At 34.3% G+C, this 72,089-nt stretch overlaps 2 protein-coding genes across 2 annotated transcripts; both read left to right on the top strand.

The window, feature by feature from the left end:
* The first annotated feature begins 9,206 nt into the window (after positions 1-9,206).
* LOC120250672 (ubiquitin fusion degradation protein 1 homolog) lies at positions 9,207-14,471 on the top strand. Its single transcript, XM_039259502.1, has 10 exons — positions 9,207-9,362; positions 10,098-10,159; positions 11,033-11,110; positions 12,134-12,158; positions 12,265-12,297; positions 12,429-12,550; positions 12,637-12,767; positions 12,907-13,130; positions 13,849-14,096; positions 14,290-14,471. Exons 2-10 carry the CDS (start codon positions 10,157-10,159, stop codon positions 14,380-14,382), a joined length of 957 nt encoding a protein of 318 aa, XP_039115436.1. The 5' UTR covers positions 9,207-9,362; positions 10,098-10,156; the 3' UTR covers positions 14,383-14,471.
* Positions 14,472-21,492: 7,021 nt separating this feature from the next.
* On the top strand, positions 21,493-24,604 carry LOC120283790 (protein SULFUR DEFICIENCY-INDUCED 1-like). The gene is made up of 4 exons (XM_039290531.1): positions 21,493-21,817; positions 23,404-23,616; positions 23,719-23,874; positions 23,968-24,604. Exons 1-4 carry the CDS (start codon positions 21,668-21,670, stop codon positions 24,307-24,309), a joined length of 861 nt encoding a protein of 286 aa, XP_039146465.1. The 5' UTR covers positions 21,493-21,667; the 3' UTR covers positions 24,310-24,604.
* Positions 24,605-72,089: the final 47,485 nt, after the last annotated feature.

The following is a 72,089-nucleotide window of genomic DNA, read 5'->3' on the forward strand; positions in this document are numbered from 1 at the left end:
TGATTGTTCAGACCTTTTACAATGGTTCAAATCCGAGTACAAGGCAACTCTTGGATGCGGCAGCAGGAGGTACCTTAGGTAATAAGACCCCCGGTGAGGCCCATCAACTAATTGAAGAAATGGGATTAAACAGCTACCAATGGAATGCTAGGGAGAAGAAAAAGGTGGCCGGCCTCCATGAGATAGATGCAGTAACCTTATTATCGGCTCAAGTGCAATCATTGAGTAAGAAGTTAGATCTCCTAACTTCGAATAGAGTGGCAGCCGTGACTACTTGCACTGGGTGCTCCCTCTGATTGCCCGATCTCTATTGGTGATGCATCTTCGGTTGAGATTGTCGATTTTGTAGGTAATGCTATGAGGAATCAAGGAAACCCATACAGCAACACCTACAATTCGGGTTGGAAGAGTCATCCCAATTTCTTGTGGAGCAACCAAGGTCCACAAAAGACTATAGGGAAAACAGAGTTTCAAGTTTGGAGACTCAGATGAACGATTTGGAGAAGGCCTTAACTAGGTTTGTGCAATCATCTAATACAAGGTTCCAATCAGTTGAGGCTACACTTCGCAACCACACTGCCTCTTTGCATAATCTTGAAAATCAAGTAGGGCAGATTGCGAAGTCCTTATCAGAAAGGCCACAAGGAAGCTTGCCGAGTAACACCGAGACCAACCCTAAAGAGCATATGAAGGTGATCACTTTGAGATTTGGTCGTGAGGTTGAGGGTAAGCTTCCGAGTGAGAAGCCCAATGAACACGCACCCGAGGTTATAGAGGTTGAGAAGGGAGCAAGCAAAGTGAAGGAGGTGGCACCCCCACCTTTCAAGCCAAGAATCCCTTATCTCTCTAGATTGAAGAATGACCAAGGGGATAAATAGTACAAGAAGTTCCTGAGTTTGCTCAAACAACTCCATATCAATATTCCTCTTGTTGAGGCATTGGCTCAAATGCCTAAGTATGCAAAATTCTTGAAAGATTTGTTGACCAACAAGAGGAAGTTGGAGGGCAGTGCTTCAGTGATCTTAGATGCTTCTTGCTCGGCGGTGTTGGAAAAGAATATGCCGAACAAGAAAAAAGACCCAGGAAGTTTCATCAATCCATGTAACATTGGCAATTTGGGTGAAGAAATGGCATTGGCGGACTCAGGGGCTAGTATCAACGTCATGCCATATACCTTTTTTCAAAAGCTAGGCTTGGGAGAGCCTAGGAACACTCGGATGACTTTGTAATTGGCGGATCGAACAGTGAGATAGCCAAGGGGTATCATTGAAGACATGCTTATCAAGGTGGACAAGTACATATTTCCTATAGATTTTGTGGTGCTAGACGTCGATGAGGATGCGGATGTACCCTTGATACTTGGGAGGCCGTTCTTGCGGACTTCCAAAGCTTTGATTGACATGGACGACGGAGAATTAACATTGAGAGTTGGAGATGACAAGCTCACATACCGCCTTGCTGAAGCCATGCGGCATTCTCTTGATTTCGATGATACTTTATATTTTCTAGACACTACTGATGAGATTGTTGATGAATATGTGTAGGAAATGTTCAATCTGGACCCATACAAGGGTTTGTTTGACCAAGAGGTGGACAATGAAGGAATTATGATGCTTGATTCGACGGAAGAAATACCATCTACCCCGGTGATCATGAAGAAGGTACTCCGGAAGATGAAAAGGGTTAGGAGACGCCACCGGAAACGCTCCAAGGTTGTTGGAGACGTGCGCGAACCGAACAAATTGGATGAATCATTGCTAGGTGGTCCCAAGCCTGATAATTCCCCCTCTACTTTCAAGAAACTTTGCTCATCATGTTTCCAAGCCATGGGTAAGAAGGCAACCTTCATCTATGAGCCCCCATGAGGTAAGACAAGGTACGTCAAGTTAAGTGACGTTAAACAAGCTCTTCTTGGGAGGCAACCCAAGTGTTTATTGTTTTCTTAATTTGGTAGTTTAGTTTTTGCTTGAATAAATTGTTGAGTGTTGGTGTCTTGATTTGTAGATGCTTTTGCTGTGATTTTCTTGTGGATTTGTAATTTCACCGTGTGTTTTCATGTGAATTTGACGAAATTTTGGTCATTTGAGCTATCTATCATGTTTCTCACTGGTATAGTTTGCATATTAGGGCAGGCTCTGAGTGTGTAAACATGTTCAGAAATTTTCTACAGAGCCTGTAGAGTTTTCTGAGGCATCCAGAGAAAACACACGGGCGTGTAGAATTAACACACGCCCGTGGTTTTGTATTGCGAGCTCATCCAGAGAAGGCACAAGGGTGTGGACTCACCCCTATGAATGACCTTGTGATTCTCGCATGCCCGTGGGTAATTTCCGCATCGGCGTGTGATTTCCTGCAGAGACTTGGCAAACTATCCCAAGAGCACACAGGGGCGTGGACTCGCCCCTGTGGACGAACTTGTGAAATACGCATGGGCGTGGATAATTTCCACACGCCCGTGCGGATCTCTGCAGATGAGCTATCTCAATCCCGAGAAGACACAGGGGCGTGCGACTGCCCTTGTGAGTTGGGCTTGTGAATGCCCACACCTGTGCGGAATTTCCACACGGGCGTGTGAAACACTTAGCGATTCTTCTCGGGTGGACAGAGAAGCCACAGGGGCGTGCGGCAGCCCCTGTGGGTCAGGCGCACGGGCGTGGGTATTTCCCACATGCCCCTGCATTTGCGTTCAGAGGCAGTGAGTATTTTTCTGAGAGTGCACAGAGGCGTGCACCTGCCCCTGTGAAGCTTTCCCATGGAGGCGCACGGGCGTGGGTAATTTTCGGCCGATTTTAAGTTCTCTCATCTCAACTCGTCGGTAAGCCTTATCTTTGAGTTCCTTCGTAAATTCATGATTTACATCAGTGAAATCAGTTAATAATGCTTCATTTCTATGATTAGAATGATTGTATACGTTTAGCGCAAAGTTAGCAACGATGTAATGGTGCATTTGTGGGTTTTTGAGGCGCGGCCATGCGTTCTTCACGCCCTGCGAATCCACACAGGCGTGTGAAAATTCCGCATGACCGTGTGGATTTCTGCAGCATTCCTTAATTAACTTGTTTGATCAATTTTTTTTTTAATTTTGCAGATTATGGCACCCAAGTCAAAGAAGCTAGCTGATAAGCGACCGCGAGAGTCGTCTCTTGAGTCCGAGAGCATGAGATTCACCATCCCCGAGCACCAGGCTCGGTTTGAGCGTCTATCCAGACTTCGATTCTGACAGACTTGATTCTTGGACACGAGTATACTGAGAGACTTGCAGCAGGGAGATGAGTTGGCAGATGAGGTCGAGGATCTCGTTTCGGTGGGTGGTTGGAGGTAGTTATTATCGATTAGAGAGCCAGCCATCCGTGAGCTTACATTGGAGGTCTTGTCATCATTTGAGTTCAACAGATCCTATGTGAGATTTGACAACCTCGACGTCGTTCAGTTCAGAGCACTTGGACATCACTATAGTCTGAGTATCACTCAGTTCTCAGTTCGGCTCGGCTTGTTCGAGGAGGCATTTATAGACACTGAGGAGTATTCTCAGTTATTGACAGATTATCCTGGAGCCTTGACCCCGCAGAGAGCTTACAGAGCATTATGTGGTCAGGGCCAGTATGAGCCGGGGGTGTCCAAGGCCACATGTATTTCCTGACCTGTGTATCGATATCTACATGCCATCATGAGTAGGTCGGTGAATGGTCGTGGTGATAGCACTGGTGTTTTGAGCTGGCAGGAGCTTCTGTACTTATATTCGATGATGCAGCGCATACCGATCCATCTAGGGCACATCGTCGCTGAGTACATTCGACATCAGGGCCAGTATGCCAGATTATGAGATTGATGGGCATGGTTTGCAGGGTTCGGAAGATGAGTATACCTGTGCCCTAGATGCCTACTAAGTCTATAGCATGCTCGACAAATGACTTAGAGCCTCCTAGATGCCTACTAATTCCACCCCTTTTGTCTCCTGTCTCAGAACAACGATTAATGGAGGCTTGCTCGGACTTCTGCTTGAACTCTTCTTTTTTCCAATGCTCCAACCATTTGTTCCAAATTTCATCTTCAATCCAAGCAGGCTTCTTACCGGTCTTCTCATAAGACTTGTGCCACCTACATAAATTCCGACTATAATTGCCTCGACAGAGTTTCTCCCAAACTTCTTTGATAGCATCCTCTTCTTCTATGGACCAATAATAGTGTTTCTGCAAAAATCAAAACAAGAAAAATTAAAAATTAGTTCATTCATACAAAAACCAATAAGAACTATAAATAAATTAATGTAAGAAACATAATATTGTAATTACTAGAATTTTACTACATAAATTAAAACATAATTGTACCTTAAACTCTCTCCAATAAAAATCATGTGTGTGTTTATCAATTTTGGACCATGTGTATCCTTCTTTGTACTGCCTCTCTTTCATTTTCTCAGTAATAAATTTAGAAATGGCATGACCGTGTGGCACAAACCTAAAAAAATACAATGAATGTTAATGAAGATTTGTATAATTTTAAAATACAAAAATGAGCATGTAAATTTTTTATATTTATTATTTGCTTTCTAGACAAAGATTCTATTACTTGTCAGATAACACATAAATACGAACTCGGCGTGAAGAACCACCATCACCTATAGATGCACCCTTAATAGGAGCAAAAATAGTTGAAGGGGATGTTGTTGTAGTAGGTGCAACACTAACTGGAGGAGTACTTGTAGGAGGAGGCACAGAAGCTATAGTAAGAGCAATAGTAGATGGTATAAAGATAGGAGTAGGAGTAGTAGGGGGAGGCATATCGCTCTGTACAGCAGTAGCTGAAGATGATGTAGATGCCCCTGTGGACTCAGCCTGAGATGTAGGCATACTCTTTCCCCGATGAATGGACAAACGATTTCTCCCAGTTGTATCTATAAAAAAAATATAAACTCAACACCAACAATACAAATTCAAAATATGTAACTGTCAATCTTGGACAACAATGAAAAACTAAAAAAAAAAACTTAAACAAATACATCCTACTTGTAGTCCTTGCAATGTGAAATGAAAAGGCTAGTTTACACATCACATTATATTTTACTATTCATCTTCATCATGAAAAGCATCTACTTCGTCTTCCCCTTCTTCATCTTCATCATCTTCTTCGCTCACTTCTCCTTCTTGACTTACATCTTCTTCAATATCCATACCATCAATTTCAATGAATGCACTGTCAGAAGAATTTAGAGATACTTCATCCTCATGATTTTCAATTTCATGTACTTGTACTTCATCTTCTTGAAAAGCATTACAAATCGATGACGCATGTGATCCAGCTACCTCCACAATAGATCTAGCTTTAATTGCACAAAACACCAACCAATCATTACAAGTTCTTCTTAATGAAGGATATGGTGAGTAAAAAACTTGTGCAGCTTGAGTTGCAAGAATAAATGGTTCGTATTTGTTAAATGCTTTATTCTTATGAACATCAATGAGCTTATAATGTGGGTGAATCCTAGTACCAATTCGTAGTGTCGGATCAAACCAGGTGCATTTAAACAATACGACCTTTTTCATTGGCCATCCTTCATACTCCAATTTCACCACCTCAACCAACTTCCCAAAATATTCAAGCTCACTAGCACATAAATTGGATCCCTTGATTCACACTCCACTATTCATTGTGCTCATAGAAAATCCATGGTTTTCTGTATGAAATTTGTAGCCATTTACACAATAACCATTGTATGTTTTAACCTTATGCATTGGTTGGGCGGCAAGGCATTTTAACCATTCATTCATTATCCTTGAACTAGGGTGGCGGGCCTATGTATCATATAAAAACATTAAAACAGCAAGTTCTTAATAGACAATAAAAATTTGATATGCTTTTGATATGATTAGGTTGGGTCACTCACATAATTATCAAACCACAATGCAAATTTTGTTTCCAATAGATGTTCAATTTCATGATCTTGAATGTTAGCTTGATTTGCCCTTACCCATTTTTCATATAGTTTGAATCGATGAAAATAAATTAGATCATATACGTGAATTATTAGGATCAATTGAAAATGAAGTAGTGCAATATATTATTATCACTTACTTGATGTATGGTTGAACTTCATCACAGTTTAATAAAACATATGTACGAGCACCATGATATTTCTTTTCATCTAAACGCCGTATTTTTTCGGGACCCAAATGCCTACCAGATGGTTTAAAAATTGAAAGGATTCCAGGATATGCTTGCATATCAAAATTAATATTGTCATCGTTCCTTCCCACTTTTCGATGTCTTGTGTGAAAATGTGACTCGAAGTAATGTGCACAAAATGATGATATTTCTTCGACGAGATATGCATTACAAATTGATCCTTCAACATGAGCTTTATTTTTTAATATATAAATTAGAAAATAAAAAGTATAATATATTATTGTTATTATAAGAGAGGTGTGGAAAATTGCAACTATGCCATTTAAATAATATATATATATATATATATTATATATATAAATACTAAAATTTAAATTTGTCAAAATTAAAATTGCATATTTTTTAATTTCAAATAATTTTGTTAAATTTATATTTTTGGTTATACTCCCTCATAAATTACTTGTGTATGTTTATATAAGTTTGTGGTGAGAAATAAACTAAAAAAAAAAATCTAATTTCATTTTTTAAGAGTAAAATGAGATTTTATTTGGGTTTTTTAATAATTTTCAAAAATATAAAACATTTGCTGGTGTATATATAGTTAATAGTGAATTGTAGGGGAATACGACAAAATACAGTTTCTCTTTTTTAGTGATTCAAGAACATATCGGCATCGACACGCAAACAAAAAATCAAAGAAAAATCCCACTTGATAAGAAACGGAGGCCAATGAAAGTATGACTAATGCTAAATAAGGATAACTTCATTTTTAAATTTAAATGAAAATATTATGGTACTATGGAAATAGTTACGGGACTAACAACCAAATTTAATACTTAATTATGAAAATACTTATCTTATTACTATTTTAATATATATATATATATATATATGTGTGTGTGTGTATGTATCTTAAATTCATCAATTTTTTATTTAAAAAATTGAAATAACTTAGTATTCTATATGCTCATTAATAACACAGCTCTATTAACATATGACAACATATAAAAATATTTATATAAGTCCAAAGATAAAGAATTCTATATTATCATTAATTATATTTAGAATATCTTACTATATATATATCGAAATATATAGTATTGTATGGCATTATTATATACAAATTTTGACATAAAGTACATTTAATAACCGAAAAAATTACATAATATAAACCAAAAAAACTTTAAAAATATATAAATTTTAAAAATAAATAAATAAAATTAAAATACGTAGCAACTTTGTTACAATTATGTTGCAACCTTGTAATGTTATAATTCCATTGCAAGTATCCGTTGCAAATTTACAATAGAATCAATCCGTTGCAATTTTCTGTTGCAAAATTGTAATGTCTTTGTATATGTCTCCAGTTCGTTGCAAATCCGTTGCAAAATTTCTCTCGTGCACTTCCCTCCATATTTTTATAACGGACATTTATGCCATTGCTATTCCGTTGCAACCTTGTCACAAAATAGGTTGCAAATCCCTTTCAAAATCATTCCCGCTATTTTTGCAACAAGTTTTTTGTCTTGTTGCAAAATCTGTTGCAAAATTTCAATGCCGTTGCAAAGCTATTCCAATTCTGTTGCAAAAGTGCAATGGAATGCTTTCATTACAAATATCCGTTGCAAACCTGTAATTTTTTTTGTAATGAATTATTTTATTTTAAGATGCAAAAGCATATAAACTATTATTTAAATTAAAATATCTGAATTTTTATTAAAAGTAAATAAAATTAAAATATTTACAAGATAAAAAAACATATTAAAATTTAATAAATAATGTTTACATCAAAATATATCCACATGTATAATTATTTAAACTTGTGTGTTTAAAAAATAAAAATAAATATAAAACATTAAAATTTATTTAAAATTAAAAATATTTGATTTTGTAAAAATGTAGAGTTTTAATTTTTTTTAATTATAATTTAATTATAATATTTTTAGTTGTAAGCACTTCCTTTGTTTTCACCAAAAAAAAATATGTTGTGTAAGTTATTCCAGAAGTGTCACCATTTTCATTGAAGTGAACACCAAAAGTGAGAAACTAAACAATTCATGGAAGTGACACTTCCTGCATAATGAGCACATGAAGTGACATTTTCTCTCACTTCCCAAGTTCCCCCCACTTCCGCCCAAATGAACAAACCCTCACTTTAACGAAATATCACTTCCTCCCACTTCTAGTTGGGCAATCATTTCAGGGAAAGTGGGGGAAGTAATCTATCTTCCCCTATTTCTGATGTTCATTTGTGCTGAAGTGGATTTTGAACTAAGCTCACTTCAGTATTTTTTTTTTATTAAAGTAGAGGGAAGTGAGTCAATCTATAAAAATTAATTTTCTTTTCAATTCTAAAGGTTTTTTTAAGTAATAAAACTTCATCCAATACCTGAATTCTTATGTTTCATTCTCACTTTCTGACAAATGAACATCAGAAACCAACATTTAGGGGGCGTTCATTTCACTGTAAGTGAGGGGAAGTCAGGAAGTGAGGGAAGTGCCACTTCCCTGAAGTGGGGGGAAGTGATATCACTTCCAGAACTTCTGTGTTCATTTGTTAGAAAAGTTAGAATAGAACCGAAAGATTTAGGTGTTGAATGAAGTTCTATGAGTTCAAAAAAGACTTTAGAAGTGAAAATAAGTTAGTTTTTATAGATTGACTCACTTCCCCCACTTCAGTAAAAAAAATATTGAAGTGGGCTTAGCTCAAAATCCACTTCAGTCGGAAGTGGGGGAAGTGTCACTTCCCCCACTTCAGCACAAATGAACACCAAAAATGGGAGAAGTCAGACCACTTCAAGTGTGGGAAAACAATAAACAGCACAAATGAACACCAAAAATGGGGGAAGTCAGACCACTTCAAGTGTGGGAAAACAATAAATACTCTCAGTGATTTTAAAATTCAAAAATAAATTTAAACACAAACTCAAATAAATAAGTATCATATCCCAAAATTTCCAACATTTACTGTTTGCGATTCGAATCGGAAACAAAATAGAATTTTGAAACAAAACCGAACTTTGAGTCCATGTAAATTTAAAGTATTTATGGGACTTTATTATAAATACCGAGCTAGCATCAGGAACCCTATATCACCCGCGATCTCTTCTGTATTCCAGAAGGCCTCTTTCTCCTTTGCGAGCTCTGCTTTGCTTGGAGAAAAAGCAGACAAACCATTGAATTTAGTGATCAGTTGATGGTTTTGAAGCTTAAAATCGATAGCCGGGCGACTTTTCCTGGTTAGTTATATGATAGTTTTTTTTTCTTCCTCCGATTTAGGTTTTTTATCCGGAATTGGATGAAATTCATCATAGATTTTTTGTGTTTTTGTTCTATTTTGAAGAAGTTGGTTCCTTTAATCAGAAAGTTGATGATCCATTGTGTTGTTTGTTTGTTGGATCTTGAATCGATCTTCGTTGGTGATCATGTGTGCTTGTGTGACTGTTTTAAGATTAGAATTATTATTATTATTATTATTATTATTTCAGTTTTCTTGTTTGAACTACATTGTTATTGTCACTAGGGCGTATTTTGATCATAATTCTTTTTTTTCACCTTTGTTGTTTGAAGATGCTTCTAATTGAATAATGATCAGTTTTATGATAAATTTTTAGAAGTTTGTAGTGTGGATTGGATGAAGTAACTTTTCCTTTTGACTGACAATGAATTAGGTTTTAGTAAATTTTGGGGTTTGGCCTATTATCTGGTTTGGAAGGTTTATAGTTGAAACTGTGGCAAAATACATTGTATTGATCTAAGAGAAATTAATAAATTTTATGCATTATACTATTGATAAAGTGCATATTTTAGAGATACATTGCTTTATATGCAAGCACATTTCTAATCTGTACTTTGAAGCACAGAGATTTGTCATGGAAGAATTTCTTGCATTGGAGCTGATAAAGGCGACATTGAATATCTTCTATGTTTCTTAGTTTCATCTTACTATGTGTTTCTCTTTTTCTTTTTTGTAGAGTTTGAACTATTGAGTTGAATATTTTTGTCACATTTGGAGCCGCAGGATCTAGACAAAATGGTATGTTTTCATTCTTTATAATTTAATTAATCTGCATCCATTGTTGAACTACCTACAAAGTCATGTATGGCATCATGTTGTTCATATTTTTATGCGCTTTTAACTGATACCTAAATGAAGCACCTGCAGATGCCTTACCTTTTTATAGCAATGCTCTATTCCCTATATTATATTAATGGCTTCTTACTCTTTGTTAGTTTGTCGCTGGAATTTATAAATTGTCTACATTTGAAATTTCATGATTTCACTTGGCGAATTTGAGATTATGGTGTTTGTTTGTGAAACTGTGGTTGTGGTTTGGTCATGGAATAGTATTAACATCTAACTACTGTGTGTATTGGATGGTGCCTAGATGACTGATATCACCTTAGCTTAATTAGTATGAGCAACATATGCTTTTACCCTTTCTATGTTTTAGTGTTGCGATAGGTTTTTTCCATGGTAATATTTAGATGAATGTCAAGCTTTATAGCATTTTATTGCTCATGGTTATCTAGACCACCCTAGACAATTTTGAATTGAATTTACTAATTTGAGAGATATTGAGCAGTAGCTGACTAGTGTTACCAAATATTGCAAACCATATATGGCATATAAATAATCTGAAATCCTCTTGGCAACTCAAAGCTATTGGTTTAACTTATGTACTTTGTTGCATAATTTGCAAAGAAGCTTATTCTACTTTGCTAAATATGTTTATTTATGTTACTTCTGTAATTTAAGTTTTTTTCTGTGGCTTTGACTCCCGTGTGTACAGTTACTGGACAATATACTTTATTTGCTGTTTTCTTTCGTAAAAGCTGATTTGTCCTACACATGTATCTTGATTGTCTTGATCATTAATATCTAAATTGTTTTATATTGTTATAAAAGTTTTTCCCAGGGTATGGCTATCATGGAACCTCCTTTGAGCAAACTTACCGTTGTTATCCTGCATCTTTTATTGATAAGGTAACGAATTTTCATTACTATTGCATGTTTTTTTTTAACTCTAATTTTGTGGCAATCTGCTAGCATAATAAAATTAGAAGGTTATGGCATATATATATTTATGTTCTTGGAATACAAATTGATCTTTGTTAGTTTAACCTAAGTAATAATTACTTTAATCTGTTGAAGCATATTTCTTTTAACATATATGTGATCTGTAAACATTCTTCATGCAAATCAACCTGTAACCATAATGATCCGGTTAAGTGAACTCTCATAAATTATGGATATGAACATTTACAATCAACGCTTATTGAGGTTTTCCCCTTGAAACATCTTTCCCTGTAATCCTAAAGTTTCAAATTTGCTCATGCACTAGTAATCTCAATGGCATGAAATTGCACTCTTCGGAGAGCTCATAAGGTATCACTAAACCTTAGAATCAAGAAGATGAAATTTTGAGTCGAAATTTTTATTGTTTGAAACTAACCGCTCATTCCACAAATGATCAGGATATTTACAAATACATGTTGACTGTCTGTTGCAATGATGCAGTTTTCAATTATTTTTGGATGGTGAAATTAAAAGGGTTCACCTTCCATTCACTTATCATATTAGAAATGACTGTAAAACAAATTCCTTGAAAATATCAAAACATGGTTTAGTGCTGGAACTTTCTTTTCTTGTTTTCAACTTTTCACATGTTGAAAGTTATAGGCATGTTAAAAGTTATAGGAAACCATATACCATTATACTAAATTCAAAATAGTAACTCTGAAATATTCAGTTTGCTGATAGAATAGTCATTGTGTGTCTTTCATCAGCCATTTATTTTATATATTTAGTGTTTCTTTTTCTTTACAGGTTCTCTGTGATGCAGATGTTTTGCATCTTTACATAATTTCTGTTACTTTATCATGAAGTATAAGTTTTAACCAAATATGCTTCAACATGGCCATATTATAAGCACTTTAGATATCTATTTAGAACTTCTGTGCCTGATTTATCTAACTGAGATATTTTGAATTTCTTTTCACCCTGCAGCCGCAGCTGGAAATTGGTGATAAAAGTAAGCTATCTCTATATCCTACCTCAGTCTTTCTCCCTTTATGAAAATTTGATCTTTGTTCAATATAAACACCTGATAATTTTGTGTATGTTTTGCGCTATTTCAGTTATTATGCCTCCTTCTGCTCTTGATCGTCTTGGTAAGTCAGCCTTTCAGTCACCAATTTATGAATAAAATCTTCTCAGTCCTTTTTTATCATTATCTTATAGTGTGCAATTCATCATTCTACCACAATGTCATCTGATTTTATAGCCTTCTGTTAAATTGCAGCCTCACTGCACATTGATTATCCAATGTTGTTTGAACTCCACAATGCTGCTGCAGAGCGCATTTCACATTGTGGGGTGCTGGAATTCATTGCTGAGGAAGGCATGGTCTACATGCCATACTGGGTAGGAGTTATCATGTAAATCTAATTTTTTATTTGCTCGGCACTTAATTTTCTTCAAATTATAATTCTTTTATTATATATTTCTAGATGATGCAAAATATGCTTTTACAAGAGGGAGATACGGTCCGTGTTAAAAATGCTACCCTTCCCAAGGGTACATATGTGAAATTGCAGCCTCACACAAAGGACTTTTTGGACATCTCAAACCCGAAGGCCATGTTAGTTTTTGACTTGTTCTCTTTTGTTTGATTCATGATCATTAAGCTTTTGCATGCTTTGATTCCATATAGTACATCATCTATTTGTAACTATTCTTAGCTTGGAGGCTGCTGACCTTTCTGTTCTGAATCTCTGCAGCCTGGAGACAACTTTAAGGAACTTTTCCTGCTTAACCACTGGTGACAGTATCATGGTAGCTTATAACAATAAAAAGTATTATATAGATATTGTTGAAACCAAACCAGCTTCTGCGATTAGTATCATTGAGACAGACTGTGAGGTAGACTTTGCACCTCCACTTGATTACAAAGAACCTGAAAGACCACAACCTTCTGTCCCTTCAAGCAACACTCCAAGTCAAGGTATTTATTTGACTTCTTTAATAAATTAGCTTGAACTATTCATCAAATATTTGCAACTCTACTGATCGCTTTAAGATCTATATTTTCTGTATAATTATTTGTTTTAATATTTTTAATTAATTTTCCTGTAATGCACAATTGTTTCATCCTTTAAATCAGCCTTCAGTCTTGTTGTATGTCACGGTTGATGTTGTGCTAGTTGTTTCTTTCCAAACAATGTCATGAGTGAAACTTAGCTGTTGAAAAACATGAAGAAAAAACAGAACTCCAGTTGACAAATAGTAAGTAGCATCTCTTATCATCCATAGCAAGGCTTCTTTTGCTGCTGGTTCTGTGTTTTGGGATTTGTGACTACACTACAGTACAGCTACACCTATTTGAAAAATGTTGTTTTCATGGTTTTAGGCTAACATACTTGCCTAGTCTTGAGCTGCAATCTATGAAACATGAAACAAGTAATGATTTAATGGTGACTGACACCTCCGCAGAATGTGACTATTTAATCTTCTTCCTCAAGAATGTGATGCAGAAAGCTATTTTTTGGAATTTCTGTTAATTTATAATTTTTTCCAAAGGTTTGCTTGGAGATTCCTCCATTTTAATTTTTGTTTCAGTTTTGAATGCTTGCTAATTTGTATAATATCTACTATGACGGGATAATGTATTTATATGATTTTAACTAGCTTTGTAATTTATTCTATGTGAAATTCTGCTCAAGGTGCTGAAGTTGAACCGCCTGCTGAACCAAAGTTCAGCCCCTTCACTGGCATCGGGAGGCGGCTGGATGGAAAGCCTTCAAAGCAGCCAACTCCAGCCTCTCTCCCTACAAATGGTCCAACAGTGGCTACAAATGGTGCGAAGCCAGCAACAACAAACACTTCACAGGCCAGCTCATCAAAACAAATAGCAGGCAAACTTGTGTTTGGTTCAAGTAGGAGTACTGCTGCTGGCAAAGAAGCTCAGAAGGTTTGTGGTTTATTCACTTATACGAAAAATCCTGCCACAGTGGTGTTTGTGTTGCTTGTGTTTATTGTTTTGGTCGAAAGCAGTGTGAGGTCAGGGTTGCCTGAATTCTTTGTTTGACATTATGATGAATAATGTCAATGGCACTTTGTTTTGCTCAAAATGTCCATTTCACTGTGTATTCCTTTCTTTGCAGGGACCTGCAACAGAACCAAAAGAAAATCATCCAAAGGCAGAAGAGCTGAAGTTTCAAGCTTTCACAGGGAAGAAATACTCACTGAAAGGCTGAGCTAACTTATTCACCTTCTGTATATCTTCTCGAAGATCAATAATGCATGTAGACTAAACTTAAAAAAAGAAAATTACTTATTTGAAGAATTGTTTGCGTTCTTTTACACTAGTGCTTATTATCTATTCAAAGGGTTTATAGTGAAATGATCCTTTCATTCTTCACCCAAAAATGACTACCTTTTGGCTTCTTATCTGGAATGGTTGAGGATATGGTCATGAAGTTTGAGGTCGTAGAAACTAATGGCTTAGTATGTATAGGAAAAATTCATCACTTCTCGAAAGAACTTTTACTTATGTTTCATCTGATGAAGGTGTATAATTCTGCTATGAATACTACAGGCATCCTGAGAAAATTAAGTTTGAAAATGCAGTTTGAACAACGCATGCTTGCATTCATTCTTCTACTAACTACAGGGATAACAAGCAACATTGGCGCTTGTGACGACCAACTGAGCTGTGAGGGTTTCTTGGGTGCGGAGTTCCAAATTTAGGTTAATTAATATTATTTAAATTAAGCATTTTAAATTTTAAATTGATATTTTCTAAAGTAATAACATAATTTTATTTCTATTAATGTGTTTTGAAAAATCAATTATAAATATATTTCAAATTTTATTGTTTAATTTGCAAATGTTATTAATTGATAATGTTATAATTAATTTATAGTTGGTATACGTATTTTTTTTTTTTATTCGTGAATTTGCCAATTGACCACCTTTAACAATATATCTTTCCCAAATAGTCAGTTATTTTCTCAACTGTTCTTATTTAAGTTACTTTAAAGTTACGATTTGGTTCTCTACATTTTAGTTTTTGCTATAATAAGGTCACTGGGATTAAAATGTTAACTTAATCATATATGGTTTACAATAAAGTTATTATCCACAGGGACCTACGTTGCTTGCAACATGACAAGCGATCAAATAGTAACTTTTTAAAACTGTGTGACCTAAATAAAAACGTGTGAAAATATAGAGGACTATTTGGGGTATTTGTGGTTAAAAATCAAATTTTTATTTTTATTTTTGACCAAATGTGAATAAGCAACATTAGGGTGTGGAATTAATACCTCAATGCATGTGTGCTCTCACCTCTGCGTTAGTTGATGTTCGACATAGCTTTATTGGTAAAAATATATAAACACTATATATAGGGATCCTGTGTCAATAGACTACATGGCGTTTGGTTCCTAGATTGGGAATGGAGATGAGTTAAATAGGAATAGGAATGGGGAGCAAAGTAGGAATGAAAACGAAGAATATGTTTGGTTGAAAATGTATAAAATGGTAATTCATTGGGAATAAAAAAAAAAAAAAGAAAAAATGATAAAATAACTTTTATACCTTTGATTATGTAAATAATATTATATAAAAAAATAAAAAAATGTTAGATAAATGATAACTATTTTTTTAATTATAAAAGATTTTAATATTATTTTCATTATTATAATTAATTATTTAAATTAAAATTTTTATTTTAATAATAAATAAAATTATTTATTTAATTATTATTTGAATGAGATTATTGTTTTAATTATTATTTATTATCATTTCATTTTAATTGTTGTTATTATTATTATTATTATTATTATTATTATTATTATTATTATTATAATTATTATTTATTATATTCAACATTCAAACATTCACAAATCATTATTTATTAATATTGGGGGCAATTTTGTCATTTCAGTAACAAGGGTGAGTAAATTAGTAATCCTCTCATATTTAATTTAAAATAATTCATATTAATTATTATTTATTTTAATTATTATAAGTTTGAAACTAATTTTGGGGATGTTGAAAGGTAAGGATTTCTATGTTGTTTCTTGTGTTGAAGTTTGTTAAATGATTTGTGTTAAAAGCTTGAGTTTTGCTTGTGCTTTTATCATTTTTTTATGGAAATAGTTGAGATGTGGAAATGACTGAGATGCTGTTGATTGATTGTTATTTTTGGGTATTGTACTCCGTGTGGAGTTATGCTTATTGGTGAGATTTTTGGTGATATCCTATTACAATAGGTGGTCTCCATGATTAGCCTTTTGAGGTGGCGTGGTAGACCGACTGATTTCTATGAGGGTCAGTTCATGTGGGAGTGTAGAACTCTGGCTGGATATTCATTGAGTAGTCGGAGCCGCCATATGGTGAATTGATGGGTCAATGTCAAGGCCATAAGTACTTTGACGACTTTGGACCTAGCCGCGGCCGTGACGAAGGTTTCGAGAGGTTTCTAGACCATTTCATGCTGGGTGTGTGTTGTGGGTTGAGTATGGAGTTATTCTCTTACTTTTGAGTTTGAGATTTATGGTATTGAGTTTCTTTGTAGTATCATCTCGAATTGGTGTTGAGCGGGTGAAGACAACTGTCGCTCTTAGGAGGCCAATCTCCTATAAATTCGATTTGCCACTAGTATTATGATTACTTATTGTGAAACTCATGATATTTACTTTTTTATACATATAATTGGAACTACTTTGATTTATATGTTTTATGGTAGAAAATTTGCTTCATGTTTAACTTGTTTTCATAATTTGAAAAACCTAGTTGGGGGAAAAGACTTTCTTTACACTATCTTTTGTTATATTGTATTGATAATTTCTATTATATGTATTTTTATTTTAAATTGTTGGTACTATTGGTAAAACCTTATTTAGATGATTTATATCATGTATCTTGATATATTCTTGTCGAGTTGTGTTAACCCACTCATTGAGTAACTTTAGTTGCTCACTCCTCTTTCTCCCTCCCAGGCTGTTGTAGGCAGTAGGTGCAGCTATGAGACAGCGTGTTGAGCATTTGCTATTGTTCTATCTTCAATATATCTTTTTAGTTAATGTATGTTATTTTGGTTATGAACATGTTGTTTAGTCTTAGATCCACTAGTATATAGAGAACTCTGATGCATGGTTTTATATCTAAACAACTCTTAAACTCTTGGTGTATCAGCTGTGTTGCTGTTGTTAGTGTTGCTTCCCTATGCATTTGTGAACTTCTCTATTGTTGTTTATCGTTGTTGTTGTTGTTGTTGTTGTTGTTGTTGTTGTTGTTGTTGTTGTTGTTGCTTCTACTATGTATCATTGTATTTCTCTACCTTGTATATGTATACTGTGTTAGATATTGTTGATTTCAGGTTGTTGGTTAGCCTTGCGGAGTCCCAAGGGTTGAGTGGAGGGGTGTTCCTCCTTAGGATTGGTGCGACAGTTGTTGCGTCTCGTGGGCTCGTAGGTCAGGGCCTGACAGTCTCACAGTTACTTTTTCCTCTTCTACTTATTCTGTGCAGGACCATCTTACAAGCCAGAGGATTGGGATCGGGCGTAGAGTTGGCGGCCTCTATCATTTAGACTATCCTCATCTTCCCGCTCTTTCATCTTCTGACATTGTTGCTTATGTGTGTTCTCTTGATCGATGGTACAGTCGTCTCAGTCACTTATCTAGTTCTCACGTGAAACTTTTAACAAGTTCATATAGTCTTGGTTCTGTTTCCTCCTTTTCGTCAACTCCATGTATGGGTTGTATGCTTGCTAAACACACCGCTCTTCCTTTCTTTTCACGTGCATCTATTTCAGAATCCACTTTTGATCTTGCTCACTCTGATGTTTGGGGTCCTGCCCCCCTCTCATCTCTTGGTAGTTTTTTCTACTACATACCTTTTATTAATGATTTCTCGTACTATACTTGGCTTTATTTAATGCATTCTCGATCTGAAGTTGTTTCCATTTATATATTCTCAATTTGCACAAATGATATATATAGTCAATTTGGTAAAAACATTAAGATCTTTCGCTCTGATGGGGCACGAGAGTATCTCTTTACATCCTTTCACACATTGCTCTCCACTCACGACGCTATTCCTCAGCAATTTTATCCTTATGCACTTGCTCAGAACAGTGTCAATGAGCGCAAGCATCGTCACATCCTGGATACTGCACGAGCACTTCTTTTTGCCTCCTCTGTCCCTCAATCCTTCTAGGTTGAAATCATTCTTACTTCCGTTTATCTCATCAATCACACTCCTACCTTCACTCTCCCAAGCATCACACCTTATGAGCTTGTTCTCTCACTTTCTCCTTTCTATGGTCATCTTCTCACTTTCGGCAGCACTTGATTCGTTATTTTACCTACCGTTGAGCAAAATAAACGCTCTCCCCATTTTTCCATGTGCGCTTTTCTCGGCTATAGCTCTGAACACAAGGGCTATCGTTGCTATGATCCTCATTTTCACCTTCTTTGTATTTCCCGTCATGTCATTATTCTAAAAGATACCCCTTACTTTTCTTCATATTTCCTAAATCTTTCCTTTCTTCAGTCTTCCGCTAGTGCATCCTCTTCCCTTCCTTCAGTAGTTCTTCCAGGTTCCACTACCACTGCCAATACTATGCCTTTTCCCGACATCTCCAAAGACACTTCCTCTGTTCCTCATTCCCCTTTCTTTGGGTGCATTGACGGATTTGGTGATTCGCATCCTCTTTCTACCGACCCGCCCTCTCCTGAAGATGCTCCTGTTGTCTCTCGTCGTTACCCAGACCGTCTTCGTCGTCCTCCTGCTCGATACGCCCTTTCTCTCTCCTCTATCTATTCTCCAGATTCCCAGGCCTTTCTTGATACTATTTACTCTCATTCTAAGCCGCAGTCTTATTGTGAGGCTGTGAAACATCCCAAGTGGTGACATGCTATAACAAAAGAACTTGAAGCTCTTCAGTGCATGCATACATGGGATCTTGTTCCGCTTCTGTCTGGTGTTACGCCTATCAGCTCTCGGTGGATCTATCAAGTCAAGACCCAAGCCGATGATAGTATTGAGTGCCATAAAGTGTGCCTTGTTGCTCATGGTTTTACTTAGAATTATGGCATTGATTATGAGGAGACTTTTGCTCTTGTGGTAAGTTGATTACTGTTTGCCTTCTTTTTGCTATTGCAGTTGCTCGTCACTAGCCACTTCATCAGTTAGATGTGACTAATGCTTTCTTACATGATGATTTTTCTGAGGGAATTTATATGACTCCTCTTTCTGGTTTCCTTCATCATTCTCAGCATATCTGTCATCTTTGTCAAGCTATTTATGGACTCGAACAGGCTTTTATTGCCTGGTTGAGCATTTTCACAGTGTGGTTCTTACTTTTGGATCACTAAGAGCTCTCATGATTATGTCCTCTTCATTTGACAGACTTCTTGAGGCCATACTATTCTTCTATATGTTGATGATATGGTCATTACTGGTGATGATGCTTACATTGTTCTTTCTTTGAAACAACGATTACACACCGAGTTTCATATGAAAGATCTTGGACCTCTTGTTACTTTCTGGGTCTTGAGGTTGCTTATTCTCGTTGAGGTTACTTGGTGTCTCAACAGAAGTACATTTATGATATTTTTCGACGAGCTAATATCACTGACCTTTGCACAACCTCTACTCCTATTGTGCGCCTACTGTGACGCTGATTGAGCAGGTGATGCTTCAGATCGGCTATCTACTACTGGTTTCTACATTTTCTTTGGAGATTCCCTTATCTCTTTGAAAAGCAAGAAACAATCTACTGTTGCTCTTTCCATTGCTGAGGTTGAGTATGGTGTTATGTCCTCTACTGTTAAGAAGGTTCTTTAGTTGCGTCAGATTTTGATGGACTTTAGTGTCTCTATCTCTGCCTCACCTTTATTTACTGTGATAACCAGAGTGCCATTAAAATTGCTATCAATCTTGTATTCCATGAGCGTACGAAATATCTTGAGGTTGCTCTTCACTTTGTTCATCATCATTATCCTACTAGCAGTATTCTTCTTATTTGTGGCGCCTCTACACAGCAGCTTGCTGATTTCTTTAGTAAGGCCCATACTGTTTCTCTGTTTTAATTTCTAGTTGACAAACTCTCGGTATATAACCCACCGTGAGTTTGAGAGAGTGTGTTAGAGTACTAACAATACTTGTATATACATTTTATTTTTATATGAATATATACTCTTGAGTATATATACTCTTATATACCCTATTCTTGTATTTATATGGGCTAGTTTGTTCTAATGAGATCTTTAATTTGCATCCCGCCCGTTCCATTATCATCTTTCTCAATTTTGTACCATCTTCTAGAAACTCTTATGTTATAAACTTATAATTATATAATTCATGTGGGGGATAAAATAATAATAAAAAAATTTCCTAAAAAAAATACTGAATAAATTAATCTCCTTGATAGTTCCTGAATGATATATATATATATATATATATTATAGTTCTTGAGCTATACGAAACATATTCATTTTAATTTCATGCATATACAAATAAATTTCACTTGGGTCTTTTATAGTATCTCAACTAAATTAAATCCATTTTAGTCCATATCTCAATATTAGTTTTATCTCTCTACTTTTAAAATATTCAATATATTTATCATATGTGAAATAAACTAAAAATTTCCATTAATTTACTTAATTTTATCAATTAAGAAAGAAACGCATGATGAAATTGGATGATGACATATAACAAGCCATGTCACGTTATCATCTCATAAGTTACTTTAAAATTAAAAAAATTTAAATTAAAAATAGTTGAGATAATATGTCATGTAAGAACTACATTGAACAATTTAGAGGCAGGGTGATAAAAAAAATAATTAAAAAGATAAAAATAAAAAAACATGCACAATGTGATAAAAGAATATTTTAATTCCAAACTAAAATAATCTAATTTTACAAATACATTGTCACACTATCAAGAACACAAGACATTTTATGTATTTATGAGACCAAAGTGATATTTTTTAATTAAAAATAAATAATTTAGGTTTATTTTATTTTATACAAATAAGTGATAAACACCGTCGACTATTTTAAGAAAGTCAAAGATATGCACAGACGTGGAGTCCGACAAAAAGCTCAATAAGTATTTATGCATTTACCGTATGTGAACTTACTGTTTGATTTTGGGTTCTCCATCAAAACCAATACTTTACACAAAGGTTCCAGATACTAATAGGCCTCTAGGTTGGTATTTATGTTTGGTTTAGATATTAAACAGACTTTCACCTTAGTAAAAAAAAAAATCCTCTGAAGGTTGGCGGCAACCCCATGTTATCTTAGCCCTATAAAGTCCACCGTGAACCTAGACGCTTTCCAATCCACATACGTCAATATCTTTCCTTGTTCTTGCTAAACACACACACAAAAAAAAAGAGACAATAATCTCATCGTTTTCCAAACTGAAAGTCCCAAAGAAACACGCAGACCCAGCTTGCAAGAAACCCTATCCTGCAGAAAGAGAAAGAGAAAGTGAAGAAGTGAGAGAGAAACAAGATGGAAGGATTTGTTAGAGGAGAAGGGAAAGGGAAGGAAATAGAAGCAATAGAAGAAGATAATTGTACAAATAAAGGCACCACCATATTTCATGTTATTCACAAGATCCCAGCTGGTGATACTCCTTATGTTAGAGCCAAACATCTTCAGGTAACTACTAATTAATTATAACTTTAATATTTCTTTTTCTTCCATTTATTAATTTTCAAAGTGCAGATTTACCAAAATAAAATAATTCTTGGATCTTGAATTTTTTCTGCAAATTTATTTCCTTTTGACTACAGCTATAGATTCATTTAAAAATGAACTTGAGTAAGATCTGTGAATTTGTTTTGGCTTTGGTGCTATATTGAAATAAGCATTTCAATACATATGATCTACTCTCAGTGTAAACAAAAAAATGGAATAATATATATCAATATTATGCCAACTTTCTATCAACTTATTTGAAAGTGATCATCAGATCTAGACTTTTCACTTTTCAATTATTTTTAAACAGTAATTCGTTAATAATATCTACAATAAAAGTGAAACAAGTATAGTGTTTCTTTAGTAGAGTACGATAAGGTGAAAGAAGCACTTTAGTATCAGTGTGTATAATCTGTTCCCAGTTTAAAAAGAATACCAACTACAAATATTTTGCCCACTTTTTATTACTTATTTGAATTGTCAGACCTACATCAAATTTTCACTTAATAAAGTGAAAGAAATACAACATTTCTTCATTAGTGATGGATAAATTAATAGGCTAATTTGTAGTTTAATTTTTCAGGTTATTTTGGTGAAGTTGTTATTTACATTTGGTTTGTTTATTGATATGAATGATTTCAAGTCATTCAGATATATAACTGGTTCTTTAGTAGTATCTCGATTTTTCTCACTAATAAGAAATGATCATCTTCTTGAAAGGAGAACAAGAACAGTGCATGATCTAAAGTTAGATGGTTTCTCATATTTAGGGTTTCATCTCGGGAAGAAGAAGCAAACCATAAATAAGCCATCTTGGCCAACCTCAACTCATTTATACAACCACAATCAGCAAGAATTACTTAACCCTAAATCAATTAGGACCCACAACTAAAATAGAAATAAATAATTTATTTTTTAATTAAAAATTAATTTGATCAAATCTAACAAACTAATAATAATACTCTTTTCCGTGCTTTTTACTTGTCTATTTTAATTAATTCATATGGATTACGAAAGTTGGTTAAAGTTAGTTGATAATTTAAAATTTATAAAAAGTTATATTAGCTTTAAAAGATTACCTTTATTTAAAATATAATTTAATAAAATGTGTAATTGAATATGATTTATTGGAAGTTATAGAAATACATTAAATATAAAGATAAATTTGAAAAAATAATATTTAATGTTTCATAAATTTTCCAGATGGACAAGTAAAAAATAAAAAAAGCCTTTAAAATGAGACAAGTAAAAAAAGCTAGATAGAGTATATCCCTAACTAGTTTGATTACCCTATAACTAATTAAAAGAAGATTGTTTCACATCTTAGTTAGAGAAATAAATCATCCCAGTACTTTAATCTCAATGCCTCTTAAATTTTCTTCAAACTCTATGTATCTTGTTGGAAGGGAATGACCTATATGTTTTGCACTATCAAGAAGCCAACTGAAAGTATTAAACAATATGTGTGTGTGTATGTATCATCTTCCTTTTTTTCACAAATTAAGACTCATAAAAAATGTAACAAAGTTGAAAGGGAAATGGTGCAGATAGTGGAAAAGGACCCTGAGCGATCAATAGTGTGGTTTTGGAAGGCTATTAATGCTGGTGATAGAGTGGACAGTGCTCTAAAAGACATGGCCGTGGTAATGAAACAACAAGATAGGGCAGCTGAAGCAGTGGAGGCCATTAAGTCTTTCAGGCATCTTTGTTCTAACCAATCCCAAGAATCCATTGATAACATCCTGATAGACCTTTACAAGGTATTAACACATTAATACCAATTCATGAATAAAAAGTGTAGTGTTGTCTCTCGATATTTATATCTATGCTGAGTCTCACCATCTTTCGTTTTTTGTCTTTAGGCCTGCGGGAAGATGGAGGAGCACATTGAACTATTGAAACAAAAACTTGAAAAAGTTTACTTAGGTGAGGCTTTTAATGGAAAGACGACGAAAAAGGCGCGTTCGCACGGAAAGAAATTCCAAGTTACTGTCACGCAAGAGACATCTCGGCTTTTGGTAATAAGAATTGAACAATTTATTTATTTAGCTAACTGATGTGAGGCTATTATTGTAAACATGTGATGATAGATTGCATATATGTTCTGATAGGGAAATCTAGGTTGGGCTTACATGCAACAAAACAACTACACTGCAGCTGAGGCGGCGTACCTTAAAGCGCAAATGCTTGATCCGGATGCGAATAAGGCATGTAATCTGGGTATTTGTCTCATGAAACAAGGCAGATTGGATGAAGCACGTAAAGTGCTTCAAGATATATTAAACGAAAAATTACCTGGTTCAAATGATAGCAAGACAGTGAAAAGAACTGAAGAGCTGTTGGATGAGATTGAGTCACAAGCATTGTTTTCTCTTATTAGTAGGGTTCCATCCATGGAGGATGAGATCATTGAGAGATTAGAACATATGATGCAAGATTGGTCTCAATTCTAAGAAAATACAGGCAAGTACTTTGTATCTTGGTTAAGACTTACCGAATAAACCATCCAAATGATTGATAGCCATTTAATTTGTATTTTGAATGGCTAGAAATCTTTCGGATGGTCAATTTGATAAGTTTTTCCTTGTACAAATAACATAATAGGTTTTACTTAATTTGTTTGTATCAAATTTTATTATGTGTTTCAACTGTTCCATTAATATTTTCAATGGTATTGTTGGAAATGAGAACTAAATAAGAGGTCGTTGTCAGAGAGTTATGTACAGAATGTAATATAAAAAATTTCAGTATCTATGTATATATAATAAATTCAGTCTTCCGCATCTTTCATTGGTTGATCATAATTATTTTTGAATTGTTCTCAATGAACCTTTTGATTTGATCAAGTTGTTGCTATTGTTTGATTTTGTTTTTCGTCTATTTTAACGGTTTTTCTTAAACTAACAAGTTATATATCAATAACAGCAATTGTGCTAATGAATAAAATGTTTCTGAAAAGAAAAATTGGAGGCCGAGCCATAAAAGGACCTTTTGGATAAGTCTATCAAAATAAAGGGTCATTATTATTATTATTTTAAATTGTAAAAAAGTGCTTCTACTTGAAGTACTGATGGGGTAAATTATTTTATGTTTGGATGATGCCTTCTAAACACTTGAGACGTTTACATGTATATATATTTTGTGAGTGGTAATAATTGATTTTTTGACAAAGTGGATAAGTCCCTATTCACATTATTCACCATGTATGAATGAGGAGGAATTAGACCTCCTATCTTCCTAACGTCCCACATTGAACTTCTTCGCTTTACCATTGGGCTAAGCTAACATTGCCTGAATGGTAATATTTAAAAATAATTTTGAATAATTTTGATGGATGAAATTATAATAAAAGAGATATAAAACCATGTTTTTAACGACAATTTAAACATATAAAGAACTATCTATTTCTTTATATCTTTTTATTAGTGGTATAATTATCTATCTCATTCTTTGTTAAAACTAGTTTTGAATCTCCATGGTTGAAGATTATGTTCATCTTTGATATTGTAGTTTTTGTACATCATGTCATAATTTTAATTACACGAATTGATAGGGATTCAATGCACTGTAAAGTATGGTATCACTATGGTATCACTAATTCTTTCATGAAATTTAATTAAGATGGAACTTGATAGGAATAATCTCTGTAAAAAGCTGAATCTTCTTGTTGAAAATTGTTTAGGAATAAGAAAAATAGTTGAAGTGTATAAGCACTTGAATCCATTGATGCATGCTATCGGGCCTCATGGCACTTCTAATTGATCGAATGCATAAGGGAGATAGGAATTCTAATTAGAGAAAACCCTAATTCAGAATCTAAATTGTTGTTGTGCATCAATAGATGCCAATACCCTCTTTATAAATTTATGGGGCTAATAACAGGTTTGCTCATCATAGACTTGACGATTTTCCCTCTAGGAATTCTACACATAATTACTTGAATCCCACACATATAATTTAGATGATTAGGACCCAATCCTAAGGTCCTTCAAACAAAAATGGCAATACATGCACAATTATTAATATGATTCATGTATGTCTACCTTATGCATATATTTTATTAAATCCCCGCTTAGTATGATCCAGGAGCAAGGCATTCAATCACATATACTGGGTTTTTGGATGTAGAAAAGCAAGATTATGATAGGCTCTTAGCTATAGAGAAAAAAATACAATGAAAACCCTATACTGATTGGGTTGTCAAAAGAAGTTGTACCACATACAGTCGGAAAGATCTAAATGTCTAGTTTTCAATGCAGTAAACCTCATTTTAATAGGAGTTTTCCTATAGAAGATGTTAGTGTATGATGGGAGAGTAATCAAGCTGACATATTCGTTAAAAATTATTACAGTCACTTTACTCAGGTTTGGTGCTAAGTACTATTAAGTCTCTAATTAACTTATAATATGTATTAATTGATTGTGTTTACTATTTCTTTGGGGTTCCCAATGTTTTTTGTGTTTTAAATAGCTAGTTGTGTGGATGTACAGAGGACATTAACTTATCTTTTCTAAACAGAGTGTTTGCTCTCTCTCTCTCTCTCTCTCTACTCTCTCTCTCTCTCTTCTTACTTTGGTTTTGTATCTCATTAGGGGTGTCTTCCTACCATTGTGTTATGAACATCTTCACTCTTATTTTTTTTGAGGATTCTAAGGTCGAGGAGCTAGATCTTGCATCCATTTGAATGACGCCGAACAGTGGTGGGTGTTTGCCTTATTGCTGCTTTATCCCCAAATCAGGTTTGCCTTTCTTTGTTGCTCTTGTTTAAACTTTGCAACATAATATGTAGTCCACATCCCGGCAATCTACTACTTGGTATAAATTACCATGTACTTTCAAGAATTAAAAATTGTGTACTACTATCAATAACCAAAATGTGAGCATAACTGAAAATTATCTAAAGCAAGCTCTACATCAACCTCATCTATACCGTGAAGAAAAGGGTAGTCATCATAAGTACAATGCAACTAAACCCATAATGATCATATATACTGACTTAACTTATAACAACACAGATCAAGTGTGCATGTGTAGAATGAAAATTGCAAGCCAATGCGATCCAAGCTTGCCTATTTCCAACTAGCCCAACTTTAAAAACTTTATGAGATCATAGTTTAAAGTAAAATAATGAATAATCTATAAATTTCAAAAAAAGTTATTTGAAGATGTCATGATATCAATATGTATTAAGCTAAGTAAAAACCAAATATTAACTCGCACTAATCAAAAGGCATCATAGTTTGTTATTTGAGTGCAATACTTACAAAACTACTATGAGCTAGAAAGTTGATGTCTATATTCTTAGACTTGGAATATCTTTCTTTTACCTTCTATTCTTCTGAGAACCTGAAAAAGAAGATGCCAAATTAGCGCTCTTAATCTTACGGTCTTTCATCTGGTCTTCCTCTTGAATTAGTGTGAGATGAGCTCATTCAATATCTAATTTTCTTTCTAATAGTTATAGATCACTTCAAACTGACTAAATCGAGGAGGGAGGAAAATCAACACCAAGGGTTCATTTGACACGCAACTACATATAGCACAAAAAATACAATACAGTACAAGTTATTGTGGTACAACACAACTATTTGAGTTGTACCATGTTTGATATTTTATGGATAGTACAAAATTTTTTGTGCTAGTCCCCATTTGATTTCTATAAGTACTGGACAAAATATTGTAAAATTACTATGATACCTTTTGTACTATCCTATGTTTTACAACAAAGAGTTTCACAAGTAAATTTTGAAGTTCATCTCATTTTCAAAATTAATCTAATTCTAGAAAACAAGTTCCATATTAAAACATTTTCATACATGCATATATATATATATATATATACACTACAAAAACAACAATCTATAGCTGTGGATTTTTCAATCGCTATAGGTATTATTTTAGCTGCTATACATCTATTGATATGGATAAAAAATTGTCACTAAAACCTTAGTCGCAGTAGAGTTTGCAGCGGATTTGTACATCTATAACGACATATTTTAATACAAGTGTAATAGTTATAAAGGAGAATTTTTTTGCCCCTATAGCACCTATAGCGGCGGATTTTTCCACAACTATAGTATTCTACAACACCCAAAGATCCATAGTAGCAGTTTCTTCCATCTAGTCATGTTCAACTTGTCCTATCAAACATTATCTCAATCACAACACTATAATTGTGATGATATTAGACAAACAACTTCACCATTTATTCAGTCATATAATGTTTTTATCAAAAGTCAATTTCTAATTGTTGCCAAAAACAAAACAAAACAAAAAACAAAAATTTATAACAAAATGATAAGAAACTACCCCACATAAAAAGTTTATCATCTATATAATTGCTAGGAATTAGCCTCACGTTTTTCTATGAAGATGAATTGTTGAGGATTGCCAATTAATTTTTCGCCAATAGCATTTGAAGATATCCAAACCATATTGGTGATGTAAGACCATAGAGAGGTTGCTCCGGTCGGTAGTATCAAAGCTAGAAACTCACACCCATAGGAAGAAACACATATGCCAAGCTGAATTTGTGGTAAACATCATAATCTCCAAAAGGACTACATTTCTCTTTGCTAATTGTTGGGATGATGATAAGAAGCATGTTGCACAAATTCCTGTAGCATAAAATTTTTCTTTTAGTTAATAAATATGTGATCATAATATGTTTATCATCTTAAACATTCAAAATCATAAAATACAAGTATTTCTTTAGCATGTGAAATCATCATGAGTACAAATTAAGGGCACAAAATTTTACTAATATGAAGTATTCCATTACAGAGATATTGATTGTTTATTCCAAACAAATGCTCTCATTAACAAAAATGTAAGAAGCTTAAACAAATGATTACTTAAAATGGGCAAATGGATGTAAAACTAAGATCTTTTGAGAAAAAGAGGTGTTTCCTCCATGGTGGAGAGTTGTCATTATATAACCATAATACAAAAAGTTTGAATCTCGACCCTATAATACAGACTAAATTACAGGATCTTCAGCCCTATAATACAGCTAAAATAGCTAATATATCCTAAAAAAAGGAAAGTAAAAAGATTTACATATATTTTTGGTGGCTTGATATATTGCATAAAAATCTGCTAATCATTAGATGAGCAGCTAATTTCTTTGACATCCTCCCTCAAATTGATCTTTGGTAAATCTACAAGCATCAATTTGCTAACAAGGAAATTATGCTGTGACGTGTCATGGATTTGGTAAGATGTCTGTAATTTGTAAACTAGTAGATATATGTGGGAGAGTGATAACTTGGTGGTCGTAGGCCTCTCTAATAGAGTGGCGATCAACCTCGATATGTTTAGATGCGTTCAGTGATAGATAGGGTTGGCGACAATTTGAATGGCACTAGTGTTGTCGACATGCAATGGAGTTGGTTGATTTTGAGGAAAGCCAAGTTACGTGAGAAGGCCTCGCAACCAAATAATTTCATAACAAGCAGCAGACATGGCACGGTGCTCGGCCCGAGTTGATGACTTAGAGACATGGTTTTGCTTTTTGCATTTCCATGAGATAAGAGCATCACCAAGAAATATACATCAACCCGAGTGGTAGACTTTTACGGTGTGCGGACAGCCACCCTATCTAGCGTCACTATAGGCTTGTAGCTTCGAGTGAGGGAACCGAGTAGGGGAAAAAAATAGGCCCACGATTAGGAGTGCCAATGATGTATTGGATGATGCGTTTGACTGCAGATAGATGGAGATGCCGTGGCGATTGCATGAATTTGCTAACTGTATGGACAACATAAGAGATATCCGGTCGAGTGATGGTTAGATAGATTAGACTACCAACAAGCTTTCGATATAAGGTAGGATCTATAAGAAGCTCTCTTTCATCTCGTCGATATTTCACATTAACTTCCATTGGGGTTTCAATAGACTTATTACTTGTGAGTCCTGCTAATTTGGCCAAATCCGAATATATTTATGTTGATTTAAGAAAAATGCCTTGAGCCGATGATGTACTTCTAACCCCAAGAAGTAAGTGAGTTGACCAAGGTCTTTCATGTGAAAAGTCAAATTTAACAATTTCTGAATATGATTGATGGCTTGCATATCAGAACCAGTTATCACAATATCATCCACATAAACAAGGAGTACAACTATACCTTTAGATGTCTTTTGAAAAAACAAAGAGGAGTCATATTGGCTTTGTATATATGAAAAACCAAGAAGAGTAGATCGAAACTTTTCAAACCATACTCTTGGTGCTTGCTTCAAACCATATAAAGAACATTTAAGTTTGCAAACATCATTTTGTGAAGTAGACATACCAAAAGGAAGCTTTATATAAATATCTTCCTTGAGATCACCATGCAAGAATGCGTTTTTGACATCCATTTGAAGTAAAGGCCATGTTTGAGATGCAGCAAGCGCCAATATGGTTCGCACAGTGGTCATTTTAGCTACCGGTGCGAAAGTCTCATCATAATCTAGGCCATATTCTTGCTTGTTCCCAAGAACCACCAGTCGTGCCTTATAACGTTTGATAGATCCATCTGAATGAAGTTTGATAGAAAATACAAATTTGCTGCCCAAAGGTTTCCACGGATGGGGGCGCTACAACATCCCGAGTTTGGTTTTTCTTCAAGTGCAAGAAGTTCTGTTTCAATAGCTTTCCGCCAACACTCATGCTCCATTGCCTACTTATAAGATGAGGGAATAGAAAGCAGAGGACAAGGTTGCAGTTAAGGATGTAGGATTAGGAAAAACCATACCTATCCGAGGGTCGACTAACTTTCGAGTACTATGTCTGCCGATGGTAGGAGTTGTTGCTTAAACGAGGTTCAACAACAAGAGATTCGACTGAGGGGGCCTTGGAAGTGTGGTAGTCCGATTTGGCATAGTGTGGTCTGCGTCTATGATACACCAAAAAGAGGTTTAGGAGATGAGAAATTTGTAGAAGAGTTAGTAAACAAAGGAATAACAGAAAATGAAGAAGAAGGCTGTTCTTGGTGGGTGGGGAAAAAATATTGATTTTTTTAGAAATATTACATTCCTAGAAACCCGAATACGCGCATGATTAGGATCATAACAAAGAAAAACCTTTTTGATGTGCAGTATCCTAGAAAAAGCACACTTAGCGATTGAGCAGTTAGTTTTGTGCGTTCATATGGAGGAAGATGAACATAGCACACACAACTAAAAGTACGAAGATTAGAATAATTTGGAGTATGACCAAATAACCGAGTGAAAGGAGAGACATGGTTTAATGAAGGAGATGGTAATCTATTAATGAGGTGAATAGCAGTGGAGAGAGCTTCACACCAGAACTTGGATTGCACAAATGACTCTAATAAAAGGGTACGAACAACATCGAGAAGATGACGGTTCTTTCTTTCAGCCACGCCATTTTGTTGAGGGGTTGAAGGACAAGACCTTTGTGAGATTATTCCATTCTCTTGCAAAAATTCTTGAAACAAATGAGACATATATTCAACCCCCATTGTTCGAGTGCAGAATTTTAATTTTTGCAGAAAACTGGGTCTGAATATATGCATGAAAAAACTTGAAAACTGAAAATACTTCATTTTTAGAATGCAAGAAGTAAATCCATGTGAAACGACTATAGTCGTCAATAAAAGTAACAAAGTACTTGTAGTTAGAATGAGAAAGAACTGGTGCCATACCCCATACATCGCTATGTATCAAATCAAACGGCTGAACTTCATTCGGAGTATGAATGGGAAATGGCAAAGTTTTACTTTCACCAAGTTGACAAGAATTGCACTTAAATTGAATATCACTAGGAGAATGTGACCTTTTATTCTCAAGCAAACCTGATTTGAACAAGTTAGAAAGAACAATATTGTTTGGATGTCCAAGGCATTTATGCCAAGCTTGAAAATCAATATGAGTAAAATTGCAACTGACAAAGGGCAATGATTGACTAGAAGGAAAAGAAAATTGGATAGGAAAAAGGCGTCCGACTTTAGGCCCCCTCGCGATCATCCTCCACGATTGTTGATTACGCACAACACAACCCGGACTTTGAAAAATGCCACATTGCAATTATTATCAACCAATTGGCCAATGAAATGAGATTAGTAGTAAAACCATGAGAGACAAAGACATCGAGTTAGAGAGGAAGAAATATCACCGATGGTTGTGATCGGGTAAATGGTTGCCATTAGCGATATGAATCTTAAGATTTTCGAATATTTGTTTGTATTTGTAAGAAAATGAGCATTATTTGTCATGTGATTAGAAGCCCCGAATCAAAGTACCAAGTAGATGATGAAGAAAACATTTTTACCCAAGAGTCCTAAAGCAAAAAAATGCAGAAATGATCATTTGTTGAATCATTTCAGCGTTATGAGCTGAATCGAGACATTTTTGTGTCACTGCTGCATTCACGAGCGCTAGAGCTTGAAGGCCCAATCGAAGTTGTATATCTCTGTCTCAGATTTCTTGGGAGGTCGGATGGGACATTCCTTAATAATATGGCCATTTTTCTTGAAATAATTGCAGAATTTTTTAGAGCAAGTGGAAGCATAATGCCCTAATTCTTTGCAACAAAAACATTGAACAGTGTGAATATCTCTTCCTCTCGGCTTGCTGTGTGCTGCATAAGCCATAGGAACAAAATTAGATTTTTGTTTTTTTAGGGTGTTTTGAGTGAGAAGGCATTGTTCTTCCCGGAACAAATCATTGAGACATGCATCCAAAGAGGGAACAGGTTCTCGATTCATAAGATTAGACCTCGTTGCTTCAAATTCAGATCTCAGTTTCATGAGAAATTGATCTCTTTTAGTTGTTTCATGGACTGCTTGAACAGATTTGAGGCCTTCAATAGGTACGGTTGCATAAACAATATCCGTATATTCAGCCCAAAGATTCATGAAGCAAGAGTAAAAATCAGAAATTGAGAGACTATCCTGTTGAAGAATGGCTAAGTCATGGTCCAATTGGGAAAAGTCCACATTTCGGCTGAAGTCTTGAAAGGTCGAAGATTCAAGACAATGTTGGGTTCGACAGATCCTAGAATCCAGGCCATGATTTGAGCATCCTTGACCTCCCATTTGGCATGCTCGATCTTGTCTTTGTCTTTGTCAGGAGAAGGAGTACTGCCATCAACATAGCCCCACAAGTCCTTCCCTTTGACAAAAATCTGGAAGTGGAAGGCCCATGCTGAGTAATTCTTGCCATTAAATCGAACTAAGAAAGCATCATACTTGTCTGAAGACATGAGATCAAGAGAACTTGAACAAGAGTAAATAGGAACTAGAGAAAGAACTAGGATGAAATGGACAATTGAACAGGACAGATCAGAATTGTAGCTCGGATACCATGTAAAACTAAGATCTTTTGAGAAAAAGAGGTGTTTCCTCCATGGTGGAGAGTTGTCATTATATAACCATAATACAAGCTGAATCTCAGCCCTATAATACAGCTAAATTACAGATCTTCAGCCCTATAATACAGCTAAAACAGCTAATATATCCTAAAAAGGAAAGTAAAAGATTTACATATATTTTGGTGGCTTGATATATTGCATAAAATCTGCTAATCATTAGATGGACAGCTAATTTCTTTGACAATGGATATAGAAGGTCTATCCTATTTTGTTCATATATGCAAAGGTATGATAATGAATACTTAAAATTAAAGGTTTAAATCAAAAAACTCAACCATGGTTACTAAAGGACATTGAACACCCATGACCAAAATTATGTCTCCAAAATTTATTTTGGAGAAGCAAAACAATTCCCCCATAAAACGAAAACCAATTCATTTTTCTTCCTTTGAAGCGGTTCAAATGAGAGCATTAGTAAATTGCATCCTTTCTTTGCGTGAGAATTAGCCTGATGGATCCTTACTGACACTATAAGGAAAAGAAATAGATATTTACATTTAGCATTAAGGAAATCATGATCAACAAGAATACAATAATGATGAACTCTACATGAAACACCAATCAGTACAAGAGCTCTATATTGTGAAAAGGCTCTAAATGTACAAGAACTAAATCATGAGGAAATATTACACATCAGTGTTCAGCAAAATGTTCCTCTTCTGGAGTAAAATAAATAATTAGGAAATAATATACCTTAATATATAACTAATACAGTCAGATTGATTACAAATATATATTGCATCTGCATCACAGTAATTTTCATGAATATTCAGATTCACATTCCAACGCGTAAGAAAACATGCTCTACTATTAGAAAGCAGCAGTACACATTTTTCTATTGCAAGTATTATATGTAGCATTGGAAATTCAAAGCCATAAATAACTTTTAGAAGAAGTTGTTAATAATATGAACCTTCCCAAATCGATATTATTGTGTTACTATACCATAAAACAATTGGAAGACGTCTGCTTCAATTTGTAAGACAAAATTCAAAGAGTCCAACACATTAAAACAGTAACTTTTATATATGAATTTAGTTAAAAGAATACTATACCAAATAATATGAGTGAGATAGATTATTACTAAAATATTACAACCAAAAGCAAATGAAATTAATGTAGCAACATAAATATTTAACAGTACTAGAATAACTCATCAGTTGAAGAGGTAAGAGTTTCGACTATCACGGCAATAGAGTTGTTAACATCATCAGAGATGGAAAATGTTTGGAGCTAGAACTTAGTTAATGACCACCATAAGCATCTCAAGCTCCATTGTCTTCATTATCATTAGACTGAGATTTCATATTTACAATGGAACTTAGGTGGGAACATTTTGTTTATGATTGAGAATCAAGCATGTCTTTCATCTCCATAAATGGTTAGTGCAGAGAAATTAGAGGGGAACAAGTAATTCTACAAAAAAGGTGATATCCAATTCTAACATTTCTCAGGTAAAAAAGCATAGGACTTTCTTATTAAATCAAACTTTCTACCAAACACAACTTGGAAAACCAAATATATTACTCATAATGACTTGAGTATCACAAGTTCAAACAAAGGAAACACCATCGATTTTACCATGTGAGATTATGTATATTTACCAAATTATCGCTTTAAATTGTTTTTTTTTTAATATAAGACATCATATTTGGACCTATGCTGAATAATGAATTTAGGAAAGATGCAACCATTTCTTCAAACACTATTAGTGCTATTTAAAATTCAAACACATTGATCCAAATCTTCCAAAGAGCAACAACAAACCATTTTTTAATAACACAAACTTGGAACCTTTTTTATTGATAATTAAAACAATAAAATAGGATGGTCTACATCAAGAACAATATAACTAGGAATATCTCAACAGTAACTAATCAGTTTAAAGCTATGTAGGAGACAGGGTATTTGAGGAAGGATTAATATATATATATATATATTCATGATTTAGATACCTAAAGACAATATGATTTCGGCAGAGGTAATGACAACCTTGCTACTTATCTTCAACTACAATAACTTTAACCACAAAAAGGAGAAACCAGAGTGATAACATCTACATCTCATAAGGATTTACATGGAACTATAGATGCCTACATAATAAAGGAGGCTAATGAAATCTTGGCACATTACGATCTCCATAAGGAGTTATAAACGGCAATAAGACCAAACATGAACTAGAAATCATAAGAACTACTCCAATAAAATTAGTAATCAAAATATAAGCTTGTTCTCAAAATATGAAATCATACCAATATACTAATATTAAGAAACTATAAAATCCAGAGATTACATAACCCTAACAAAATTATCCTAATTTCTACAAGAAATTGACGATAATTGAGATTCAAATCGAATGTAGAAGGGATCTAGGGTTAGAGAAATAATGCACCTGGAGAAGATGTTGGTAGTGGAGGAGGAGAGGAGGTGGAGGTAGACCTAGTCATGTTTGGACTGGATTCGACATTCCTTCAATTGCTCCTCCAGATTCGACCTGGTTATCATCTTACTTCCACTCGAGATTTCAAAAGAGAATGATCGATGCCTTTGTTGATAACCTTGAGTCTTGCTTCCTTTCTGTTGATTCCCTAGATGAACAAAATCACAGGCACAATTTCCAAAGCTGCCAAGAAGCGCAGTGCATGCCTCTGACTCCAAGGGAATTGATCAAGCAGACCAGAAGCCAAAGATTGAAGACAAGGGTTTGGGGCTCGAAACACTGGCAGGTGTGTTTCTTTCACCAAAACCATGGTGTGATGAGAAGAATATTGAAAGGTCAGGGCTTTATAATCTTTATCTAGGTAAAGCGGCGGATCTTGAAAATCTGCTATTAACTTGAGTTGCTACAACCACGTTTCTTTTAGTGATATGTATATAAAATCTATTATAGGAATCTTTTTTAGCTTTCATAAATGGTGGTTAAATCAAGAGTAAACCAAATTCAACAAATAGAACATGCATGTAACAAACTAATATTAATAAAATATAATCACAACATATATGGTTTGTCAACAATTATAACAAAATAGGTTCCAATGAAACCTATAAAAGTTTGTCAACAACTACACCAAAACACTATGAAAAGTCATCATGAAACCAAAGTTTTGAGTAGTCACAAAATTTACCCTTTGGACACCACTCAGCTCCCAAGAATATTTCTCATACTAAGGCTTATGAGAGAGGACTTGATAATTAAATCAACCTCCTCATCCTTGCTCAAACCAAGCTTCTTTAACACTTTACCTAAGTTTCTTGCCATAGAAAGGTCTGACATTTTTTTCACAATAAGTAATATGTCAGATCTTGCTTTAGACACATAATTGTCCATACTCTCAATTAACTTGTTTGCAACATCCAATGCTTTTTGATGCTTTAGTGGAAGGCTAGAAACATTAAGTCCATTAGACATACGATTCTCTTTAGGTTCCGCCGAAGTATGCTCCTCCTCAAGCTCTAATTGGTCTCAACGATATTATTTTTGTCATCATTCAACCCTTTCACAACATCTGTAGTTGTCTAGGCTCCTTGCCCATTAGGATAGTCTTTACAAAAAAATATCTTGTAATCTCTCAAATTTTTAAACTACTTATTTGCATGATTTCCCACCTCTAGATGTTTCCACATGTTTAATAAAAAAATGTAAATTAGATTACTAGTTGAAAAAAAACATATATATACCTATCACATAATAAATGCACACTAAATTTAAGAATAATATTAACAATATCGTATATAGCAATATTCTGTAAAACTTGTTCACTGTCAACTATGACTAACTTTCTTACATCATCCCAACCAATCCCGCTTGTTTTTATCATATCCACTACTTTATTCAATTTTACAGTCCATTTTTTTTATTTTGTTAACTACTTGCTTGATAGTAATAATAATGCCAGGGATGTTAGTCATCATTCTTTTTGTAGCCTTCTCATGTGTGCCAGTATAGAATGTCCCATTATCTCCCTTATATCTGGCCAACATAAACAACAACAACAACTATTGAACCTAACTTAATATTAAGAAGTTTAAGAGGATTGACATTCATGACATTGCAATATTATGCTACCATTATAAGAAAATCTCAAAAAAGAGAAGCATGAGAGTAGGACAAACTTGGAGAAGAAAGTGATATATGGTTGCAAAAAATAACAAAAAGACAATGCCCTTGGAACAACCCAAAAGCAAGTGTCTTCCTGTAACTTTTGCATTAAAAAATTTAAGAGTAAACAATAATCACTAGCAATAAACATGGCTTTCAAATTTAACAGTAAACATGGCATTCATATAACCAACATGGAACTCCATATTATGCAATGCAAAAAGAAGTACAATATCAAGTACAATTATGGATACTTCCAAAAAAGTACAGCTCAAATATATAAAAGAAGGTTATAATAATTAAGTAACATCACTACAAGGTTATCACATAACAAAAGTTACAATCATTAGTTGACTCATCTGACACTAGTGTTCATGCCTTGGCCTAAAATCATTCCACATTTCTTGCGCAAGGTTATCTCTCTTTTCAGCCCACCCATTACTTGGCTCAATAGTCCCAAGTAATGGCTCCTCTTCTACTGACATCTCATTATCTACAAGTGGAGCAAATTCCTCATGATCTACCACAATGTTAATGGAAATAAAATTACGCAGTAAACAACATGCAAAAGTTATTCGACTTTGTGTTCTTATAGGGTAAAATGAAGGACTCCTAGGTACCCCATTGTTTCTTTAAAAGCTCGAAGCATCTCTCTTTGACATTTCTTGCTTGAGCATGCTTATAATTGAATAACTCTTCATGCTTTTGAGGAGAATGTTTGCAGGTGGCCCAATCTTGAATGTGGTACTGCCTACCTATATAACGGTGCAAGAATACCTTCCCCATTTGTTTAACCACCATCAATAAGATAATATGAACCTAAAAAGGTTTAAATAGACTTAATAATAGGATTTTCAAAAAAAATTAATAGCAAACTATACACAATAAAGATTGATTATTTACATACCAAGTGGGACTTTGATAAGTGTCTAAATGTGCGTATTTGAGTGTATGTATTTGTTACCTCTAGCATGTATTTTCATTAGAATTGATGCTCATTTTGTGCTTAATCGTGTGTTATTTGCTTTGCAGGGCACGAGAACACCATGGATGACACGAGGATATGATTCAGGTGAAAAAGAGAAGAAAACCAGGGCGCAGTACTGTAGCATCAACACTGTAGCAAGATTACTGTAGCTGTCACTATAGCACCTGGAGAGTTTCAAGTCAGGATTTGGATCATGGCATACGGCCTCAATGCGGCCTGGTATAGAGCCCGGGATGATCACTGTAGCTATAATAGAAGACATTTACTTGATGGAGTTTGCCTACCCCAAATAGTGTCAATGTTGAGCTCCATAGCGAGTGGTATAGCACTCAGGATGGAGGCCATAGGGAGTGGTATAGCACTTGGTATGTCACTCATGATGGGGGCCATAGGGAGTGGTATAGCACTCGGGATGGAGGCCATCAAGAGGGCCATAGGGAGTGGTATAGCACTCGGGATGGAGGCCATCAAGGGGGTATGATGAGTGGTATATAGAGGGATTTTTGGAGAAAGATGGGGGACTTTTTTGGCTGGATTTCTTGGAGACTCTAGGGCAGACTTTTGAAGGGTTTTTGGCAGCCATCACTTGGAGGAAGGAGAGAAACGAAGACACCATTATTTGGGAGAGTTTGGCTTGAAGCTTGGGAAGATCAAGGGCTTGAACTTAAAGGGGAAGCCTCATCATCAAAGGAGGAGAAGCATTCGGCATCTCTAGGGCTAGAAGAAGCATCATTCGGCCGGCATTCTCTCTCCTCTTCATCATTCGGACTAGGGAGTGTCATTTATGCATTTACTTCTTGCTATTGTTGTGTTTGAGATACTTATTTGTATGATGGCACACTAGACCCCCAAGGCCGCCGGATGTAGGTGAACCTTGGGGGGTTCATCTTGTATTTTGGATGCTACATTTATATTTGATATGCATTGGTGTGATTTATGATTTGGCTCATTGTGTTTCATGCCTAGAACTATTATGTGGAGAAATCCTTAGTTCTTGTTTGAGTTGTACATGTAGACGTGACCTACTCGAGTGTACTAGATCGTTAATGAGCTAATAGGGGTATTTGTTGACCAACATGCCGAGAAATTGGGTGTAGGTAGCCCCTCCGAACCATGAGTATAAACTTAGGTTAAGTGTGTCCTCGTTGCGTGATCTCCATTCACTTAATGCAATCGTAGGAATATGACTAAGGAGAGATCCTTGTCATCATTTGTATGGGATTAGGGTTTAGCCGCCGAGAAATTGGGGTTGAACTATTGTTGAGGTCCGTCGGTCTAAATCACCCGTGCCATGTATTTTCATGCATCCTTATATCTTGATGACCCCTCTTGGGAATCCTCATCCCTAGGCCTATTCTTATCATCATTGCTCTTGTGATTTTCTTGCTTGACTTGGAGTTGTTACACTTGTGTTTTATTTACAATCTTGCTTGTATTAGATTAGTATACCATGCTTGAATTGTAAGGTTAGAAAATGAGTGATGGAGGAGTAATAGGAGCTCCTTAACCCCGTGGAATACGATCCTTGGGCTTTTGCTCAAGGTATTACTTGGCGACCCCGTACACTTGCGGGCAATCAATCAGACTTTCAAACCATTTTGCCTAATTATTGCATTATGCAATACCCTAAAATTTGAAGCCGATCCTTCCCATCTAGCTAGTACATAGATAAAAAACATATCCTTGATACAAACTCTTAAGACATTTGTTGCAATTCCACCTTTCCTTGTTTGATACCTAGGTCTATCTACTGTAGTTGGTGTTACTGCTATATGGGTACCATCTAAGGTGCCTAAACATCCCTACAAGCTTATTAGAAAATTATAATTTTATTAATTTACGTCTAATGGAAAAATATGTAATTTATATTTTGCCTTACTCAAATAAAGTATAACTTGAACCATTTCCAATTGATTTCATTGCTATTTTCTTAAATTGGTTATGCCTTGACAAATGATTGATCTTGTAACCTTAAAATAGTAGCTAAGACCCTATAATAGTATCCACTAAAAGTTTTGACCTAATTTAGAGAATCTTACTTGGATACTCATGTTCTTTGTGCGATGTGCTAGTATGTTAAAAAAAAAAAAAAAAACAATAACTTGATCCTTAATCGTAACTCTACCAAGTTCCACAAAGCTTCCAAGTGCAATTAGGGCCTCACAAATTAAGATGTGCAAATGTGTTTGTGCACCTTCTTAATTTCCATATACAATTATTATCACCTTACTTAATAAGGGGATACATTACATTTCTTTGTGACTCGTATCTAGCAAAAGCTCTTTCATTTATAAACCTTCTCTCACTATCCCTCCTCAAAATAAAAGTAAGAAAAAGAAACCAGCGAAATATATTGTCATCATATTCACATAAATTCTCCAAGCAAGAAGAAAATATAGAATGTGTTGATGGTCCATCAACAAATACCCACTAAATAGAAAAGAAAAATTTACGTAACTAAGAGGCCAAAATGAAGAATCAAATAAATACACATTGTGACAAATAGCTAAACTAGCTACCTATAGGTAATCTAAATTGGGTTGTGTTAAGATTGGTTAAACCTTAGAAAACATAAAACATATCATGAGTAATTGAATACCTTAATGGGCAGAATAAGACATACATACATACATACATATATGTATACTATACATACTATTAACAACTAGTGCATAATCATATCAACCTTATACTATAAGTGGTTTGATAAGTTGACATGAGGATAATTAGCATAAACTATTACTAGCAAGACATATTTTTTTATACATTCAATGAGATGCTAAAATAAGCAAGCATGCCGTTAGTAATAAGTAGAGCACATCATCTATTTTTATTCTCAAACTTTTTATTTATATATTTATTTATAGGAAACAAAGTATTCTGATGGCAAATGTGCATGTCGTTAGAAAAGGCACACATCACTCCCCGCTAGCAAGTACACGGGTCGTCAAGTAATAATCCTCTCGCTACAGTGCAAGAGGGTCATATTGGTCCCAAGATCTGCTATTACATCCTTTTTTGATGACACTACTAGTCTATCAAACGGAAATGATTGTTTGAAAACAAAATATGGAAAAATAAATAAATGAGCTAAGGCACACCATGCAAAACAGATCAAGATAGCAAATGCCAATGAGAATGGGAGGCCTTGTGAAAGGATCCCCTCTAGTGAAGAACAAGGATGAATTTGGGAATTTGAGTATGATGTTGGCTTAGGTTTGGTGCGCTAGACTCTAAAGTCAACTACCCTAAACCTCTGTGATGTAGCCCTAATCCATATGGGTTCCTCCATCTGAAAGATACTTCTACGATGTCATTGGATGCAAGGAGTCTTGGCCAGAGAAGTTCTAATGCTCTATAGGCTAGAACTAACCCTAATGCCCTCGGGGGCTATCGACACCTAGAACATCCCGTGTCCCAGTACAATGAATTTCCCTTCAATCATTGTGTGACCTAATACATGCAAGTATCCTGCTCTACAAGTATCATTCAAGAGTCAAAACCTAAAGAATCTGTTGATTGTAGGTTGAACATTAAAACAATAGATTGATACCCAAACAAGCATGCCAACAATCAATTAACAAGAAAAATCATCATCCATACAAGTTCTTCTCCCAAGGATCACCAGATGCCCGGTGGCCTTGGGAGACTAGTTCAACATCATAAAGAGAGAAAGCACCAAATACAAATGATCAATGATAAAGCTCATGACAAACTCCCCTATGCAGTCAACTAGAGGGTGGTGATGAGATCTCACCAAATCCACGTCGTTGATCTCCTAAATGTTATCCTTGAGTTTTCTCTTCTTCTTCTCTTTTTCTAATTTACCTTCTCTGATAAATCTATGCCTTAGAAGATGATGGGGAGGTTTAGTGGCCAAAACTACCTTCCAAGAAGCCCTAGGAATGGCTGATAACAACCTTCTTTCCAATCTGTGTGGCGGTCATGCGAGCGCATGGAGGTCACATGCCCTTATGGATGAGCCATTCAGCTGGCATGCGGGTGTCGTGCGGGTGAAATCCACTACTACAATAACTTGCTACAACAACTTCCTACAGTGATTGGTGCCAGAAATCCGCCTTTCTTGCTCGGATCTTGGAGATGTGTGTGAGCTTTGAAAAATCCTCTAAAATGTGCCAAAGTAGCTCACTCGCGCTTTAGATGGTCCTTCGATGTCCTGAAACAAGAATAAAAGAAAAACGGCGTAAAAGGGCATCAGAGTCATAAAAATATGCATGAAAGTGAATAAAACATAGCGAAAAGCTGATGTATTTAGACACTTATCATATTCCTACTTTTTTTCAATCATTGTGAAGACTTAAATAACTATTTTGATATAAAAACACTAATATATAAATATATATACACATATATATAATTTAAATTTAATTATTAACTCTGAACTTATATAGATTAATGATTTGTGTATGTTTCCATACTAATTTTTTTTAAATTGTTTTTATATAGGTTCACTAATATATTTGATATGTCCATAAAAATCAAATCCCATGATTAATAGAAATAGATATAAAAAGATTTATATTTATTTTTATACAATTTTATTTTTCAATTTTTGGATAGAAATATTACAAGATTTATGTTTATTTTTTATATGATTTAAATTTTCAATTTTTAGATATCGATTAATATAGATATTTTTTATTTTTATTTATCTGAAAAGATATAAATTTTTATGAATCAAACATCCATTTGAAAATATCTGACAAATATGAATTAGCAAAGAGAGGATGAAGCTTGTGGCATGAGAATGAGAGACATCTAGGTATGTATCCAAGTAAATAATTAAATAAATAAAATATATGAGAAAGAAAATCAGGGACAAAACCTAAATTAAAAGAAACCTCATCCTTCAATTATTTGGTTGCTAAGATTCCGTTGTATAGTCAGATGAAATACATTCTTTTGAATTAAAAGAAATTTTATATTGTTCAAATCGAAATGAAAACACACAGAGTATTAGGAAATTTATAAAATATGGCAATATAGTTCTAAATCAATCATAAATCTAATAAAATCCTTTAATTATTAATTAATTAAATAAAATAGATTGCAATAAAGCCTGTAATCTCAATAACACATGCCTTTCCAACTTGAATACGTAACCGATATCTATCCTGGAGAGTCCCTGGAAACCCTAAGATTTTTGAGAGACCCAAAAATGTTAGAGAGATGAGAGAAAAAAAATAAAAGGGAGGAAAATAAGAGGAGAGGGAGAAGAGGACTGTGTAGATGAGGAAAGGCATAGGCAGAGGAAGAGAAGGAAGTGCGTGGTTGGGGACTTGAGTGTCGTTGGATGTAGTATGCCATGATTGTAATTTTTATTTTTTATTAAGGGTAATTTATTCTTTTAGTTGTTGTGTACCATGATAGAATTTTTGTACCTAGATTTTGGTGCTACAAAATTTTATCCACTTGTGCTATACTTTGACATCCTCTTGTGTTGTACTCTTAGTCTCTTTACAAATCAAACAAGGAATAAGAGAACTTGTGTTGTGTTGTACCTCAAAACTTTGCTTATGCAATGTACCAACACATCTTTTGGAAGCTCAATTTTCAAACCATTCAATTTCCCAACTAAATAAAATATATCAAAAACATACTCTCATATGTTCCTGTCACCCTTATATCTAATAGAGACTAGTTTCCTTAGGGTAGAATTAGTCTCCGCCATATCACTTCTCACAATGCGTTCTTCTAAGGTGTTAAGGAACTACTTAGCATCTTTTTCTTCTGACATAGTGTCCCAAAAAAGATTCCGAGGCTGTATTTTTCATGATCATTGTACCAATATGGTTGGATATAATCTCAACTCATAAAGGCTCACCTATCCTCAATTGAGTTTTGATTCGTTAGAGGTGCAGGATGTGGTTTCCTTAACTAGTAGTCAAGATTAATCATGTATCCCAAAATAACTGTCACTTTGTTTTTTAAAGGCTTGAAGTTTGTGCCACAAGCACATGAATGCTATCGAGTGTAGTATACACATTGTCAGCACTCATGATATCAATTGCACAAAGAGAAATCAACAATAATTAGCTCATAATTAAATAACCAAAAGTCTAATAATCAGACATGCAAATAATAATAATCCATCTTCAAGCTATGCAATGTCACATCAAATCTAGTCATTGGATAAAGATCTTACTCACTAGTGATTAACTTTATATAGTAATCAAGTTTTATAGTAAAATATAGTTAAGCACATAGTCTTCCTTTCGATAGACTAGATACTCACAATAGACACCTTATAGCTATCAAAACTCATTACTACATACGTAAACAAATCTCTACTAAGTAACAACCTTCCTTTGGTCCAATGTGTTGTCCACATGAGAATAAGCATTCATTAACATCATAGTCATTCACAAACAAAATGTTTTTCACAACAGAGGTCACTTTGGTGACTATGCTACTTCTACCAATCATAGTAAACAACTAGATAAGCTTATAATAACAAGCTAAAAGCCCTAACCTTCTAGTAAAAAATTATTTGGGAATAAGAAATTAAAATAGTGGGAGCATATTTGCACTTGAATCAATTGATTTGATGATCGGTTCTCATGGCTCTTCTAACTGATTAAATGCAAAAAAGAGATGGGGACACTAGTCAGAGAAAACTCTGATTATGAATTGGAATTTGTTGTCGTGCATTAGTCAGCGACCACACCTAATTTTTAATTTATGGGGCTAAAGTACAAGTCTACCCATCATAGACTTGCGGATTGTTGATTGCTTCCCCGCAAGTGTACGGGATCGCCAAGTAATACCTCATGTGAAGACACGAGGATCGTATTCCACGGGGCTAAGGATCTCCTATTACTCCTTATCGAGCTATTATCTAGCCTAAGAACTCAAGTGATGGGTTTTACTCTACTAAAAGTAATTAAAGCTAAAACGAGATTAGGACCAAATTAGAGAGAACAAGCAATAAGCAAGCAAGAAAATCAATGAGATGCAAAGGCCTATGGATGAGGATCCCCTTGAGGGGTTATCATGCAACATGGATGATGATCTAAAGATGCAAGGGTAAAATGGACCATGAGATTCCAAGATTAGAACAACCCCAATTTCTCGGCGATTGAACCCTAATCCCATACAAACATAGATAGGAATTTCTTCCAAATCCACATTCCTACGATTGCATTGAGTACGAGGAAATCTCACTTAGGATTAAACCTACTCTTCTTCGGATTAAACCTACATGGAGGGCTACCAAACACCCGATTTCTCGGCGTGATGATACAAGCATCCCCTTTTAATCCATTCATGACCTAATACATGCGAGCAAGTTACATCTACATGCATCATTCATAAAAGAGCTACGGATTTCTCCTTAGTGTAGCACTTAGCATGAAAACAATGGATTAAATCTCAAAATTACCCAAGCATGGAATTAACAAGTTATCATCCAACATACATGATAAAACCCCCTAAGGTTCACCAACACCGGGTGGCCTTGGGGGTCTAGTGTGCATCATCCCACGACGAGCAATACAAACAAACAAAACATGAAACAAAAGCATAAATGACACTCCCTAGATGAAATGGTGAAGGAGGAGGTGAAGAATGTGCCGAATGACGCTTTCCCCGCCAAAGGAGTGCCAAATGACGCTTCCTCTAGCCGCGGGTCTCCTTCCTTCAAATCGTGGTAAATCTCCCCTTGAATGATGTTGCCTTCTTGCCTTGAGAGTCTTGGACCTTGGGCTTGAATGATCTTCTAGCTTCCTTGCCCTTCTTCTCCTTCCCAAGGTCGCCCAAAATCTCCCAAGTGATCTCCCCAAAGTCGGCCAAGAAAAGGTCCAGCCAAATGTCCTAATTCTGCCCTAAAAGTTGGTATTTATACCCCCCGAGGCATACGGGTCGTATGGGGGTCATATAGCACCCAAAAACCCTAGATTCACGATCCATACGGGGTGCATACGGCCCCTATACTGGGTAGTATGGAAATCTGGGCAGACACTCCAAAACAATCCGCTGCTACAGTGCATACGGCCCCCATACTGGGTAGTATGGGGGTAGTATGAAATTCCTATTTTCTTCTCTTTTCACCCAAATGATATCTTCTTGTTCTCCATGGCTTCATTATGCCCTACAAAGCAAATAATAGACGATTAAGCGCAAAACGGGCATCAAACCTCACAAAATACATGCAAAGTGAATACGATATATACATGAAAACATCTACATTTAGACACTTATCAATCGTGCCCCAAAGAATTCTACAAATAATCATTTGAACCCCACACATCTAATTTTGATTATTAGGACCCAATCCAAAGATTAGATCACTACAATTAGACCTTTCAAATCAAAGATGACAATACATATACAATTATTAATGTGATTTGTGCACGTCTACACTACCTAATGCATATATTCTATTAAATCCCCACATAGTGTATAGTACACATCCCAACAATTTAAACATTTATAAGATCCATCTATTGCTCTATTTATTACTCTTCTAATTTATGTTATCTATATATAGAGATTTTTTTTAAACTATATAGAGATAAAAGTAACTTTATTTTTTAAAATTTGATATATGAAATATTTAAACCTAAAATATCCTTAAAAAATAAACTTTGAAATTTTAACAGATAATAATTAATATAAATAGACCATCAAATTTATTTCCAATTTTGATATGGGAAATGATTATGACATCTTGCAGAGATAAAATTTTTTGATTTGAAATAATAAATAATAAAAATCATATATGGATTGCAAACACAATAGTCCTAAAATCCATGAAAAATTGTCTAAGATCATGATATAAATAATAACATAATTTAATAATATAAATTATTATTAAACAAACAAATTATTGATAGGAATAATTCTTATCAATAATATCTAGTGAGATAAAAATATTCTTATCCCAATAACCTCTTTCTTTTCTTCTCTGTGGTTGTTCGGAAATGTGAAGGTAGAAATAAACAAACAACATTTGATAATGCAATTCTGCAAAACATACCAACATTTGCGGGGCTGACTTCATAGAATCAATCCGCACGAAGAGGCAAGCAATATTGTCACAATCATCACAAATTAAGGAATAATTCCCAATCTCTCTTTACAAACTTGTAGCACTCTCATATGGATGCTCAAAGATCTATTTTAGAAGTCTCGACTTAACCTATCTTCCATTAGTCTCAATCTCCATTTCTAGTTGGAGATACACCTTTCCCAAGATCTTGTCATGATTAAATTAAACAATAAGGTTTCTTTCTCTTAAGATTGACTAATGCTATGACCTTTTCCCCATGCTTTTATTTCTCTTTCATACTGAATCCTTGAAAAGAGACTTATGTAGACACTTGCACAAATTATACTTCGAACTTTTCTCTTTTGTCTTGATTCCCCAGTCACTTTGAGTCTGGTGTCATAATTGTGTTGTAACATAAGTTGCAACACACTTAGTATGCGACCTAATAAACCTACTGAAATAGGCTAAGTCACAACTCCATATTATAATATGACATCGCAACCCCATGAAATCTCTTGGTTGAGTCCCAATGGAACCACTATAATAAAAAAGGCTTATTGCGACATTTTTGAAATATCACTTTTGCCAAATGCCATTGAAATTCATTAAAACGACTTTTAAGCAAAAGTTATAATAAATGTTGATATAATTTTATTTGTGTCTACGTTCATAGTGCTACTTCTACTTATAGTTACAAGAGATTTTTGTTTTGTGATTTTTGTTTTTTAAGATTTTAGAGGCTTTGAAAGAAATGCCAGTACAATATTATCTGTAAAGACGTTTATTACGACCTATGTAACAAATTTCATAATTCAGTATGACTCCTATTGCATCAATTTGTTATGCCACATTTGAAAACATCATTTTAAGTTAGGAAAATCAATTTAAAACTTCATTTTATGTAAACGTTATTATATTTTATTTGCTAGTGACATTTAGAACCACACTTATTGTATATGTCTAAATAGTTTATAATTTTTTATTCAATTTAGTGACATTAGTAAGTTATGTATCTATAATGTTAGTTTTTATAATTTTTTTTTGTGACATTTGAAATAATTGTTGTAATAGTATACATATGACATTTCTATATTAACATCTTAACAATTTTGGCATTTATTTTGTCTTTTTAAAATAACATAGACAATGTAATTTTTTTATGTTTTACAATCACCATTGTAGTTGAATTTGATGGTTGTGTGGGGATATCAATGGGTTGGGGATTCACCATGAGATATATTCCCTAGCACAAGACCCGAATTTATAAGTCCATCCCGACCTTGTCCCTGAACCTAAGTATGGGAAAAAAAATTTCTCATCCCTGCAGGGATTATTAGGTTTTGGGGATTCCTTGGCCTTGATTAATTTTCTATAAATATAAAATGTTATTAGTATTTAAAATGAAATTTATAAAATATTTGACATTCCCTAGCCCTGGCCCTAACCTCAACAGTATTATTATTATTTTCTATAACATGAAATAATATATATATATATATACATAGATAATATATAAATTAAATATTTCGGGGCTGAGGTCGAAGGAGGGGAATCAAATTCACCTCTAGGGTCGAAGTCCATTGGCAACCCTAGCAGCACAAACGTTGAAGTAATCTAGTGGGTATTTGTAACAAGCTTTGAATTCTTATATTTATTATTTTATGTTTTTTCTAGATATTTTTATTAGAGACGATAAATTCTAAATATATTATCATGAATTTGCAAATTTTATAGAATTTTTTATAACTTATATGTAATTATTATATCGTATAAACCTCATATTTACTAAAATTCCTCTAATTGTCTGTACATATGCATATCAAGAAAAAAAAAATTAGCAATTATCTAATTTTATAGGAAAGTACGAGCAATTTAGATATTTAAGAGTAGCTTTGTTACTAGAATCAGTTTGCATTAGCATACTCAAATAATTATCTGTACAGAGTGTTTGGAAAAGTGCCAAACTAAGATTACATCAAAAAGAAAGTTTTACAGATTTGAAAGTAGAGCATTTTCTTCAAGGACTGGGTGGATTAGAAATCATCACCTTAATGGTAGCAAAAAGAGACTGCAGTTTGGACGAGGCTAGGCGGTTTGACAATGTCCTATAGTTGAAATAATACGGTTCAAAGACAATGGAGCCAGAGAATGCAGTGGTCAAACTTTCGTCAAGGCATGAGTCCTGATCATGTAATTGGAAGCACAGGATAAAACATTAATATAAGTCACATCAAGTTAAAACAGTTTTCTACATTTTTTTACTATGTGCTCAAAATAAGGAATTTTAAAATTTTTAACAACCAGCATAAAAGATAGTGTTAGTAGTCTATATAGAAGCAAAGTTTGGTTGAAGGTGTGTTGAAACCTTCTCGATGATAAATACAATGAATAACTTCCACAAGCATAGAATTGCACATGAAAAATTTTGGTCCCTACAGTGAGGGATGATTGTTTGCTTTGGTCTATAAAATAAAATCTTTGATTATTATTCCTTATTTCGCAGCTAGGTTCATCAAACACTTTTGATCAAGTCCTAACCCCATATGCATGTTCCACATTTTTCTCTAGGCTTCTTTTTTATTATATATCACCTGATGTCGAATGGCCATTTCAAACTGAAGTTCAGCATTCACCATTCCCTGCATAGTGTTTAATATAAAGATGATATTATTGAATTCTGTGACTGAATATATGGATCAAAAAAATAAATGTTTTGGATATGTCAACTCACAGGGAGGAAGTACTAACTAAGAATATGTAAAGTAGGTTTTGTTCCCATTATTATTTATTGCTTCAACAATCATTGATTGAAGTTGGCATTGGTGTTTCTAATTTATTTCAATCTCTTGCATAATATACAATAGATACTATCAGTAGTCAAAGTTAGGTGGTAACTAGATAAACTATGCTCCAAATTAACTTCTGATAACCAACTCCAGCATCATCATGGTCATGAATGTTGTCAAGAATAACTTGTGTTTTTGATTTCTAGGCATGCACAACAGTTCAATATCTTTTAATAACCTATTCATATGCAAGAAGCTCATTAACAATATCCAACAAAGGAGAAAACAATTGAGCAAGAAATACAGAATAATTCAATGCATAGAATACCCTGATAGAATGATGCATGCTTCAAGGATCCTAATTCATGTATGACGAACACATATACTTCTAGATTTTTCGAAAAGCTTTATACAAGGATATAGTCAATAGAAATCTAGATAAAAGGTGACATTTAAAGTATGGACTTATGGAGTTCGCGAACCTATTGTTAAGTAATAGCATTATCTAGATGTTAAAGCTCACCATTGAACTGCATAAAAATATATACCATGGGTGAAAATATATGTTGTAGCTACCAAGCCTAGTAAAATCTATACCAAGTATGAGTGTGTGATTCTTCTCATGCTATTGTAACTATTTTTTTATATGTTGTAGCTACCAACATATAAATGATAGTAAAATGCTCAAGGAAGTTGGGTGAAAATATATGTTGTAGCTACCAAGCCTAGTAAAATCTATACCAAGTATGAGTGTGTGATTCTTCTCATGCTAGTGTAACTATTTTTTTATAATAGAAACCTAAACATAGTGATTAAGTGTTATTAACCTTCTGCTTTTGCTACCATGTGTCAATAGCACATTTCAATTTATTTTTCTTGTATTTGTTTTTTGTGTTTGCAACTTCAAACATCTGCCTCCAACACTTTGATTATGTGTATTCATGATACTTATTAAGTAAATCATTTCCTATTTTAAAACTAAACAAAATGATCAAGACACGTTGACAAGTTGACTTTTCAAATTTCTATGTATAAAGGAAGTTTCATTAATCAAAATCTGCTTATATAATCTCACATAAATTTTCATCCATTGTATCGAGTGGTCAACCATTTATTTGTTTGTCACTTGTTCTGATAAGCTATATTTTTAGTAGATTGGCATTGTGGATGTTTACTGAATTTGTGAACAACCTAGATACTCCTAAAACAACCTGATAAGCTAAATTTCTTAGATGAACTCTTTACATTTTGAAGAAGTCCACTAATTGTACAACATTTGTCATTTATGTAGCTACAGAGTCTAAGCTTTGTAATTTCTCAGAGTCCTACAATTTTTATTAGCAAAAGCCTAGAAATAATGATAATCACTAATGTTTTTCCAAAAAATCTCCTTCAACGGGGAAACTACAGAGATGGAGAGACTAGACCAAAACAAACAATGCAACTTAGAACATAAATCACAAGCATAAAACTTGGCAATAATACATTAATATATTAAAAATAACATTTTTAATATATTAAATAAAATAATACCATGCAACTAATTCAAGAAGAAGGAATAGATCAAGAGACCCAATTCAAGCAACAATTCTTCGAAAGACCAAAATTCTCTCTACCTCATCTAAAATTTTTTTAAAAATAATTAGTGAATAAATTAAATATCATAAATTATTTAAGAAAAAATAAAACAAACATTAATATAAAAACTATGCAGAATATGCTTACCATTCTTTGATAGATGAAGAATCTTCTCTTTCATTATCTTTAGGGCCAACATGTCTGCCATCTATATCATTTCTAACCCAGATAACTTCTTCATTATTCATATTATGTTTCTCCATTATCTTATCATCATCAAAATGGTGGTGACTATTTGATGGAAATGACAAACCTTCGCCCATTTCATAGACGGCCTGAGGCTTAGTTCTAACTACAATATGCCATTTAGGTTGTAATGAAACTTGAAGATAAAATACTTGTTGAACCTGTGATGCCAAAACAATTCACTCATCAGTCAAATTTAAACCAGTATGAATTAACTTTGACAAGTTCACAAGTGTGAACCCAAATTGATCCTTCTTCACTCCTTTTCCTCTCTCCACATCTACCCAATCACATTGGAACAATACAACTTTAAACCATTCAAAATAATTCAATTCAATTATATCTTTCAACACACCATAATAAATAATATCTTCATCTAAACATGATGACTTTGTAGTAATGACAACACTATTATGAGTTTTTCTCTTGTCCTCTTTTTCTCTAGTGTGAAATCTAACACCTCCAATGATATGTCCTTTAAATCTTTTCACCACCTTATTTGGACCCCCTAGCCACCATTTAATATGATCAGTGGCTCTTGTATTTTTCAATTCCGATAATCTTGAAACCTAAACAAATTAGATGGATTACTTATTAGTTAAATAATATGAATTAAGAAAATAATTTTTCAACTTACACATGAATGAAATTAGACTTACATGAGATCTAAACCAATCATTAAAAGTTGAGTGATAAATTCTTTCTATTTCTACTCGGAGATTGAAAAATGGACTCATTGCCTTGTCGAAGCCATGAGACATTTACTTGACTTTGATGATACTTTGTTGCTTTTTGTGCATTTGTGGCCTGATTTCACCCTTATGAAGCAAGGGGGTGTGTCTTCTTCTTGAGGGCTATCTAATGGCCCCTTGAAAGGCATGTTGTGCACCATTTCCTACATATAGTCATCAGTGAAAAATTTCCATAACAGAGAACTATACAGACATGGGGAGAGTTACACAGCCGTGTACCTGGCTGCATAAATCTCGGGATTGGCAAAACTTAAATAATTGGTTATTAAGTTTGATTAAGCTTATAAAATTTTACATAGTAAATTACCAAAATAATATGTAATGCTTACTAAATGAATGGGATTCCCAAATCAGAATTGTATAAGACATATCGATGAGCTTGCATTAGTGCTTGGTCATAAAAACTAATATTCTTCACTTTACCGAAGGGACGACCCAAAACTATAGGTAAAAGAGCATCTGGTATTGGAATAAGTTCTATAGTATCATCATTTTGTGCTGATTGAGTGTCCTTGTCTCAACATCTTCAAAATATCTATAACAATGAGTTATACACTCATTTGCTATATATCCTTTTGCAATCTATCCTTCAGGATATTTTCTATTCCTCACATATGACTTTAAGGTGAAAAAACACCTACAATCAAATATATGTTAATTAAAAATTATTAGTTTATAGATCATAATATACAATTAAATATAATATTCAGAATTACAAAATATTATGTAGATACCTCTCAATTTGCTACATCCATTGATACTATACTGGACCTACTAGTTTTGCCTTGATCACCAAATGGATAATTAAATGTACCATAATAGGAAGAACGAGTATGGAAAGATCATTTCCAAATGAGAAAGTGTTTCCCCAAATTGTACCTTAAGCTATTCAAGATGACTTCGTTTTAAGATTTTGGAATAAATCTCTTTAAAGTAAGAACATAATTCAACTATTGCTTTAGCCCATTATCTTGTACAACCCCTTTAATAGCTATTGGTAGCAAATCCTCCATCAATACATAGCAATCATGACTTTTCAGTACAACCAATTAGTGTTGTTTTAACTTGACGCATCTTGAGATGTTTGATGAGTAACTATCTAGCACCTTTGTCCTTTTCAATACTCCTAGCATTAAATCTTTTTCCCTATTTGTCATTGTATAGCAAGCTGAAGGAAGCAGTAATATTCCATTGGGAAGTTCTATTGGGTGAAGATTATTGCTTAAACCCAACCTTTTACGATCATGAGAGGATTTCAACTTGTCTTTAGCTTTCCGATCAATATCCAATAGCATTCCCAAGATGTTATCACAAACATTTTTCTCAATATACATTACATCAAGATTGTGACGAATCAAATTCAACTTCCAATAATGTAAATTGAAAAATATGCTCTGTTTATTCCATCCTTTAGTTATTGGAAAATTTTCACCATCTATATTTTTCACAATTATCACCCCATTTAATTGATCCCATGCAACAAATCCACCCAGCAAAGTAGGCTCTTGTCTCAATTCTTGTCTTCCATTAAAGTTGCACCTATCATGCCTATATGGATATTCTGATGGTAAAAATCGATGATGACTAAGATAACAGTATTTTCCATCATGATATAGACATTCTAAATGAGTATCAAAACCACAACATGGGTATGCAAACTTTTTGTTAGTGTTTCAACTTAACAACATGGTATAAGTAGGAAAATCATTTATAGTCTACGTTAAAGAAACACACATCTAAAAAGTACACTTCAAATGAGCATTATAGGCTTCCAAACCATTAACACACAAGCTATTCAACTCATCAATTAAAGGTTGGAAGAAGACATCAATTTTATCTGATGGGGACTTTGGACAGGGAATAAGTAAAGCCAATATAAGAGAATGTTGTTTCATGCATATCCAAGGGGGAAAGTGTATACAGTTCAAATCACAGGCCATGTATTATGCTTGACACTCATGGTTTGAAATGGATTAAACCCATCACTAGATAATCCAAGTCAAACATTACAAGGATCTTTAGAAAAATCTTTATGTAACTCATTAAATTTTTTCCATGCATGGGCATCAACTGGATGTCTCAAAAGTCCATCCTCATTCTTTCATCAAAGTGCCATCAGATTAGAGAAACAGCTTTAGAACACAAAAAATCTATGGAGTCTTGATTTTAAAGAAAACCAACACAAAACCCTTTTTGGTATTTTTTTTCCCTTTTTCTTTTGTTGGTCTTGGTAGATGAACTAACATCATAAGAATTTTCATCTTCAACCAATCTTGAAGTACCACAAATTGAACATACAAAAACATCTTTCGTATCTTTCTAAAACAATATACAATTATTTGGGAAAACATGAATTTTCTCATATCCAGGACCTAGCTCACCAATGAGTTTTTTACTTCATAAGATGACTTTGGTAATTTTTGTCCTCTTGATAATGTTTCCCTCAAAGTTTCCATAAAATCATTGAAACATTTGTTACTCCATCTGTTCAAAAACTTTTATGAAACAAGTCCAAAACGAATAAAAGCTTGCTATGTTTTTTTTACATCCATCAAAAAGTTCATCAATTTCACTTAAAAACCTATAATTTTTTTTTTTGCCTCTTGGTTTAACTCCTCATAATGTAATATTGTATTAAATGTTTCACCAAATCCAAGATTAAACCCTTCTCTATTATGAGCATGACCAACAACTATTTCTTCTAAAAATTGTCTAATATTTTGTTGTCTATGAGCCTCATCATGCATATGGTCTGATTGGGTAGCTCTAGAATGGTCAAATTCAATTGGCATTAAAGATGACTCACCATGGAAATACCAATGTGTATATTGACAACACCCCTTGCGTGTGACCCGCAAGTGCACGGGTTTGTCGAAGTAATAAATCCCAAGTGAGTGGGTTATTGTATCCACAGGGAATAGTGAATAGAAACATAATGATTGCTACTTAACTAAGTGGAGATGAAACAATAATAGCATGGATAAAATCAATGTGAACAAGACTAAAGAAAATAAGAAAGAGAGGAACGATAAAATGAGAGGAAAGGCAATCAATAGAAAATGGGGCACTCGGACATTGTTCCCCCCAGGACTATTGCTTCAAGTGCAAGACCAACTATTATGTCTCCTAACTGATGCTTATCGAGTCGTGGAGATCCTAAAATACACAGTCCCAAACCTAAGGTCAACCGTGACTAACTCTACACTATGCCCCGGCGGAGAAATCACTCAGTCTCAACACCTCACACTGTGTACAGTTGCAAGAAGCTCTAGGAATTCCAAGTGATTGACCCTATTCCTATATATAAATCTAACCCTTTGGGTCATGCGAAAGATCCCTAGTCATAATTAAGCCCCAGATACTAAGGATTACTTCAACGCTTCACTCTGTTGCTCACGCAATTAAGCTCCAGCGGAGTTCCTCTCTTAGCACTTCACTCTATTGTGACCGCAAAAACTTTAGGAACATGGAGGTAGGATAAATTACACCGGAGGGGAAAGGGGATGCTCCGCTACCTCTCAACTCATCTTCTCAACCCTCTCCAATTTAGCATTGTCTAACCCTCATGGTGTGTCACTCGTCCACAAAGGCTACCAAGATGGACTCTCAACCCTAGTGTCACTCTAAGGAAGAAATTATTCAACAAGCATTCAAGATTGGAACTCAATTAAAGACATCAATTAAGGAAAGCATAATAAAAGGTCAATGAAACAATAGCATCCTAAGGTTTACAAGTCCAAGTACCCACTAGGTGGTTTAGCTCTCCATGGAGCAAGATACAATCAATAATGAAATCGAAAGTAAAAACATGTAATCCAAAAGGAAACCCCCTCGGTATTCGTGTCGATGGTCTTTTGGAGTAGCCTCATCCTCTCCAAAGGTCCTCTTGTCAAGCCTAGAGCACACCTCGCCGGATCGGTGCCGATGAAAGCTCCCCCAATAACTATCTTCCAAGAGAAACGCGGTGTTGAAGCCGTAAAACCACTACAAAACCCTTGCCAAAGCCCCTCTAAACCCTAGCCGCAAGCCTCTCAAAGATGGAGAAAAGATGGAAAGAATGATGAAAGATGGATCCCCAAATCGGTACAAGTCGCGGCTTTATAAAGGGCTGGAATGGGGCATCCGCACTGGTGTGGATAATTTCCACACGCCCGTGTGGATTTCTGGAAATTTGATTTTCTTCGAGCTATGAACAGTAACTGCTACAATAAAATTGCTACATTGATTTGCTACAATACCTGGTACAGTACTCCGCCAAAATACTCCCGAATCCACACTTTTCATTGAGGTGACATAAACAGGCACACGTCTATGGCATATTGGTGAAGATCTTGCTAACATTGTACAAGTCGCAATACGCAAATGTGACTGCCTTTGTGCCACTCCAAACCATGTAATTGCTTGAGCGCATGGAGGTTGGCACACATTCACATATCTTCGAACACAACTTCTGTCTTCACATTTGTTCACTCCATGACTTCATCAACAAAGTACAATCGCAATCTACTTTGGCTTCTTTCTTTCATTATTTGGCTCCACAACCCTTCATGCACAAAAGTTCACAAATACAAATGTATTAGCGCTAAAATCTGATAAAAGTAATGCTTATTGTAAGAAAAAAATACTTCGTATTACTAATACAAACTGTGAATCAAGAGATGCTCTACAACGATGTCTTAAGAATTACGATGGCCATTGGCACATTTGACACAAGGACAAGCAAGTTTTCTATATTTTGAAGATTTAACAGAGAAGTCAAGAAATTTTGCAACTCCTTGCAAATGTCTTGCGCTAACCCTATTTTCCTCATGAACCCAACTTTTATCCATCTAGCAAAGATTAGTAATCAACCAAAATAATAGAAAATATGTGTTATATAATTCAAGCATTATCTGTTTTTAAAAATAATTAGAGCCTTCTATCAAACAATTTTTTAAAATAGTAACAAGCACTGGACACTGCAGATGGTTTTTGCAAGACCAATTGGCATCTAGAAAACCCATTAATATTACAAGAAGAAAGATGGTTTTTAAGAAGAAATATTTTCTACAACAATTAGTTTTTCCTAAATTAACCTTTGACTGTACTCTATATATTTCCTTCATCACAAGACAATAAGAAATTTGGCGAAAATATAATAACACTAATAAAAACATAGTATTATGCTAAAAAATAAAAATTTGAGCCACATGGTTTTTCTATTAGAAAATAGATTGTGCTAGCCTGGAAACATCTACTCAACAACAAAATCAAACAAGTTCCACAAAAGAGACCCCAAATCACAATCTTGTGCTCAAAAACCTGCAAATACACAATTATAAGCAACAGTTTGCTACCATAAAATCAATGCAGAGTAATGGGATACGAAATAAAAGCACACCACTAATCGTGACAATGATTGTATTATCCAGACAATATAATAAAAGTTCATCAAAGATCAAGAAAATCATGGTCCTTATGAAGCATGGATACAGTCATGACATTGGTATGGTAGGATACATCAATAAAAAAAATACTATTTATAAACTAATATTTTTCATGTAAAATATTGATTGCAATTGTAAACAATTATATTTCTAAATTTAAATATATGTAAATTTAGTAGCTCTATTGCTCAATGACAATATATATATATATATATATGAAAAATGAGCTTTTTAATACTAAAGTAATAATAATTTTTTCATTTTTGATAACATGGACAAGCCTTTCACCTCAACCATCGTGAGAGAGGTTTAATCCCTCGACCTCACACTCTGAAGGGAAAAGAGTCACCATCATTCTATTGGAAAGGTGAAGTAATAGTATCAAATAAGCTAACAAAAAAATAATGCTCTTTTCATCTTTGTATTTCGAGTTAATGTAAGGTTACCATTTTTGTTTTGTTTTGTGTTTTGTTTTCTTTTTTTAGGGTAGTTATAATGGATTGATTATAATTTGTTTTAAGCTTTTCAACTGTTGAACTCCTTAAGCTATAAAGTTCTCATACTTCAAGAGAAATACAAAAACTTTAATTTTACAAAGAAAACCTTCTACCTTCTATCTCCTAAGTAATATTTCGTAAACCATCATACATGTGCAATCATGCTAATATTGAACTTTACATCAACTAGTAATGAATAAAAATTGATCTGACATTTGATTTATCATAAAATAAGGACAACAAATATTGGACATAAAGATAAGATTCAAGAGGGAGGGAAAAATTCAATGTCTAATTATTTGAAATGAAAATATAGTATGCTTGTCATTATTCATTGATAAGTGATATATCTAATACTATCTTATGCACTTAAAGTTGTCTTTAAAGTGATTTGGCACTTAGTTTGTCACATTTATACTTTTAAGGGAATATAAACAAAACTTGAGCCAAAGCATGAAATTGGGAGCAAAACGGAGCTAGGAACAACATTCAGAAGAATACACTAGCAAAGTACACACCCATGTACTTGCCTGTGTACCTTTCATGGATTAACAATGAGAAATTCTAGAGAAATACACATGCCAAGAACATGGCCATGTACATGACTGTGTACTCCCCAACTGGAGCACAACACAGAGAAATACATGGGCAAACTACACCCCGTGTACATGCTTGTGTAAATCTCAAGATTGAGTAGCAGGATTTTCTAGAGAAGTACAAGGCCGTGCAACCCAAGAATTGATGTTTTGAATTTTTCTAGAGATTTACACAGGCAAATTAAACGCCCTTGATGACCTTTACACTTGCAGATTAGTGCATCATAAATCACAGGCATCATTCATGTTCAAGGAGAAATTACTTGTTGAGCTTTTGTTTAGCTTTCTTTCAGTTTAACTATGCACACTAGCTCAATATGAATTTAATCTAAAGATGAAAAATTATTGAACTTATTCTTCAAACTTACGATTGCACAAAACAAACTAGGATTATTAATTCCGATTGAGCTTGATTGTGGCAAGATATGTATTGGTCTAATATTTATCCTAGTTATTTTACATCAATTTATTCATAAATTATATTTAATAATATATTACAATTTACTATAATGTCTCATCCTTGATTTATAAGTGAAAGATTGCAAAAAATAATTTGATTGTCAAAAGAGACCAATCAAAAAGAGAATAGGAAACACATTATTCAGGTGATTCATGGATCAAAGTTCATATAAAAACAATGAAACTAAAAGGATACATAACCCCATAAAAATTATGAGCCAAGAAATAATAAATAGTATAATCACAAATCATATGCAAAATAAATAAACACCAAAACTTTTTATTTGACAAGAATACGTAACTACAACAAAATTTTGTGTCGATAAACAATAAATATTATAATCACAAGACATATATAAAATAAATAAACACCAAAACTATTTATTTGACAAGAAAACTCGAAGAAACCATTATAATCCAAGCCAAACAAGATGATTGAAATTAGGGTTACGTATTGGGAACAAGATGCTAAAATTTAAATTCAAAATCAAAATTGATGAGATAGAAAATTGTATTTTGGCAAAAATTAAAGTTTTCATAAATTTAATGAAAAAGATAGACAATGAGACAAAGAGAGCAAGGTGAGAGAGATGGTTACCGGAAGAAGATGGCTTGATGGCGGGATGTGAAGGGGAGATGGGCGACAACCGAAGAAAGGAGAGTTGACTATCGGAAGAGACAACGAGACAGTGGAAGAGGCAATGAGATGGTGGGGAGAGGTGACACAATAGTTTCTTTGGAGAGGTTCGACTCTTTGGAGAGGTTACCTAAAGAAACCAAAACTCATTATTTGACAAGAAAACTCCAAGAAACCATAATAATCCAAGCCAAACAAAGAGATTGAAATTGGGGTTAGGTATTGGGAACAAGATGCTAAAACTAAAATCAAAATTGATGAGATAGCAAATTGTATTTTGGCAAAAATTATAGGATTCATTAATTTAATGAAAATTATAGACATAGAGACAAAGAGAGCAAGGTAAGAGAGATGATTATTGGAAGAAGAAGGCTTGATGGTCTGATGTGAAGGGAAGGCTAACGGCAGCCGAAGAGAGGAGAGTTGACTGCCGGAAGAGATGGCGAGGCAACCATCCTTGACTATGGTAAAAGACAAAAACTAAATAATAGGGCATGATCGATACTCTGAACCGACCATCCTTGACCATATGTATACTGTAAGAGATAACAACATAGAGCTTCTGTTGTTATATCTGAGCTAATATTTTTGTTAATTTGTAATCATTCTTGAATTTAAAATTAAGTAACAACAAGATGACTTATAAGAAACTTAAAACATGTTGACCACCAGCAACATGTACATCTTGGATGTAATATGCCGAATAGCAATAAAATAGACATAAAACCTATAAAAACCACATATAACATAATAATACAAAGTTAGTACTAACAAAACATTTCATAAACAAATTAACAATTAAGTAAGTCTCATATGAATCCAATCTCAACAACTCTTATCATACATTAATAATTGAAAAAGTAATAATTGATAATTTGATAAATTGATAACTGTGTGACATACATATGAACTCGCTCAAAATGCAGGACACCGAATTCCATGTACTTTAAGAGGATGGATATATAAGGGGTACTTTATAATAAAAAATGGTGGTTTTAATATCATTCCCTTCAAAATGTGATATCGAATAAGATCCTTAAAAGCTTAAAGGCTTATACATTAAATGCTGGCACAACTGAATTGATATCAAAAGGTGCATACATGACTTAGTTGCCTCATATAACTGAATCTATTTTATTGATAGGAAAAGGTAGGGAAAGTAGGTGAAGATTCAACTGAAGGACCAAGCTAGATTTAGAACTCGAGGAAATAGATGTGAATGGTTGATTTTTCAAGAATTTTATATTGTTGAATGCATGTTTTAATGAGTGTTCCATTGCCAAATTTTAAACAAAAGATACTCTCAACTATAAATTCGTATTTTCTCCCCATAAAGCTAGCATTCTGTGATTTAAAAGGTATAATTCCCTAAATAGTCCCTCTACAATTTCCAAATCTTGATCTTATAATTTAAGATGCTAGAAAAAATTAGTCCAAAGGTGGTGTCTACAATGCAGTCAACTAAGGTGAATAAAGAAAAGCTAACAAAGGTAGAAGGTGTTAAACATGTAGCTTTGTAATTGATAAAGCGAAGGAGGAGAATGCACCACCAAACTATAACAAGCCAATACCACTTACACTTGTGGATGGAAATGAACCCACTAAGCCTTCAAGCTCTCTTCAAGAAAGGATGAGCAAAACGTATTCTTTTAGAAGAGATAAAGTGATAAAAATATTCAAGGATGCATTGAAGGTGGGTTTGAAACTTCCAGAAAGCAAGCGTTTGGAAGAAGAAGATAAGAAATATTATCCATATTTTTATCCTTACCACAGAGTACCATTGAGAATTGCTATGTCTTCCAAGATTGGATTGCGTGGCATTATTGAGAAGGGAAGATTAATTTATCTAAAAGTGTCTTGCACGATCAACCAGCTGAGCATATCAATTATATATTAGTTGCACTACAAGGAGAAACTTTATGGGTCAAGATGTAGGGCACGTTAGAAGGTCCTCAAGTTCCCAAGGAGTTTGCTCCTATTGGAGTTCCATATGGCTTATGGGAAGTTTTTATCTCAAAGAAGTCAAGAAAAATGCTGAAGAGATTAGGAGAACTCCTGGCTATCAAATGGTGGAGAGCTCATGATCCTAGTGAGAAACCTAATAAAAAAAATCCAAGAAGACTAAGAAGGTTAAGAATAAGAAAAGGAAGAAGAAACAGATGAAGGTTGTGTTGAGTTTCATTACTAGAAGTTGATTATTGAAGAATATATTGACTCATTAGAAGATTACCCACAAAAGAAGAGGGGTTTGATTACTCTTGGTGACTACTTTCCTGATGAATTTAAAGAGATACTTGTAGAATTAAACAAGTCTTAAGATGAGGAGCCCATAATTGAGACTTGTAGAGTCATTACCTTCTATGCAGAAGAGGTATGGGATGATGTTGGTGATGAAGATGAGCTTCAGCTCTACTACCCAAGAGAGGATGATTTTTTGTTTGAGCAGCTGTATAATTGATATGGGAGACCTTATATGAGTAAGAAGCAAAGAAATAAATAATCTTTTAAAGAAAGGGGTTAGGATGCTAAATACGAGGTTATAGGAAGCTCCAACACAATTCTCTATGGCAAGTAAACATTATCTATAAGAGAAACAAAGAAGGGCACCTAAATATATGATACTCAGAAAGTTGATGCCATATGAGGAGATTCCATCATTCATCAAAAGGGTGATATATGACCTCACTCATAGGAAGCTGCATGTTCCAAATAATGATCTTCTTTGGAATAAGTCTGGAATTGTAGAACCTATGAGTACTTCCTTTAGATAAAAGGAAATACAACTTTAATATAGTGAGGTTCAAGGAGCTGACACAGAGGAAGGAAGAGTACCTCGACCTTTAAGCAATAGAAAGGATGTGAGCTTTATCGTAAGGAGGGACCAAATCCAATAATTGTTTTAGAAGATAGTTAAGGAAAAGGTGTTGCTTCTAAAAAGAAAAGGGATGTTGCAATAGTCATGAAGAATTATCTTAATTATTGATCCTTTCATTGTTTGATAGGGCATGCACTGGAAGATTGTAGTGGAATCTAGAGATGATTACATAAAATACTCAAGTTTGGGATTTTATAAACCTACCAAAGAATTACTTTGAGATGTTAGGTACATGTTATGTCCGGACAATTAAAGAAAGATATGATGATGGGTATGATCAACATGATGAGTAAGAGAAACCTCAAAAGATTAATAATGTGCAATGGCTTTTCAAGCAAGTGGGTGGGACAAAAGATAAAGGAAAAGAGAGGGGAATGTCATCAATGAAGACATTGTGCAGCCACAAAAGATCTCCACTTCAAAATCACAATACTACAACATTGCTGGTTATTAGAAGAAGATTCCAGCTCAACTAAGTGCTTGATATCCATTACTGATGTCACAAGAGCACCGAGACACCTTAATCCATGTCTTACAAAACCTAGAAGAGTACTAAACTTATTGCCGTATGATGGAAGCTCTATGCTTTTTCTTCACCAATAGTTAAGGTCTCAGAGAAGGATATGTTGTTGGGGATAAGTAAAAACAATAGACCCTTATATGTTATTAGGTCGTATGATGGGACTAGAGTCAATAGAACCCTCATTGATATGAACTTATCAATAAATTTGATGACATTAATGATTCTACATGCTTTAGCTTTGGAGACATATCACTTGTAGACAAAGAAAATTATCCTCTAAGGGTTTAATCAGCATAGTTAGAAGGCCCTTGGGTCAATTTCTCTCCCTTATTAGATCAAGAAGTTAATATTAAAGGTGAAATTCCATGTCATCAACACTAATGCCTCCTATAGAGCATTACTAGGGAGTCCATGGTTGCATGAAAACTATGTGGTTCATTCCACTTTGCATTAGTGTTTGAAGTATATAAAGGATGATGAAGTGTATCATATAGATAGCGAGATTCAGTCATTTGTGTGTATGAAATCCATTATGATGATGCATGGTATTTTATTGATATACCAAAAAAGGGCAAGCTTTTTGCAGCTAAGGATGATGCCCTCATGAGAGTCACTAAGATTACCAAGCTCACTTAGAAGAATATTTCATTCTTGCCTTTAAAACTGCATTTTGGAAGTGACACCAAATCTTCAAGAGCAAAAAGGGACGATGAAGACATACAATAGATTACTCATCCATCTCCTCTTTTGCACAAGAACAACCAGCATTTTAGCAGTGATGGTTCTGATGGAGAATGAGCTTTAGTCCCACAAATTAAAAAGGAAGAAGATGATTATAGAATTTTTATAGAAAGATTTCTTCATGTTACAAGAATACCGAAAGGCCTTTATAAAGCTCTTGATGAGTTGAGTGTGAATTTAGTTGAATAATTCATCACTTTCTTTGTGACTTATCATCATCAAGAAGAGAAAGGGATCCTCTTTTACAACTTCGATCCCAATGAGTTTAATGATGATGACTTTATGATAACCAAAACAATGGAGGGTGAGAAACCTTAGTATTTAAGGATCCCAAACTATTATTCCCCTCAGTTAAGAAAATTAGTAAAAGGAGTTGAAATTGGCTCAAAGCATTCGAAAGGTATGCATCTTCTCTTTGAGAGACTTTGGTATCCTTTCAAGAATGCTATGCAAGGTCAAGGCTTGAGTAAGGGTGGACTTGGATTTCAAGGCAAACAAAGATATGAATGCGCGTGGTGTCTAGTGTCAGTTATTGGTACATCAGAAGAGAAGAATGAAGATTTCATTGAGGACACTGTAGTTGGCCATCTAGTATGTGATATAAAGCTTAAAGATGCACCTCCTGAGTTTGGAGATTAAGGACAAGAGACAATTGATGAGTTGATGGAAATTAACTTAGGAATTGATGATAATCCTAAACCAACTTTCTTAAGTTCACAATTAAGTCAAGAAGAAGGAGAATCCATATCGAAAATCCTTTTAGAATACATTGATTGTTTTTGCTTGGAGTTATAAGGAGATGGAGGGTCTAGATACAGAGGTAGTACTACACAAACTTGCCTTCACCCCAAATTTTTTATGGGAAAAACAAGAACCAAGAAAGATGAAGTTTGACTTGGAAGAGAAGTCATCAAAGAAACAAAGAAACTTATTGAAATTGGTTTCATAAGGGATGAAAAGTACCTTGACTGGATCGCTAATATAGTGCCTGTCAAAAAGATAAATGGACAAATTATGATATATGTGGACTTTTAAATATTAAAAGAAAAAGCCCCAAAGATGATTTCCTTCGTGCACGGTTCCTTTGGTTATAACCAAATCAAGATGAACCCAAATGATGAAAAACACACTGCATTCCGAACACCGATCGTCTGCACGGTTTTGCCGTTTGGGCTACAAATTACCAGGTCAACATATCAAAGAGTTATGACTAAGATTTTTGATGACTCGATTCACCAAGTTATGGAATGCTATATAGATGACTTGGTCGTAAAGATACACTAAGGAGATGAACAGCTCAAGGATTTGAGAACAATGGTTGATCGTATTAGAAAATACAACTTGAAGATGAATCCCATGAAATGTACATTTTGGGTATTACATAGGAGGTTTCCTTGGGTTTATCATGAGCACTGAGGAATAGAGATTGACCCCTCCAAAATTTAAATGAACACAGAAATTCCACCACCAAAAGTAGCTGAGGTCTTTATAACGGTGTCTTGCGTGTATCCATTGCTAATCTTTAGGGTAGATGCAAGCTATATTCAAATTTAGTAAAAAAAAAATGAATGCTAATTTGAAGTGGAATGATTAATGCCAATACGCTTTTGAGGAAATCAAGTGCTATTTATTAAATCCCCCTAGCGTTAGTAGCGCTAATTTCAGGAAAATCATTGATCCTGTATACTATGGCTTTGGATGGATCCCTTGGAGCTCTCCTAGCTCAAGAGAATAAAAAGGGTAAGTAGAATGCCTTCTATCACATCAGTAGGATGTTGGTGGCCACTTAAAATCGATACATGGCCATTAAAAAGCATTGCCTCTCATTGGTATTTGTAGTAAAGAAGCTTCGACACTACTAGATCTTACATAAGGTCATTCTCATCTTAAGAATAGACCCACATAAGTACTTGATAACCAGGCCACTGCTCAAAGGAAGATAAACAAAATGGGTGTTAATACAAATGGAGTTTGACACAACTTACATTCCACAAAAATTAATCAAAGGAAAAGCATTGGAGGATTTTCTCACATGCATCCTATGCCCGACAATTCTCCATTGAGATGCGATCTACCCAATGAAGACACTTCCTAATAAAAGGAGAAAAATAGTGTTGGAAGATGTACTTTGGTGGAGCTTCTTCAATCTAACCAGCTATTAGACCTAAGATTTCTTAAGTCAGCACTATTATTGGACTCATCTTCATTTTTCCTGAGAGTAGTATTTTAAGGTAATCTCTTTCCCTATTAAATCCATACACTAACATGAGGTAGAATATGAAGCCCTCATCACAAGATTGGAGTTAGCAATCAAGATGTGATGCAAAGTCTACACATATATGGTGACTCCCAACTTATCATAAATTACATTAAGGAAAGTTTCAAGACTTACAAATAAGAACTTCTTCTGTATCATTAGAGAGTTGTAGAGCTATTGAAGAAAATTCCTAATTTTAAGCTACAAAGAGTTTCAAGATCTATTAATGGAAAGACAAATAGTTTATGTCACGCCCCGAACCAGGCTCATTGGGCCTGGTGCGCAGACAAACGGCCGCAGACCCACAGGGCGTAAACCCCATAAGCCTGCAAGGCCTCAGAACCTAATTTAGAGCAGACAAAATATGACAAACCAACAAGGAGGAAATATAAAAAAAATAGTATAGAAATACAACATAGACTTACAGATATCAGAATCCAAAGTACAAATACAGGTTTTCAAAAATTTCAAGAAAATGGCAACCCTAGTGGATCCATCCTAGCACTGGCTGAACATCAAGTCTTAAGCACAACATCCTTAGAGCCCAGTACCTAAAAAGATAGAAGATGAGAGGCTGAGTAACTCGGTTACTCAGTGAGTGGAGCGAAAACAAGTGGAAACTCTTAAATACCAGCAAAATATGGAAAATGGTTATCTTTACATTTCCAAAACATATTATTTTTCTAATTAGAGTAAAACAGGAAGTTCAGAAGTGGTTCAAAAATAAATATACTGGATTTTTAGAATAATACAAATCTCTGAAATCTTAAATTAACATAATACAGAGGATAATATTCTAACAAAAGAATATTTCCAAGTAAGTCATTCACCAAAAATTGAAAACCAGGAATGTGATATCAGAAATGCAGAAACTTCAAGGCTGAACAAAAAGTGTTTGAAATACACCCAGAAATCAGTAACACATAAATAGTGTAATTGAAGAAAATCAAAATTGAAAGTGAAAGTAGAGTATAACAGATTCCAATATATGTCTTCAAATTCACTATGAATGCCAGAGGTCATTTATTTATCCTCGGTGACCCGAGACAGAATAACAGAGGTCAATTATTTACCCTCGGTGACCCGAGACTGAATATAAGGTGGCCGTTAATTATTTTACTGAATGGACATGGTGCGAAACTGTAGTCTCATCTTCTCAGAATTTCTTATCGACAAGGTCAGGGTTTAACCCCCCACTGACAGGGTTGCACATTGCTCATTTGGAGACCAAAACAACCAGATACGAAATATTTGTAGAGTACAAGTACAGAAATTTCTAAATTTCACAAGTTCACATATACTCAGAAATACTGATAAATTCCAAAATTTCACTTTAGGGACAAATAACTAGATAAACAGAATAAATTATACAAAACAAAAGTAAGAAAATGATACAATAAATCATTCAAACAAAACATTATAGTCGAAGTACATAGTATTCACAAATTTTCCCAAATACTCACACGAATAGATATATAGAATTTCAGAATCCCACTTTTAGTGAAATAAACCAGATAAATTTTTAAGATAACAAATAATTAACAATAAGCAATAATCTAGATAAGGAATAAAATACAATACTGAGTGTATGATCAAGGATAATATGAAAGTAGATTCAAGGGACATGATAGCCACATTAAGCAAACAAAAAGACCAATGAGAGTAATTCCATCATTCCATAACAAAAAAAACCTGTAAACGCTAGAGCATAAAAGTCCTTCCATCAAACTTCAATCTCAATAAGTAGCTCATAATTAACCTCAATGCAAGGCCATAAACACCGACACACAAGTAAATCAGTCGGGGTGCTACAGTGATAGCTACAGTAATGTAATTCCTCACATACATACATATATCATCAATCATGTCTCTCTTTTATTTCCATACATTAGCATGCTCAAAAAATTCCATATTGAGAGTATTACATTGGCAATGGTTATAATTACATATTCAATCCACACCCGTGGTTTTTCCCCTCATTTCAATTTTATCAACAATGCATCTTATCATAATTGCCAATTTAAAACAAGTTATAAATTCAAAGACATAAACCTAGTTTTCCCCCTCCATTATTAAACTAACCTTGAAACATCATGCAACATCAACCATTGCATGCTATATAAAGCATTTAACCCAATTATGATTTGACATTACTTCAAGAATACCTCCAATATCAAAGATGCAATAACACCAAAGCAAAGTCACCAACTTTTCATTTGTATACCTAACATAATTATCATGTCACGTCACCCTTAAAATGTCTTCAATCCTAGATTCATACCACCCCATTCCTCTAGATTCAAAAGCAACTCATATATTATCATTTTCATTCTTGAACATTCAAGCTTTTGATTCTCATCACATAAGTTTTCATCAATACCTTACATTTTATTATGAGCATACATCTTTCCCCCTTTCTCTGACTTCTTCACATAATCGTAACACATAAAAAAAAACATAAACAATCTATCCCATATCCAAACCAAATAATTAAATAAGTATAAGTACCTCACATAATCAAATTTCATTTGCCAACATGCTCAAACACTTATAATTTACATCCATAAATAAACATGCACACACTCTTCACAATTCTAAGACTATTTTCCATTTCAAAAGTAGATGTAGGGAAAATAATGTCTTCTTTCACCAATGTACCAATCTATATTAACAATTTCACACACATCTCATATAAGCATATATACCCATGCCATTAACATTAATATACAAAAATCTCACACATAGCATCATCTCCAACAATCCATAAACTCATATCATCATATTCTAACAATTACTTGGTCATTGCTTACATATTGTCCTTAAAAGCATTATATCAAACACTTTGCATGCATCAACCAAATTCCATCTCATGAATTCCACATAAGTCAAGAATATGACCAATTTATATACATCATTCATCGAGCATTATTCCTCAACCCAAATCAACCATTCACCATATCTAGTGCAAAAGGTTCACACACCTCTCTTTGCATCAAACATGATAAACCTCCCTCCCAAAGGTCATTAGTTTTCCTCATCAACAACATGCCACAATTATCAAGTTGACTATGCAAAACAAAATGAGTCAGCAAATAGGATAATAATACAAGCCTTTAACTTCACTAGAATCATCAAATAAATTCTTGAAAATCTCTCATTTAAACATATTACGATAATCCATCAAAAGCTAACCAAAATTCCAATATAATCAGTCACATCAAAACAACACCAAATCAAGCAAATACATGATGAAAAAGTCAAAATAGATCAAAAGGAAATTCGGATAGCCCACTCACCTTCCTCATGTCGCTCTCACTTCAATGGATCTAGGAAAAAAAAAAGAGGAGATGGAGACCAAACTAGGGTTAAGTTTAACAAAATAAGCAAAGATATAATTTAAACCTAAGGGAAATTAAAGGATTTATTTATCTTTCATCATTCAAAAGACGGGAGAGGATGAATGGAGGAGAAGCTAGGGTTCTCAGCTCAAGGATGGGGTGAAATGGAAAGGAAAATATGAGATTTTAAACAAGTTCTCATGCTGCTACGGTACCAAGTAAGTGGTACAGTGTTGGACTGAAAATATTACAGTAACATGCATAAAAAAACTGGATTATAACAGTTTAGCTAGACTTGCAAAAGTGCTAGCTAATCCAAATAAAGAAGAAATTCAAGTTACCATTCGAAATTGGAGGGTCTTGAGCTCATGCCTTGATGAAGAGTTAGAGGACAAGCACCTCAGAATGGAAAAGGTTCCAATAGTGCCTAAAGACGATTAGAGGGAGCCTTTTTATCAAATACTTGAAATATGGTGAACTTCCAGAGGAAACCTCTTTGGCAATGTAATTAAAGAAGAGAAAGATGAGGTTTACCCTTATTAATGAAATCCTCTATTGAAGATCATATGATCAAGTCCTTCTAAGAAGTCTTTTAGAGGAGGGTCTAATTAAGTTATGCATGAAGTCCATCTTGGGATCTATGGTGCTCACCAGTCAAGACACAAGATGCAATTGAAGATAACTATTAGCCAAGAATGATTAATGATTGCATAGACAATGGAAGAAGATGTAAGGTATGTCAAGCTCATAGGGATTTCATCTACCAAGATCCAAATCCTTTACACCCTATAATCTCTTCATGGCCTTTCGAGATGTGGGAAACTGATGTTTTAGGTCCAATTGAGCCTCCATAATCTCGAGGGCATTGTTTAATATTAGTTGTCACTAATTATTTTTTACGTTTGTAGAGAGCTATTCCTTTAAAGGAAGTAAAGGTTGAGAATATCATCAAGATTTTCAAAGACCATGTGCTATATAAGTTTGGAACACCATGAAGGATTATCTCTGATAAAGGCCAAGCATTCAGAAGTTTTATGGTTGGAAGGTTTACTCAGCATCACAATATGGACTGGAGATACTCCTCCATCTATAATGATGGAGCTAACGGCCTTGCAGAAGCCTTTAACAAAACCTTATCCAAGTTGCTAAATAAAGCAGTTTCAAAAGGCCACCAGGATTGGCATGAAGGCTCCCTAAAGTTGTTTGGGCACAAAACAACTTATTGAATGGAAACTCAAAGATACTCATTGGCTATTCTTACAGAAGCTATCCCACCACTTGGAAGTCCAAATCCCATCTTTGAGGATCATCTTATAAAATTGAACTTACTAATGAAGATAGAGTTTGTTTTGATGAAAGAAGACTAGAGGCTCAAGAAAATCTAGAAGATTACAAAGCACGAATGATGCAACCTTATAACAAAATGGCTCATATTCGAATATTCGAGAAAGGAGAGATGGTTTGGGTGTTAAGAAGACCAATCATCACCAATAAGCACATTGGGGTCAAGTTCAAGCCAAATTTGGAGAGACCGTATATTATCGAAATTGTCTATGAAAGAGGAGCTTATCAATTAGTCGATGCCAATAAAACAAGACCTTTGCCACCCATCAATGCACGTTTCTTAAAAAAAATTATCACTGATATGCGTGTAATCCATGATATGAAAATGTGTTAAAAAAAAGGAAAAAAGGACTTGCATTTGTCTATGACCGAACGTCCAATGCTCTTGTTTAAGAAATTTGGTCAAGCATTTAGATATGCTTCTCGAAGCAAAATACAAGTTCCATTATTGTTTTTTTCCCTTTTTAAAATTGAATAAAGAAATATTGTAAAGAAAAATATATAAAAAAAAATCTTGTTCTTGTCTATGATAAAACATCCAATGCTTTTTATTTGAGCAATTTGGCCTAGAATTTTTGTATGCTTCTCGAGGCAAAATGCAAGTTCCATTATATAGTTTCCATTTTCTAAATTGAATAAAGACATCTTTCCATAAATTCTTCAGTGTCTTTTGTGAGTTTGATAATACGTGAGAGAAAAAACAAAA

The sequence above is a fragment of the Dioscorea cayenensis genome, chromosome 19, assembly GCF_009730915.1.
Source record: "Dioscorea cayenensis subsp. rotundata cultivar TDr96_F1 chromosome 19, TDr96_F1_v2_PseudoChromosome.rev07_lg8_w22 25.fasta, whole genome shotgun sequence".
Classification (NCBI taxonomy): Eukaryota; Viridiplantae; Streptophyta; class Magnoliopsida; order Dioscoreales; family Dioscoreaceae; genus Dioscorea; species Dioscorea cayenensis.

Excerpts from the sequence above, each read along its gene's own strand:
- LOC120250672 (XM_039259502.1), top strand. Across the intron at positions 12,298-12,428 it reads TTCTGCTCTTGATCGTCTTG|CCTCACTGCACATTGATTAT; the intron begins GTAAGTCAGCCT and ends GTTAAATTGCAG. Across the intron at positions 12,768-12,906 it reads ATCTCAAACCCGAAGGCCAT|CCTGGAGACAACTTTAAGGA; the intron begins GTTAGTTTTTGA and ends GAATCTCTGCAG.
- LOC120283790 (XM_039290531.1), top strand. The coding sequence starts at position 21,668 with ATGGAAGGATTTGTTAGAGGAGAAGGGAAAGGGAAGGAAATAGAAGCA. Across the intron at positions 21,818-23,403 it reads TTAGAGCCAAACATCTTCAG|ATAGTGGAAAAGGACCCTGA; the intron begins GTAACTACTAAT and ends GAAATGGTGCAG. Across the intron at positions 23,617-23,718 it reads TCCTGATAGACCTTTACAAG|GCCTGCGGGAAGATGGAGGA; the intron begins GTATTAACACAT and ends TTTTGTCTTTAG.